The sequence below is a fragment of the Amblyomma mixtum genome, chromosome 2 (assembly GCF_055824585.1).
Source record: "Amblyomma mixtum isolate Tamu chromosome 2, ASM5582458v1, whole genome shotgun sequence".
Classification (NCBI taxonomy): Eukaryota; Metazoa; Arthropoda; class Arachnida; order Ixodida; family Ixodidae; genus Amblyomma; species Amblyomma mixtum.
In genome coordinates, this window is record NC_143013.1 from 155,816,278 (window position 1) to 155,888,366 (window position 72,089).

Here is a 72,089-nt window from a genome sequence, read left to right on the forward strand (position 1 = left end):
GTGCCCGCATTTTTTTGGGATCTATTCATACCGGTTTCTGTGGTCAGTGTATAAACAGGTTTTCGGCAAGCGGTGGATCCCCTCGTGGCCGCTCTTCGCGAATTGCGATCGCGGCAGATCGCGGCAGATGCAGATTGCTGTGAGGCTGTCGCCTCGCGTGTGCACCGGCGGGCGCTGTTCCCTCTTTCCTTAAAGATGCAATACCAACTCGCCCACTATGCTATGTTGCTCCCTAGTTTAGTTTATGGGGGTTTAACGTTCCAAAGCAACTGAAGGGTTTCGGAAATTTGGACCATCTGGGCTTCTTTAACGTGCTCCCATATCGCTTTCGCCTCCATGGAAATGCGACCACCACACCCAATGTCCTTACTTCCATGGACCAGAGCGAACATAACAGATTTCATTAAAGTGTTTATATATATATATATATATATATATATATATATATATATATATATATATATTCAGTAGGGGTTCCAATGGCGCAGTTTCCTAGTTTAGGCACAGTATTACGACAAACGCGACTGCTCTTTTAACGTTTATTTTGCCAACAGTTTCGGGAATGGTATTCCCTTCGTCAGGGCAGGCTTACAATGAAGCCGTTTCGTCAATATAAGGACACAGAACAAGCGAGGAGGTATAATCGCCGCCCTCTAAACAAACTTGAGAATGAGGGAAGGGGACCGTATAATAGGCAGCACGACAAGCCTCACACGGGCCGCGGCTGAACAACAACCAGAAAAACAAACGGGGAGGTGGAAATGGTAAAGTAGTAGCAAAGAACGAGCCTGAAGATATATATATATATATATATATATATATATATATATATATATATATATATATATATATATATATATATATATATATCTTCAGGCTCGTTCTTTGCTACTACTTTACCATTTCCACCTCCCCGTTTGTTTATTGGCACGTTGAAGCTCCAACAAGCGGCAACAACAAGCTTATCATCGCAGCGAATCGGAGGTTCGTCGAATAGTGCATCACAGAGCGGAGAAAAGACGACATGCGCACGGGCACAGTCAATGACGGCGCTATGGCGGGATAGAAAGTCCCAGCCAAGGATGACGTCATGGGAGCTTGCACGGAGGACTAAAAATTCGACATATAAAACATCGGCGATGAAGACGCGTGCTGTGCAAGCGGTAGAAGGAATAACGGGCTCGGCGCTAGCTGTACGGAGGGAAAGTCGAGAAGATGGGGTGGTAACTTTTCGAAGTGAACGGCAGAAGTTTTCGTTAATTACAGAAACGGTGGCCCCAGTGTCCACAAGCGCAAGTGTCGGGACACCGTCTACAAACACGTCAAGAAGATTCGGCGCTGAAAGGCGAGGACTTGAGGAGGGAGATGAGAGCGCAGTTCGTGCCCCAGGAACTGCGGCTGCTAGTTTTCCGAATCTGCGGTGACGATGCGACGCCTCATGGGCGACAAGGAGCGGCGGCGAGGGGAGTGCGAGCGGTGGGAAACGTAGGGCTGGCGACCAAGCGCGCAGTCAGGTGAGGTGCCCCGATGGGGTGGTTCGAAAGGTGGGCGGAAGGAGCGATCCGTACCGGAGTAGTCTGGTAGGAGATGCAGAGGCGCAGGCAGAGTACGTCGACAGAGGCGCGCGACGTGGCCTGGAGTTTTGACAGTTTCAGCCGTGCTGTGCGGACGTAGGTTTAGGTGCTCTTCGGATCACGCGGGGAGACCGGGATCGGACCGACTGCGAAAGCGACTGCGTAAAATAGATGAGTACTTTTCTTTAATATTTTTAAAAGTGTGTTTAGTTTTTTTAGGCTGTTAGGGGAAGTGCACGTTAAGGAATAGAATTTAGGTCAGTGGCCTATATTCGGCCGGGACTGTTTGGCCGGCAGTTATTACAATGTTTTTTGTGCGTTAACTTTTAGAGAGATAACTATTTCATTCTAAGGGATCGATCGGCATTTACGGTAGACAGAATTTTATTTTATTTGTGCACGTGTTTTCAAGTGTTTTTTGTCTTGAGCCTGTAGATATCTTAACATTTGGTGGAAGCAATAATCGAGCGTTGCTAAGATGGTTAAGCTACTGAAGGTTCGATGTATGAAGTGTGAGGCGTCGGTGAATTTAAAAGAAACGCGGTTCGATTCGGTGGAGGAGGCCGAAGGCGCATATGTTATGTGCAAATTCTGCGTATTAGGTGCACGCCTGGACAGGGCTGAACAGGCGAACAGCAAACTAGTGTGAAAGATGGATGCTCTAGAAACAGAGTTACAGAAAGAGAGGGCAGAGAAGCGGAAGCTTCACGAACAGCTTTGTCAGTTGGAGTCAAAAACGGCTGACACCGCCATTGGAAGCCACAATGACGGGCATTGCAGCGCCAGCCACGTGGATGGGGCTTGCACTGGCATGGCCAGCGATAAGCCAGTAGGTCAGACATGTTCAGGCAGGAACAGCTACGCACAGGTGGCAGCTGGGAAGTCGAGAGGTGATACTGAGAAGGGGACCAGCTAATTCCAGGAAATGAGGTCACAGTCGCTGATAAGAGGCAGCAAGATCCGGAAGTTAGGAAGGAGGGGCAGAGTACGCTAGTGCTTATCGCTGGTGACTGAAACATAAGGCGCTGCAAAAGAGCTATTCTGGACCATGTAAAGGGAGATAGGCGGGTAAGTCTCGGTGTTTCCAGGAACGACAATGGACGATGTTCTGAGAGCGACAAAAAGTGAACATTCCGAGAAGGTTGCAAGGCGTAACTTGGTAGTGGTAGCGGCGGGGCTAAATGATGTCCTGAATGGTAACGCCGCACAAATAGGGAAAAGATTAGCTGAGGGAGTTGAGGGTATAGGGGCGATAGCAAAGCAAACGCAAATCGTGGTGTGTACAGTGCTGGAGGCACAAGGAAGGAATGCAGAGGTTGCTAACGACGTTAAGAATATTAATCGAGAGATAAAGCAGTTAAGCCTCGAGAAAGGCTTTGAGGTGGTAGACATAAACAAGGAAGTGCACAGAGAGGGTTTGGGCAGAGAATTTGGACGAGATGGCATTCAGTTCAGTGGAAGCGTAGGAGAAGAGATAGGCTGGCGCCTGGGAGGCCGAGTGGTAGCTTTTTTAGGGGGTCCACGGTGGCTCAGGGCGTAGGGGTAGGTAGAAGAGATGTAGTAAATGTAATAATGGGGGCTGAGTCCGACAAAATGGCCACTAGGAGGCCAAGGAAGAAAACTACGAGAAAGAAATTTAACGCCAGAATCAGTTACATAAACACACAAGGGGGTAAAAAGAGAGCGGAATGGCGAGAAATAGAACAGCAGTTAAAGGACGAAGCAGTATGTGTGTAAGCTCTATGCGAGACGCATCTGAGGGATCTAGAATATCCACATTTAATCGATGGCTATGTCGGGGAAGGGTACAACAGAACAAAAACGTAAAAAAAGGGAGGAGGAGTAAGTATGCTGATACATCAAGGAACAAATTGGCAAAGAATAAAATCAACTTGCAAAGAACATGTCTGGGTATCAGGTACAATTGCTGGCAAAAGGACATGGCTAGGGGTAATTTATTTAGGGACCGGGGACAGAACAACGATCTAATTAAGCGCCTCAATAACGATATTAAGCAGGTTAAAGACGGAGTAGATATTATTTTACTCGGAGACATGAACGGCCAGATCGAGGATCTGGATGGATACACAGATTGTAACGGGAAGTTAATGCTAGACTTGTGTGAGCGGCAGAACCTAGTTATTGTCAATAGAGAAACTAAATGTGAAGGACAAGTAACGTGGGAATCCCGTAACAGGCAAACAACCCTTGACTACTGTCTAATGTCGCAGGGCATCTATAGCAAGCTGGAATTAATGGAAATAGACGAAGAGGGGAAGAACAACCTAGGAAGTGATCATAAACGTATTAGTCTACACTTGGGAGCCCTAGTCAAAAGAGAAATGCAGCGAAGCCAAAAAGATCACGTAAAATTAAACGATGAACAAATAGCGCTAATATCAGCCGATATAGAAGAAGTAATCGAGAAACGCCCCATGGAAAAGTGGGATTATAATCAGAACTGCTCATCGCTACACAAATGAAACAAGTGAAAGGAGTAAACCGCTGGAGATGAAAGAGAAAGCCACGAAGCTGGTGGAATATGGAAATCAAGGAGGCCATCGAACAACGACGGGTGGCTTCAAGGGAACACAGAGAAGCAAAGAGGGCGCAGTTATCTGAAGAGGAAATAGGCGAAAAATGGGAATCTTATCGACAAAAGAAAAAGCAAGTTCTGGTCCTAGTCCAGGCTAAAATAAATCAGTCCTCTGATAAATGGCTGGCTGAAGGTCGCGAGGCAAATAACGGGGGGGGGGGGGGGGCCAAGAAAATTCGGAAACCATATAAGCTGGTTGGAAAGAACAAATCAAAGTACGCAGGAACAGATTATAGATGCTGATGGAAAATGTTTAGAGGGAGACGGTGCTGTGAACTACATTTCGTCATTTATAGCTGCGTCTTTTAGCCAAGACAATGGGGTAATCTCACCAAGTGAGGCGGCAGCACAGGACAGCACAATAGAGAACAGCTTACAACTGACTAGTCTTAACTGGGAAAAGGCGGTAGCGAATATTCCTAAAACCACATCCGCAGGGATAGACGAATATCCAATTAAGCTGATTAATAAACTTGGCCCAAGAAGCAAGGAAGCGCTGATAAAAGCATTGGAGACAGTCATAACAAATCAGCAAATTCCGCACAGCTGGAGAAAATGTAAAATGAATTTGATTTATAAAGAGAAAGGAGATAAGATGAACATAAAATCCTTCCGTCCGATTACGATAACATCTGTTATGTGCAGGCTGGCAATGCAGGCGGTGAAATTAAAAATACGGTCATGGGTAGAATGTAATCGGATACTCGGAGAACTTCAGAATGTGTTCACAAGGGGTAGGCGCGTAGATGATAGCCTGTTCGTGCTTACCCAATGCATAGAAATAGCTAAGGCGGAAAACAGACCTCTGTTTTTAGCCTTTCTGGACATAAGCGGTGCATACGATAACGTGAACAGGGAACTCCTGTGGAGCATATTGAAAGATTTAGGTATCGGTCATGAGGTAATTGATTTTCTACAGGAAATCTACCGAGATAATGAAGTTTAAATTACATGGGAAGGAAAAAAAAGTATACAACTGTGGGGGTGCACAAAGGATTAAGGCAAGGTTGTCCCATATCACCGCTGCTGTTCATGCTCTACGTGATAAATATGGAAAGAAGGCTAGAAGAAAGTAATCTAGGTTATAATCTGTCATACAGATTAGGCGGAAATTTAGTTGAGCAGCGACTCCCGGGTTTAATTTATGCGGACGATATTGTACTGTTAGCAAATAGCCAGGAAGATTGACAAAGGTTGGTTAATTGCTGTGCAGACGAAGGAGACGCTCTAGGATTCAGTTTCAGCGCAACTAATTCAGGTGTGATGATTTTTAACGATACAGCTATCAGGTGCTTACAATACAAGGCCACGAAATACCCAAAGTGGCCGAATACAAATACCTCGGGATATGGCTAAACGAAGAGCAGATATACACGGAAAAGCATGAACAGGCTCTTAGGGCAAAAGGACGAAGAGACGCCTGGATAATGAAACGTAGGGCATTATGCGGGTACAACAAATATGAAGTACTAAGAGGTATTTGGAAAGGAATAATGGTGCCGGGACTTACTTTCGGCAATGCGGTTCTGTGCTTAAGGGCAGAAGTTCAGTCGAGATTAGACGTAAATCAGAGAGCTGTTTGAAGATTAGCACTAGGTGCCCACGGCAAAACCACAAATGAGGCAGTACAAAGGGATATGGGCTGGGTATCGTTCGAAGCACGGGAAGCTAAGAATAAAATACTATATGAAGAACGCCTGATGAAATTGGACGATAACAGGTGGACAGCTAAGGTATTTAAATATTTATACAGAAAGAGTGTTGACTCACAGTGGCTGAAAAGAACTAGAAAATTAACCAGTAAGTATGCCGGTCATGAGGACGGAGAAAGATAGAGCATTAAACGACAGGTTAAAAACGCGGAAGTTAAAAATTGGATGAATTCAATGGAAAAGAAACTTAGTGTAGAACTATATCGATACTGGAAAATGCAGATGAGGAAAGAATTTTTCTATGATAACTCAAGAGGCAGTGCCCTAATTTTTCAAGCTAGGTCAGGGTGTCTTAGAACGCGCAGCTACAAAAAGAAATTTAACGAAGAAGATGACACATGTGCAGTGTGTGGTAGATCTGTGGAAACATATCAACACCTCCTAATCAAATGTGATGGTATCCTTCCGGATGTCGATGCAGGCACAGCCACTCTTCCTGAGGCCCTAGGGTTTAAAGATAACAATGGTCAAGTAAATAAATCTGCACTGGAAGTTAGCAAAAAGCGATTGGAGGATTCGTGGCTGAAAAGCAGAGATGTGGCATAGGCTTAGAATTTTAGGAAACCCTAGGTAAAGATGATGGCGAATCTTAATGGGAATTCACAACACAGTTGAACAAAAATAAAGAAAAGCTGAGCATGATGGCGAATGCCACCACCCCGTTTCAAAGGGGGCGCTCCTATCCATCCATCCATCCATCCATCCATCCATCCATCACTCCATCCATCCATCCATCCCTCCCACCATCCGTCCGTCCATCCTTCCGTCCGTCAGTCGGTCCGTCCGTCCGTCCGTCCGTCCGTCCGTCCGTCCGTCCGTCCGTCCGTCCGTCCGTCCGTCCGTCCGTCCATCCATCCATCCATCCATCCATCCATCCATCCATCCATCCATCCATATCATCCATCCCAATCCACCCCATCCATCCCAATCCATCCCACCCATCCCAATCCATCCAAATCCATCCCATCCATCCCAATCCATCCCATCCATCCCAATCCATCCCATCCCAATTCCTCCATCCCATCCCAATCCATCCAATCCATCCATCCCATCCAAATCCATCCCATCCCAATCTATCCCATCCCAATCCATCCCATCCCAATCCATCCCATCCCAATCCATCCATCCATCCATCCATCCGTCCGTCCGTCCGTCCGTCCGTCCGTCCGTCCATCCATCCATCCATCCATCCATCCCATCCATCCCAATCCATCCCAATCCATTCCATCCATCGTAATCCATCCCATCCATCCCAATCCATCCCATCCATCCCAATCCATCCATCCATCCCATTCCATCAATCCCATCCCAATCCATCCATCCCATCCCAATCCATCCCATCCCATCCCAATTCATCCATCCGTCCGTCCGTCCGTCCGTCGGTCCGTCCGTCCGTCCGTCCGTCCATCCATCCATCCAATAGCGCAGGCGTAGCAGATAGGTCTGTTGTCAGCCGTGCGCCAAGGATTGTAGGCAGCGGGCGCGAAACGGTGTCGGGGAGCAGCAGGCGCAGGCACCGCAGGAGGAGTGTGTGCATAGGCCTGCTGTGGTCATCTGACAGCCTCGGCATAGGTGAGAGGCACGGGTGCGGGCGCAGGCGGCACGGTTAATGCAGGATCGTAGCTCAACGGGCCGGCAACAATGGTGGGCTGGATTGGGAAAAGACCGGCCTGGGGAGCCAAGGTTGCCGGTTGCCGAAGGCAAGAAAGTGCATCGGCGACCTCCTGCGTGATGGCATGCCGGATCTCAGGACTGAGGACGGGCGGTGACGGGTGTTGGTGAGATAGGAGCGAGAGTTGCCTGGCGACCTCGTCCCGCACGAAGTCTTTGATGGTAGCGAGTAAGTCATTGTTGATGCCCAGGCCGGAGATGGAGTCGGCAGGTGGAGAAGAGCGACGAACGCAAATGCGTTGTTTCCGCAACTCGTCGAAACCTTGGCACAGGGTGTACACCAAGGCAACGGTGGTGGGGCTCTTCGTCAACAACATCTGAAAGGCGTCGTCGTCGATGCCTTTCAGGATGTGCTTGATCTTGTCAGCCTTGGTCATAGCCGGGTCAACAGGCTTGCAGAGGTCAACTGTATCCTAAATGTAGCTCGTGAAGGTCTCATTCGTGCGCTGAGCTCGGACACGCAGACTTTGCTCGGCGCGCAGTTTCCGCACGGCGGGACGACCGAAAACCTCCGCGAGTGTGCTCGTCAGAACGGCCCAGGTGGGAATGTCGGCCTCGTGGTTCCGGAACCATAGGTTCGCGACGTGGCTCAGGTAGTATAGCACATTGGTGAGTTTGACGCGGTCGTCCCAGTTGTTCTGGCGGCTCGCCCGTTCATACGGCTCCAGCCAATCTTCCTGTGGACGCTGAAAACAGCGGGGTCCCGCTGCCGGACGGCACCGGAGCAGATGACTGGCTCCGGCGGGGGGGCTGGCTGTTGACTGGGGGGCTGCTGACCGGCCTTGGACATCGGAATGGTGCGACTGCGAAGCTCCACGGTGATGGGGAAAGGAAATTCACCAACCTCCACCAAATGTAGAGTGGTTTATTGGCACATTGAAGCGCCGGCGACGAATACACTAGCGCAAGAAGTCTAGGAACCAGCGAGGCGACGGACCGGCACACAAGCGGCAGTTCTCCAGCACGAACCTTCTACGGACGGCGCTAGCGCTTCGTCGTCGCTGGTGGCGGTGCTGTATCATCTTCTTCATTCTAATATATATATATATATATATATATATATATATATATATATATATATATATATATATATATATATATATATATATATATATATATATATATCGTGGCGGATGCAATGGGTTTTGTACAGATGAGGGCTCGACGGAACACAGCTTGCCGAAAACGGATCAGAGCCCAGATCAGTCTGCGCGCGCCTCCCTATTCTTCGTCCAAGTCCTGTGTAAGCCACTCGCGTCGTAACAATATATATATATGCATGAATAAAACGCTACACATTATGCATGGCCCCAGTGTATATACGTGTATATGTTTTCACTTTTCATGACAGCTGTCACTGTATATGCTTGCAAGTGCGTCACTGCTGTACAGGTACGGCCAGAATAATACGGAGCACGTGAAAGGCGGCCAAGCCAGCAGAAACTGTATCTAAGCGCCACCTATCAGCACAACAAAGACACTCCTGGCTATTTGCGCGCAGCGAGAGTGGCTGCCGCCGAGCCCCCCTCTTTGCTGCAAGCCTGCCGTTATCACTGTTCGAAAGATGCTGAGCTGGTCCGGGCAACACCGCCATGTGCTGCCTTCATCCAGGCGTACTCACTTCAGCCTCGGTGGCCGCGCGGACTGAAGGGCCGAGATAGCACGTAATGCCAAAACCGCTGTCGTGCGCCCGTTTACGGCACGCGCCGCTCCTCGATGCGAGAAACGGGGCAACGAAGCGCATGGCGCTGTCACCAGAGTATCAGTCGGTCATAGAGCAAGGGATTGCATGCTCTCTGCTGTGATGTTGATAGGCCTTCCTCAGTATTATTCTGGCCGCACCTGTACATTGTATATATAATCATTATTAGTAGCGCATCGCTCATTACCGGTAAATAGTGGCTGATGTCAGCTTGTGATGCCTTTTCTTCTTCAAAGATATCTGATGTCCACTGTTCGTACATAGCCGTCTTCCTGTTCTATCCACTCGTCGCCTTGGCTATGTTCATCATCATCATCATCATCATCATAAGCCTGATTACGTCCAGTGCAGGCCAACAGCCTTTTCCATGGCTCTCCTTAACCTTGTCCTTTGCCAGCTGCGGCCACCATAGCTTGTGAACGTCATCCGCTCACCTAACTCTCTGCCACCCCCTGCTATGCGTGCCACCTCTTCGAATCCACTCCGTTACTTTAAGGACCAGCGGTTATCTTGCCTTCGCATTACAAGCCTTGCTCAAGCCCATCTCTCCCTCTTGATTTCGACTAGGACGTTAACGTTCCCTACAAAGCGCTCGTCCCGGTTCTGAGCCAGGATGCAAAGGTCCTCTCCATAACCGTGGGTGAGATGGGATCATGCCGGGATGGCCTGACCGGGACACGTTCCGTCGGCATGAAAAAGAGCAGGAAATCAAATTCTTGCAGTCGAGGGTTCAAGCGCGCAAGCTTTCCCGAGAGATCCTTGGGGTTCGACAGCCAACACAGCGTGAGATGGTTACTAAAGACCCTGAAAGGGCGTTCATGTATACCGTGCGTTTTTTTAGAAGGTCCAAAATATTTAAAAAAAGGTAAATTGCTTTAGATTTATTTTAGCACTGATGCTATACTGGAGGCTACGGCGGGCGCCAGGCAAGAGGAAAACTGTTTTAATTAGTTCGCTGATTAGTTAAACATGTTAATGAACTTTTCTAATTTTTATTTTAGGGGTTATGTTGTATTCGTAGAATTGGAGATCGTCCTCCAAATAGTCCAACCGAGAAAAAACAATTTCAATTAAAAATTTTTTACGCACGGTACGAGGCGCGAAAAAGTCGCCCTGGTAGGCATCTTCACACCGTAACTCAGCGGCGGGGAGCGCCTCTGACGTAATTCGCTCCGCCTTGCGCTTTGCGTCACACGGCTGATATCACCTGAAGCCCGGACGGGCGGCCTGCGCTATCGCTGCTTGTTTCGATTCGCTCGGCGGCCTCACGGAATGCTGCGTTGGAACAAAAACGCACTGACACAAAGCGCAGGGCGGAGCGAGCTACGTCACAGGCGCTCACAGACGCTGTGTTACAGTGTGAAGCTGCCTACCAGGGTGACTTTTTCTCGCCTCGTAACACGCGCAAAAAATTTTTTTATTAAATTTTTTTTCTTGGTTAGACTGCTTGGAAGACGATCTCCAATTCTGCTAATGCAACATATCCCCTAAAATAAAAATTATAAAAGTTAATTAACGTATTCAGTTAATCAGCGAACTAATTAAATTAGTTCGCCTCTTACCTGGCGTCCGCCATAGCCCTCAGTATAGCCCCAGGGTTAAAATAAATCTAAAGGAATTTAACTTTCTTTAAAAATTTTGGACCTCCTAAAAAAACACCCGGTATACGGGCGATTTGGTCACTCCCCACACAAATTCTAGGCATTATATTTCGGCGGTATAATAGTTTGTCTCGGATCATGACAAGGCCCATCTTTCTGGCGTCGGTGTACGGTTCAGTGCTAGCTGACTCGAACCACTGTCCAACGATGGGCTTACTTTGGAGGCGAGTTCGTAGGTCTTCGAAAGTCTTATGTTACTCCTGAACCAAGAAGAATGGTTCGGCGTCTTTGGTGAGATGAGTGAAGGGCTTAGCGATCTGTGAGAAGTTCTGCACAAAACACCGATAACAGGCGCAAAGATTCAAAAATTGGCGCACGCTTCGCTTATCCGTGGTCAGAAGAAAAGCAGTGACGGCGGCTTTCTTATTGGACTCTGGGCTAAATCCATCAGAACCTACGATGTGGCCCAGAAATTTCAACTCTTGGAAGGTGAAGTTGCATTTTTCGGGCTTAAGGGAATGACAGACCAAAGGAATTGCTTCAAACACAGTGCACAGGCACCTCGTGAGCTTTAAAATGTGGCGGCGAAAATGACAACGTCATCCGGGTACATGAGAGAAGATTGCCATTTCAGATAGGCAAGTACGGGGCCCATCATCCTCTGGAAGGTTGCAGGAGTTGAGCACAGCACCACGTACGGCAATTTTAACTTGCCAGTGAAAAGAAATGTATATGGAGAGCGTCTCCTAGAGTTTATGGGCGTAAAAGTTTGGAATAATCTACCACATGACCTAAAGACTGCCTACAACTTCTCCATTAGAATAAAAAATTATTACCTTAAAAAGAATGACACACTTTGAGTTCATACTTTCATTTTTTAATAGTCGTCTTAGATATTTGCCAGATATTATTTGCATTTAGCCGAATCCTGATACCTTGATTTATTTATAGATCTGTACATTTGCGTCTATTCTAAGGATGTTTGTGATTAAAAAGTGTGCACTGAAATCATTTTATTCTGTTCTCGTGTGTTGTACCCTTGTGATGCTTTGTAAATACTTAACAGCTATTTTCCCCTCGCTTTTTGTGATGCCTTAATTTTTGTATAAGTTCTACGCATTTTGTTTGATCTGTAAGTTTTTAGTTTATATAATCTGTAATATATGTATTTCTTTTGTTGATGCTCTTACAAGTGTTGAGAGTGATGTCTAGCATTCTTTATACTAACTTACTGTCTTTATTTTGGTATATTGTTGCCTGCAAGTTTGTATACCTTTTTTTCCATTGGACCCGTTACTAGCCGTTGGCTATGGGTCCGGGCAGTGTTTGCGTACATTTTTAATGCAACAAAGACCAATAAATAAATGAAAATGAAAAAAAAGGAAGCACCCGCAAATCGTACAGACCGCTTGGTGTAATAAAGGTGGTCCTTTCTGAGTCGCGTTCGGCCACCTCCATTTGAAATAGCCTTTGCGGGAATCTAGCCAGGAGAAGCATGTGGCGTGGCGCAGCCAGTCCAGGGGTCAATGCGGGACAGAGGATAAAGGTCTTGTAGTTGATTACAACGAAAGCGCCTGAACTATGATGAACGCGCCTCATGCTGCCTCGATTGTAAACGAAGAAGTTGACGACGAAGTGCCGGCGCCCGGCTCCAGCTCTCTGGCTGTCTAGACTGACTGATTTTGCTGCCGTCTGCTCGGCTGTTTGGTGAACTGTACCGCCGAGTTCACTAGTACACGAACCCCCTTTCATATGGTGGAGGTTGCGGTCGTCTGACGCCCTGGACCTTCGCAGCCGTATTATCCCGCCGCCCACAATGCCTAGGAACTCTGTGCCCAGTCCTGCCCCACCCACCCCCACCGTTCTTTGCGCTGGAGCGCTGTACCAGCGCGATCCCGCTGTCTTCAGTGGCGCCGGCGACGGTGACGTCGAGGATTGGTTGGCATCCTACGAACGGGTGAGCACCCATAACAAGTGGGATGATGCACTCAAGCTCGACGACGTCATATTCTACCTTACAGACGTTGCGAACCTATCGTTCAGAAACCACGAAGCCGACATCCCCACGTGGTCAGCCTTCAATTCAATTTTTCTGATGTATTTGGCAGGCCTGCGGTGCGCAAGCTGCGCGCGGAACAACGCCTGCGAAGTCGGGCGTAGCTGCCTGGTGAAAATTAACACCAGCTACATAGAGGACGTTGTGAACCTTTTCACACGCGTCGATGCCTCTATGTCTGAGCGGGCCAAGATTGAGAAAACTATGAAAGGAATCGACGCCGATGCATTCCAGATGCTTCTGGCACGCAATCCCACCACAATCGCCGACGTAATAACCCACTGCAAGAAATTTGACGAACTTCGGAAGGGAGGCATTCTCACCCGTTCTCCACTCTGGCAGCAGGAGTCGCTTGGTTCCCTCACATCTGACACCGACCCGGCGCAACTGTCACCGCAGATCAAGCAGTTTGTTCGCGAGGAAGTCGTGCGTCAGCTCTCGATGCCATTCAGTCACGACGCTACGACTCCTCTGGTGGCGCCATTGCAGGAGGTCATCCGCCATGAAGTTGCCGAGGCTCTTCCCACTGCACATCCAGTCCCTTCGGTTCATTCATTAACCTACGCCGAGGCTCAGTACCAACCATCTCCGATACCCACCCTGATGACCTACGCAGAAGCAGTGGCGCGCTCCGTGCCCCTGACTGTTCCACCTCGTAAACCCCTCCTGCGCCCGGCCCCGTCTCTCCGACCAGCCCCGGTTCTTCGCCGTCACTGCAGCGGCTTTACACCCTTGGCGCACATCGGATAACCGTCCGATCTGTTACTCCTGTCGGTACCCGGGACAAGTCGCCCGCCACTGTAGCCGTCGCATGGTGGCATCGCCAACCATCACAACCCCTGTGCACCCATCTCAGATGCTTTATTCGGCTTCTCCATCCTCGCCTCTAGACGCGTACGTCCCCGACCGTCGTTCCTACGAGGCCCGACGTTCTCCATCGCCACGCCGCCGCTCACAGTCACCAATGCGCCGTCGCCCTCCCTCCGCTGAAGAGGGAAACAAGATCCGCGGTTCCGTAGGCAAGAACTGCGAGGTGTTCGAAAAGCTCAATGCCTCCGTTTTCCCCACGCAACGTTCTTCAGGTCATCGTCGACGGACTGCCAGTACATGCGCTTATCGACACGGGTGCCTCAGTGTCAGTGATTCATGAAAAACTCTGCCACCGTTTGCGCAAAGGCATGACATCATTTACGGGTCTCGCGCTCCGCACCGCTAGTGAACAGTGCATTGCCCCTCTCGCCTCATGCACAGCGTGAGTCATCATTGACGATATATTGTACCCAGTCGAATCCTTGGTGCTGTCTTCATGCTCACATGACAGAATTCTCGTGTGCGACTTTCTGTCACACAACAGCGCCGTCATCAATTGCACCCCCACTGAAGTTGAATTTTCTGCTTTGTCTGACGAGCTTACTACTCAAACCTCTGCCCCCTTGCCACTTAAGGTCGCCATCGCTGATGATGTTGAAGTAGCGCCGGGAGCATCTGCCCTTGTTTCCCTGTCGGGCCATGCCGCGTCGGATGACACCGTTATATTTACGCCGTCCGCTTCCTTTGTACCCCGAAAGAACCTGCCGCTACCTTTTGCTATCCTCGATGTCCGGCAGGGTGTCACGAAGATGCTGCTCTACAATCCACCCCCGTGTCGCCTGACCCTGCTCTCTGGTGAGTCCCCTGGCTGCATACAACTTGTCTGCTTTCTCTCTGCCCTTAATGTGCATGAGGCAGCCAGCGGTCCGTCACTAAACGCCATGAATTCCGAGCTTGCTACTGAATCTGAGCCTGACGAACTTTTCCACGCCGCCATCGACGATACTCTTCCGTCCATCTACCGTCAGCAGCTTTAAGCCCTTCTCTACACTTTCCGCTTCGCTTTCGATGCAGCCCATCAGCCTTTACGCCGTACATCAACCGTGGCTCATCGCATTGAGAACGGCTCCCACCCGCCTTTTCGGCAGCGACCCTATCGCGTGTCTGCGGCTGAGCGTCAAGTGATAAGTGAGCACGTTGAGGACAGGCTACACCGTGACGTCATCCGTCCCTCTCACAGCCCTTGGTATTCTCCGGTGGTGCTGGTTCTATCTGATTTGGTGTCGATTACCGGCGACTCAACAAAATTACCCACAAAGACAATTATCCGCTTCCCCTAATCGATGACGCTCTTGACTGTCTCCAAGGCGCAGAATACTTCTCTCTTGACTTGCGTTCTGGCTACTGGCAGGTCCCGATGGCTGCCGCTGACCTCGAGAAGACCGCATTCGTTACCCCTGACGGCCGTTACGATTCATCGTTATGCCATTCGGCCTGTTCAACGCGCCAGCAACATTCGAAAGAATGATGGATAACGTCTTACGGAAGCTGAAGTGGCATACGTGCCTCTGTTACTTGGACGATATCGTTGTCTTTTGGGCAGATATTTCCACTCACCTCACGCGCCTGCAGCAGATTCTGACTTGCCTTACCGATGCCGGCCTGCAGCTTAACCTGAAGAAGTGCCACTTCGGCGCTCGGCAGCTAACCATCTTGGGTCACATTGTATCTAAGGAAGGTGTTCTCCCCGACCCTGCCAAACTCCGCGGTGTGGCGGAGTTTCCTAAGCCGACATCAATGAAGCAGCTTCGGAGCTTTGTTGGTATGTGCTGATATTTCCGGCGCTTCGTCCGCAATTTTGCGTCGATCATTGCACCACTAACGAAACTGCTTGGAACCGACACTCACCTGTCCGCATAGTCACCCGAATGCGAAGACGCATTCACCACACTGCGCCGTCTTCTCACCTCGCCGCCCATACTCCGCTATTACGATCCGAGAGCCCCTACAGAGGTACATACCGATGCAAGTGGCGTCGGCCTCGGAGCTATCCTGACTGAGTGCAAAGATGGTTTTGAGGAATACGTCGTGGCGTATGCGAGTCGGGTGCTCAGCAAGGCTGAATGCAACTATTCCGTTACGCAGAAGGAATGTTTAGCGATCATCTGGGAACTCATGAAATTTCGACCCTGTCTGTACGGCCACCGTTGATGTCGTCAGGGACCATCACGCGCTTTGCTGGTTGTTGTCTCTTAAAGACCCGGTCGGCCGCCTCGCCAAATGGGCTCGCCGCCTTCAGGAGTTCGACATCCGCGTTGTATATCGCTCTGGCCGCAACCACATGGACGCCGACACTCTATCTCGATCTCCTCTGCCCACCGTCGCTGCATGCTCATCCGTGCCAGAACCCGTCCTCTCGCCTCTTACCACCTCTGATATGCTTGCGGAACAGCGCAAAGACGCGTGACTTGCGTCGATCATCGACGTCGTGACCAACGCTCACACTGCTGTGCCTTCCCGCACTATCCGCTGCCATGCAACCCATTTTGCCTTCCGCGATGGCCTGCTCTACCGCCATAACTACATGCAAGATGGTCGACGGTGGCTCCTCGCGATACCTCGGCATTTACGTTCTGAGAGCTGTGCCTTGTTTCACGCTGACCCACAGTGTGCCCACGCTGGTGTGTTGAAGACGTTCCAAAGAATATCTCAACGCTATTATTGGCGGGAATGTACGGGTACGTTCGCCAATACGTCCGCTCCTGCATCCCCTGTCAGCAACGCAAGTCTCCTGCGCCCCGTACGAGCGGCCCCTTGCAACCATTTCCGTGCCCGGCTCGCCCATTCGATCGTGTTGGCGTCGGCCTCTGCAGCCCGCTGCCCTACACGTTATCTGGGAACCGCTGGATAATTGTTGGCGTCGACCACCTTACCCGATATGCAGAGACCGCCGCACTACCCGCTGCCACTGCTCGTGACGTTGCCCACTTCCCACTGCACAATTTTGTTCTTCGCCATGGTGCGCCGCGCGAGTTGCTCAGTGATCGAGGTCGTGTTTTTCTTTCGGACGTGGTGGAAGCCCTCCTCAAAGAGTGTAGCATAATTCATCGCACCACCACTACCTACCACCCTCAAACTAACGGGCTGACTGAGCGCTTTAATCGCACTCTTGGCTATATGCTCACCATATACCTCTTGTCAGATCAGTCTAACTGGGACGCTGTCCTGCCTTTTGTGACATACGCGTACAATACCGCCACCCAGTCAACCACCGGATTTTCTCCTTTCTAGCTGTTGTATGGCCGTAACCGTCGTCCACAATGGACACGATTTTGCCGTAACTCCGGACGCTTCCGAATGCACGCCCCTTTCTGAACTCGCCAAGCGCGCCGAGGAATGTCGCCAACTGGCCCGTTCTTTCACCTAGGACTCCCAAGGTCGCCGAAAGCATGAACACGATGTCCATTAAACCGCGCACGTTTCCTCTCCGGGTTAATTAGTTTGGCTTTGGGTTCCTTCCACTACACCAGGACAGTCTTCGAAATTTCGTAGAGAACATCATGGCCCTTACCGCTTCGTCGAATCAACATTCCCTGTTAATTATATTGTAGAACCGCTTACACCCTGTTCGGACTAGCGTCATCGCGGCCGTGAACTTGTCCATGTAAGTCGCCTCAAGACTGATTACAACCCGCTCCTCTTGCCATCACCATAGGCCGCCAGGATGGCTCCTCTTCCATTCCGGGGCCATTGTAGTGGATTACAATGAATGCTCCTGAACAATCATGAACGCGCCTCATGCTGCCTCTATTGTAGACGAAGAAGTGGACGACGAAGTACCGGCGCGCAGCTCCAGCTCTCTGGCTGTCTACACTGACTGTGATGTTGCTGCCGTCCTCTCGCCTGTTTGGTGAACTGTATCGCTGAGTTCACTAGTATGAGAACCCCTTTTCAGTCTTTTTTGGTGACTTTGTTTAGGAGTTTGTAACAAACATAACTGCTTGGTTCTATCCTTGTTTGCCACTAGAACAACAGGCAATGCCCACGGCCTAGTCGGCAGCTATATCACGTCGTCCTGGAGCTCTTCTTGAACTTGGCAGCGAATAGCATCACGTTCCTTCGAAGAGATCCGATAAGGCGGTTGACTTAATGGTCGCTGGCTGGCGCCAACTACAATGCGGTTCTTTGTGAGTGGTGTCTGCCTAACCTTGAAGGTCGATGTAAAACAGTCGCGAAAAAATTCTGCAATGCTTTCCATGCAGCGTTTCTGTTTAGAGAGGAAGTTCGGGTTCCCGTGAGGTTTTATGGGAGTGGTTGGTGCCTCCACTGATGTCAGGGTCTCGGGCAAAGCATTCCCCCGCATTCGCTGAGTTCTTCGAAATACGTATTTGCTGTTTTGCCAAGCAAACATTGAGGTTCACTAACAAAACTGGTTGCCAAAAGATCGGTTGCCAAAAGAGCGGCCCTCCTGGTTCTGCGCGCCAACTTCGCACCTGGTGCAGACCAAATCACAAACTCCATGCACTCCATGCTAGAGGGAGGGCAACCCCCCGCAGTCCTGGCGCCACGCGAAGGTAATATTCATACCTAAACCCACGAAACCACTTACACTCCAAAACCTTCGCCCGATTTCGCTAACCTCATGGCCCGGGAAGCTCCTCGAGAATGTTGTGTTAGCGAGACTCACAAGTCACATGGTGGACAACAATCTTTACCCGCATTGCATGGTGGGATTTCGCACCCATCTATCCGCAGAGGACGCCATGCTGCAACTCACACACGATATTTTCGACCGGCTTCTTCTCACCAAGCCAGTCTTAGCGTTGGATCTCTCCAAAGCTTTTGATCGCATTGGACATATGGCAATCATAACTGCTCTATCCCCATTATGTAGGTGTGCGCACGCACGCCTACATTCAAGCATTCCTCAGTGACCGCACGGCTGAGATCCACTTCGACCCGCCGCGGTGGCTTAATGGTTATGGTGCGCGGCTGCTAACCCGAAAGACGCGGGTTCAATCCCGGCCGCGGCGGTTGAATTTCTTTGGAGGAGATATTCTGGAGGCCCGTGTACTGTGCGATGTAAGTGCACGTTAAAGAACCCCAGGTGGTCGAAATTTCCGGAGCCCTCCACTACGGCGTCTCTCATAGCCTTAGTCGCTTTGGACGTTAAACCCCATAAACCAAACCAAACCAGATACACTTCGGCCCTCTGTATTCCACCTCCTACACGCTTCAGAGCATCGGCACCCCTCAAGGGTTCATCCTCTCCCCCTTTTTGTTTAACATTACCCTCATCCCTCTCGCCCGAAAATTGGCAAGTATTCCCCACATGAAGCACACTCTTTATGCCGACGATATCACCCTGTGGACCACCCACCGCAGTGACGGCGGCATAGAGAACACCTTACAGGAATCAGCTACCCTCACCAAAAATTACGCAGGGACCATCGGACTGCATTGCTCCCCAAAGAAGTTCGAACTACTACTCATCCGACCTAAGAACCACTCTGTCACGCTCCCCAATTGCAATTTAACTGAACAGAGACCCGGTACCTGAGGTTTACACCCTCTGTGTACTGGGCTTGCACATCCAGAACTATGGCAAAAACACCGCCACCCTCAAGAAACTAAAGCAGGTTGTAGGCGCGAAATCGCACCTCATCCGCAGGGTTTCGGGACATCATAGAGGCATGAAGGAGCACGCCTATGTCGCCTCATTCATGCCTTTTTCCTCAGCCGCGTTTTGTACCCTACCCCATGCCTACAACTATGAATCATGTCATAAACGCTTTGGATGTCTTGATTTGCAAGGCATTCAAGGTAGCACTTCATCTTCCGCTCAACACACCCACTGACAGACTACTGTGCCTGGGCCTCCACAATACGATGAGGGAACTGACGGAAGCCCACCGGCAAGCCCAATACATCACGCTCACACAAACCTCCACAGGCCGGCATATCCTGGACTCCCTCCGAATCAGAATACCGGCAAACGACCCAACCCTCCTCACCATCCCACGGCCTCTTCACCGGGAGCTCCTCATCGAACCGCTCCCGAGGAATGCGCACCCGTGCCACCATGAGCAGCGCCGCAGAGCCCGTGTGAAGGCACGCCATCGAGCGTACGGCTCCGAGCCGGACGCCGTATGAGTAGACGCTGCCTGCACGGGTGATGAAGCGACAGCAGCTGTGGTGGACTCCTCTTCATCCACCCTCCTCACACTACCTTTGCCTCCAGACACCTCCCCAGAAGCTGCAGAGGAAGCCGCCATTGCACTTGCTATCACTCGCACGGAAGCCCGGTATATTTTAAGTGACTCGAAAACTGGGATTCTAAATTTTGCTCCACGCCGAGTTCATGTCCCTGCTTTTGACATACTGGACTCGGCCGATGCACCACCGCCCCGCCAAGTGGAGCTGATATGGGTGCCTGCGCTCCCCGAGAATCCCGGAAACGAGGCCGCCAATCTTTTAGCCCGAGGTTCCTTAAATCGAGCTCAGGTGGCCTCGGATCGGAGATTCACGAAGGAGCGCATGCATTCATTCAGCGAGCTAACGCAGGGCTACAGAGCCTCAGGCCAGCTCTACCACCCGCCCCACCCCTCCCTGGATAACAAAGCATCAGCACTCTGGCATAGACTGCAGACACACTCTCTCCCCTCGCCCCTTATCCTAGCCTACTATCTTTCCTACTTCCCCACTACTGCTTGCGGCGTATGCCCAGAACCCTTCGCCTCTTCCCTCCACATCCTTTCTCTCTGTCCAGTGGACCCTCCCCCGCGGGACCTAGAAACCGTGAAGCCCTAGGAGGACTGGGAGACCCTGCTGCGCTCGGAGGGCCCGGCCGTGCAGACCACTGGCACCGGCCGGGCTGCTAGTGTTATGGACCTTAGGAACATAAACACTTGAGTGCAGTGGGGTCGTGCGGGGACTATGGGGTGTGCGCCAAATTCCTCTGACAATAAAGTTTTTCTCTCTCTGTCCTCGCGACCACCCTCAGCATGTCACCGTTGTTTCGTCAAAAAGGACACCCGACCCTAATCAAGGACTGGGACAAGTTTCGTTGCCTACGTGCTCAGAACGCCCTTACCCGGATTAATAACCTGGACGAGTGGATCTCCAACCTCCAGGCCGATATCTCTGCTGCTACTAGAGAATCAGCTACCACGGCTGGTCAACCAGATACAGACAGCCGTCTCCTCCACCTATGACAGGCCTGTGAAAACATGCAAAACCAATTGAAAAAACAGCGCCACAATAGAACGATTCGGCATCGATTCGGAAGCTCAGATAGAGAATAACACAGTCTGGTGGGCTAGTTGGTGGGAATCCATGTCTTTTCCTAACCGTGTTCGCGCTTCTAAAATCGGACAGATAGAGAAACAGACTGAGGCGCACACTATCGCGCTACCGAGCAATGGGGTCAGGTTTGTGACAACATGCGTGGACAGCTCTGGCTAACCCGCACTTGGCACCTTCTCCGATACCTTCTAGACGTAGACGGTTGCCAAACATCTCAACGAGACAACATTTCCCGCATAGTCCATCAACCTCAGACCAGGATCTTCTCGATGAACTTCGTCTCCGCTATCTCACTACTACTTCCTCGGACCCTCTCCCTCCTACTTGGGCATTGCCAACCCTGCCCTCGATGCGGAGAATTCGGAGGCTGAGGTAAAATTCGCTCTGACTAAGCTCCGCCCTAACTCTGCTCCAGAACCGGATGGCATTTCCAACAAAACTCTCCGTAATTTAGATGACCCCTCCCTTGAGGCCCTCGCTGCTTTATGAATGATTGCTGGAGAGAGGATGAAATCCCCGCATCATGGAAACATGCACCCGTGGCTTTCATACCGAAGGCAGGCAAACGACTATCTCTCGAACACCTCCGCCCCATCTCCCTCACTTCCTGGGCTGGGAAATTGATGGAGCACGTCTTTCACAATCGTTTGTATCATTGTGTTAAAGATTACCATCTCCTGCCTCCACCATGTTTGGCTTCCGCTCAAATCTCTCTACGCAAGACATTATGCTCCAGCTTTCACGAGAGATACTGTGCCCCTCTTCCAGAGCGGGCACAAAGGCTATTCTGGGGCTTGATTTAGGTAAAGCATTTGACAGGGTTTCGCACTGAGCTATTTTTGCTAACCTCTCCCTACGAAATCCTGGTCGCCGTACCTACGAGTATATACGAATTTTCCTCTCTGGTCGTACAGCTAGACTTAGCTTGTGTTTTCTCCTCTCAGACCCTATAACCCTCCGTTGCAAATGGCACCCTCCAGGGATCTCTTCTATCCTCATTTCTGATCAACGTTGCCTTGCTCACGCTACCTTCTAAATTAGACGCTATCCCCCGGCTATCCCATACCTTATACGCAGACGACATTACCCTCAGGCTTTCAACAGGCAACAATGCTGAGGTGGAATACGCACTTCAACAAGCGGTTGATGTCATTCACCGCCATATAGCCGGAGCCAACCTGTTTTGCCTCCCTCAGAAATCCGAGCTGCTAATTATCCGTGGTCAACCCGGCCTTCACGGCCATCCTTCCATCTCCATTACTGCTAGCGGCCAGGCCATACGCAAAGTATCCACCGTTGGGGTATTGGGGCTCCTTGTCCAGAGCAATCACGAAAACGCCGACACTCTGGCTAAACCTACAGTCCCTGTCTCGCAGACCATTCGACTAATTCGTCGCATTGCGAATAAACATAGAGGCTTGCGAGAGGCTGACAGCCGACATCTTGTTCAGGCTTTGTTATCAGTCGCCTCATATATACCCTGCTTTACCTCTATCTTAGCTGCTAGGAACGGGACCCCGTTGCCTGCCTTATTAGACAGGCATATAACGCGGCTCTTCATCTCACCCACCGGACCCCCACGTACACACTACTGGCGTTAGGGGTCTACAACACTGTGACGGAGCTCTCGGAAGCTCATCTCTCTTCTCAGTACGAGCGTCTGACCCATACCTCCACGGGACGTCACATACTCGACAAGCTTGGAATACGCTTCGAAACGACCGTCGCTGACAAGGCCCAGATGCCGCACCATATCCACAGCAACCTTACCGTTACCCCTCTTCCTAAAAACATGCGCCCAGAGTTTCATGTCGCTCGCCGCAAGGACAGGGCTAAATCTCTGCAAAAAATGTATTTTAAAGATCGATCATCGGTCTATGTCGACGCCGCCGAATACCCGCCTACCGCACCCCCCTCGCCCCCGACTCCAGTTTTTTCGCTCGCGGCTGTAAACTGCTGTGGACGGCCGCTCGTTGCGTGCTCCATTCCCGTCAGATCGCCTGAAGAGGCCTAGGAGGCGGCCATAGCTTTGGCGATGGTCTCCACCTTTGCAGAAACCATCTTCAGCGACTCTAAATGTGCGATTCGTAATTTAGCCAAATGCCGGGTCTCCCCTTTCACCCCTCTCTCCAGTCCACCAACCTCCAACTCCGTCCGATCCTATTGATCTGGGTCCCTGCGGACTCATCCTATCCTAAGAACGAGGCTGCCCACAATTATGCCCGAGGATTCGTCGACCGGGATGTGGTGTCGCCCCTCCTGCGGACAGCGAGAGATCGTATGGTTGCATTTTATGACATAACCATGCACTACCGCTTATGTAGACTTCTATATCCCCCCGCACATTGTTCTCTCATCAACCCCCAAGAGAATGCGTGGAGGCAACTGCAAACGAACGCATTCCCCAACCCCGCGATATATGCCCGCATATACCCTCGGGCCTACTCCCCTCCCTGTCAACAATGTGGCCAGCACGCCACATTAATCCACATACTCTGGGCTTTGCCTCGGGACACCCCTCCTCGAGGTTTGCAGCTCTTGAATCCAGACCAGCGCAAGGCCGCATTGCTCACTTCTGACTCGTACACACAGATGCGGGTTGTGACAAGAGCCCTAGAAGTCGCCGAACGACACGGGCTTATGGCCAATTAATGGGGCTCTAACCCCACACCGTCGGCTACATATGCCGGCGGAAATAAAGTGTATCCTCCTCCTCGCAGCTAGAAGGGTCTCCACTGCTGGTTGCAACGGACACAGGCGACGGCGAGGCCGCGAAACGAAGAAACGGGCGCCAAAGATTTGCGCTATAAAATAACAAGTTATATGTAAAAGTACATATATGTCTTGCTTGAATTATGTGCCTCAATTTATCGAAAAGCTAGAACAGCTGATGAGCTGCGCTCAAATTTCGTATTAGGGAGTAGCATAATCGTCGGCAATTTTTTGTTGGAACAATATCACTGTGGTTATGAAAGTGCTGAAAAACCTAAAAACGTTTCTAGCAATCAAATTTAGCTTTTTAAAGATTCAGAATTGTCTGAGCGCAGGAACCATGGAAAGGAGACTGCCGAATTCCGACATTCGGCAGTAAACAAAACGATTGCGGGCCACCTACGAGGCGCAGGGGCCGGGATGATGGACGCATGGCACACACAAAGTAGTAAACATATGGATTGAGTGAAACTTGGTTCAGCGCGAAAGACGAACACAAACAAAGGAAACGACACACACGGAGAACCAAGTTTCAACTATGTCCCACCAACTAGCCCAGCACGGAGTTTTCTTAAAATATGGATTGACTCCGCAGGAGAGCAAATGTTGCTATATGTCGTATCCTGCCTTAATCGCGCAGTCCTACCTGCTCATCGAAATTAAATCCATCCACAGTAAGTTCATATGGTCAGCCGGAAGTACACGCATTGGCGCCCCCACTTCATCCGACATTTTTGCTGCATTGGAAATGGAGTGTCATGTTAGTGCTCTGGTACCTAATTTTCGGAGGTACACTGCTTAACTGCAATTTATTCCTCATGAGACAGTTTACTAGTCTACTAGGTTAGCCTACAGTTTACTAGGCACTAAATGAGAGTTAATTTATTGCGGTAGATATCTAAACTTTTTTCGGTTCATTCGCAGGCAGGTTGGTTACGGGCACCCTGTGAAAGCTTGTTCCAGAGATACATACCCGCGGAGCGTCATCTCCCGCTTGCTGTTTGCTGTTGCTGGCAAGCTGCGGACGCCGGCTTTTCGATTAATTTCTTCAGTTTAGGTTAACTATAGAGTTTTAAGAACGTTCAATGTTACTCGAGCCCTCAGGTGTCACTTGCAGAAGTGCGCATGTTTGCACCACCCATCATGAGTTGGCCAAAGGAGAGAGATGGCTGAGAACAGGAAGTATTACAAAATCATTCAAGTAAAGAAATATATTCACTGATTAACAGAGTGGTTGTCATTTAGGGCCTAAATGCTCCCGCGTACCTAACACGGCATCTACAACGCCTGCCTGCACTGATGTCCACCCGGGTTGTGCAGAGGGATGCATTGTGAACTACTAATTTATTGCCCCTTGCTACAAGCCCGTTGTGTAACCTGGCGGGGCGGTTTCGTTGCTTTTTCTTTGCTTTTCGCGTCTCTTAATATATGTGCCTGGTAGACAACTGAAAAACAATCCCGGGCTTTACGGCTGCACGAGTGTTACCTGCCTTACTTCTTGCCTGAGCTCATGCTTTAAACCTTTAGGTTATTATCCACTAGTAGAAGCCAACTGGCACAACCCGTATCGCAATAGCGGGCAGTATCCCTGTGGAATACCTCATTACGGGGCCATTCTAGCGCACGGCAGTAGGCCACAGCGTGGGACAAAAAAAAGTAAAAAGAAACTAAGTTCAGTCAGAGCAAACGACAGGTGGAAAGTTCCCTGCCGAAATGAAAAAAAAAATTGATTAAAAAAAAGACTGGAGCGCTGAACCTAACCGCCCCACCGAAATAATCTTCTACGCCTGGGAGCCAATAATGCTTATATAAATCAATTTTGCGCGGTAAGTCCTGCTGCACACGTCTCTTGTCCTTTTTAGAGGATAGAACATTGATCGGCAGCTAATCACTTCCAAACTAGCACACGATGGGAGCCTCAGTGCGTCCAACGTGAACAAATAAGGTTGGGGCAACCATCTAATACCTACGCTGGCAACCTGCAGGGAAACGAGCGCCAACTCAATTGTACTTGCCTATTGCTCCTACGTGGTTCGCATATAGGCGCTGCAATGGCGTACCCAAATCACATTACACCAAGCCCACGTAAATTCTGTCCCGAATTTTTGAAGGCAGGCAGAGTATAATTGGGGGCTTTGGTCTTAAAAGCCTCTCCCAGCTCAAATTAGGCTTTCCCTACGAAGCCGCTGCAGGTCGCACGCCGGCTCTGGCGGCCCTAAAAAATACGCGTGTCAAAATACTGCCCACGTCGGTCCTTTGCAGGTTATATGTAGACAGATGCGGCATAATGGTGGACTCTTCCAGAAAATACCTCGTCACCCAACTGGTTCTACCAGAACATAAGCGCTGCACGTTACGAATTGGCCATGGCGGGCCTGCAAAATGTGTGCGACAAAATGCTGCCACATCGGTTCCTTGCAGGGCACATGTTGACAAGTGCACCATAAATATGGGCTCAATGGGGGAACGTATTCAAGCCCAATCTTTGTGGTGCACACCCAAAATAACTGCAGGTCGGTTGTGAGGGGCTCAGCAGGGCGTTCCTACATGCTCCCTAAACTGGTACCTCGTAAGGTGCTCGAGGGCAGATGCAACGCAAACGTAAACATTATGCGAGAACATCCTCAAGCATAACTTGGGCTCCACACACAAATGGGCTAATGCCCCATATCGGCCATGGTGGAGCTGCAGAGCAGTCATGTCCACATGCAGTCCACATCGGTTTTATGTTGAGAACAACTCAAATGGGGGCTCTGTACGGGAAAAAGGTGGAAAGGCAAAATCCGGACGCCGATGCATATCCGCAGATAGTCCTTAAATGGCTGTAGTTGTGGTGAACCTACCGGCTTGCCTGCATTCTTTCAATTCACTAATTTGTAATATGTGAATCCGTTACGTACTATTATTTATGATTTGCATTCATATTCAAAGCACCACAAGCACCACAACACATGCGATGGAAATCGCGATTGCGCTCGCCCTCTCCCTCCCGGAAGTGAAACATATCATTACCGGCTCGAATGGGGTCCGTGGGAACTGTGAGCTGCGTTGGATACCTCGTCTCGCCTGGCGCATCCTACAAAATTGCTGCCGGTGCAACGATCCTGCAAACTGCAACCTCATCTGGGCTCCCGGCCCCCAGGGCCTCCATGGCCCGCGTGCTCTCTGCCCGGGCATTCACACTTGCTCTGGAAGCCTTCTCTGAGCCCATCTAATCTACAGTTACATTCAAAGACACCACTACACAATATAAGGACAGTCATCGTCGCTTTCCGGAACCGTGTAACAGTCTTCGGATAGCGAACGAACGACTCCTCCCCAAATTTGTTACAAATACCTGATGCGGAAGCAGAGCGGGCCAGGCTCCTTGCGAGCTGGACGCACATTAGTACTACATAAGCTTGAGTTTCCATTCGGAATCTGCCTTTCATTCGCTACCTTCCCCGTAGAATGATCTACTTCTTTATTGCATAAGAGGTTTATGCAGCGTGTCCCGGGCACGCACTCAGAATAAACGACGTACGCGCATACCGTTGGGAGGAAAACAGGTGTCACTCAGTTCACTCACTTGATTCAGATTTTGAGTGGCGATGGTGAAAACAAGAAAAACCATTTGAAGAAGGTTTTCTACCTCTCGGTTTCAATATTCCGGAGTGTTGCTTTAAAGACCAAGAATGGCATACTGTGTGCTGGCGAATCACAAATTCGTATTGAATTGTGAATGCATGTTTTCAACCTAGTTTCAGCAGCTCTGTTGTTCTCGAACATCTGGATGCAGATGAGGATGAGGCAGCGCGCAGCGAGCGCACGTACTTGGAGAAAACTATATCGCATTGCGGAAGAACATCTCTAAAGTAGGCTGCAATCACTCGCTTCCACCCGAAGGGTTAATGGGCACAAGCGGAGCAAACACGTGATCAAGGTGGCCGTGCAGGAAATTGGTTAAAATCCCTGTTTTGAATTCGTCACACCATCAAGTAATTTTCTCTGATATGAATCACCAATAAAAGCGAGGTAATATAGTGCTCTGCTGTCATAATTGGGCAAAGAAAGCTCGCTTGAGAAAATTACCATTTTATAGCACCTTCCAAGCGTATCCAAAATGCGAATAAAGTTGAAAGCTAGCTAACTGATAAAATTTTGAAAGGGTCCGTAGGCACTTTACTCATATAGGTCTGTATTAATATGCACTTCAAATTTTTACTTCGTATTCAGGCATGCAGTAAAGATTGCTGTGCAGTCACTGCGGCTCTTTTGAGACAGGTTCGCATGCGGAAGCGTAATATTCGTCATGCGCATCTGATTAGTGCGCACCACCCAGTTTAAAATCTTCACAGCATAGATCTCAATTAACAGTTCCTTTGTACACTGATACACAGGAAGATTCAGAGCCATTGTACTTGTTGCATGCCTGCGGTTGATATGTAATGCAAAAGTCATTTTTCATACCTCGCTGCCTTGCTTCGAAATCCTGAGCTGGATTACAATTTCTGAAGGCAGATCTCCCACGTTTTCAAGGGTTCTTTTATACTCGGATAGGTGTTCAAATATCTCGATGTCTTTATTGAACATCATGCGTATACCAGTCTTTATGTTGCTAAGACCCGAAATTCTAAAGATGACATTTGACCTGAAAAAAAAAACAACTTTCAATTGCAGTAACAACTTTCTACACTTTGCTACATCGAAAACGGAGTGTATTCCGAGATTGTAATTCTCAAGAGTTTATTGTTTTTTCTTTAAAAGTATTTTCAATGCAGCATTGTCCAGACAAATATCCCGAGCGGCAAAAGCATCGCATAATGGTGCTGTCACTACCGCATGCCAGCTGCACCCCTACAAGGGGCACAGGAAATCCGGAAGGCATCTTTAAAAAAAACGCAAACCTCTTTGCGCGCTTTAAAATGACGAAGACGTTGGACAGAACGGCTCTCCCATCAAAATTGCTTCACAAATTTTTCTAGGAGGTCTGAGTATTGTACACGTCACGCAAATCATAATTATGTTGAAGCAACAAAAATCAAAATTCAGGGGGCACTTTGACTGTCTAAAATGGGTAGAGGCGGAAGCGTTTTCCGCACCACCTTCGCTGTTTCTGTGGCACTGGTGGCGTCACATGTAATTGAGTACTAATTACTAAGTGATGACAAATCACTAATCAATGGTTAATTACTGATTAATGCCTGAATACTAATTAACTGCTAATTAATGACGCTTAAGCTTCGCCTTTAGGAGTGGAGCGCGACAGCGCGTTGTAGCGCTGCCAGGGAGACCACGGAACGCCACCACCCGTTCGGCGCGATGCCTTGCCCTTTGAACGCAACGCTTTTTGAGGAAAGGAAATGGCGCAGTAATTCTCTGTCATTTCGGTGGACACCTGAACCGCACCGTAGAGGAAGGGAGGAAGTGGGAGTGAAAGAAGATAGATAAAGAGGAGCCGTAACGAAGAAAATGAAAATTGTATTTGAGGAAAGGAAATTACGCAGTAACTCTGTCACAAAATTCAGGGGGGCACTTTTTTGACCTAAAGTGTGGTCACTGATGTGTGGTTAAGATATTAAGCTTCGCCCCTAAGAGTGGAACCCGACAGCGTCTTGCAACGCTGCCAAGGAGTCCATAGAACGCCATCGCCCATTCGGTTCTACGCCTCGCTCGTCGGTAAATTGGTTTTTGAGGAAAGGAAATGTATCTGTCTCTCATTTGTCGGTGGACACCTAAACCTCGCCGGAAGAGAATGGAGGAGGATAAGAGTGAGTGAAGACACCGTATTCACTAGACGCGCCTTTGTTCTTTCCAAACCATCGAGCTGGCATGGCGGAGTGGATAGCATGCTCGTCTCTCACGCCGAAGACCGGGGTTCGATTCCTGAGCTCGACCAATTTCTTAATCGGTTTTATTTATTTATATGGCCTGACTAGTAAAGGTAATTAGGCTAATTGGGGAATTAAGCAATTAACTAAGCTCAGTCCCACTTACTTGGAGCATCACTATACGATCCCTTCAATTGGTTGCATGGTTACTAGCCAAAGTACAATTGGCCCCGTTTGAAATTCGCGCACTGTGACGTCACGACCGTTTCCACCAATTGAAAAGCGTGACATGTTCTGTCGACAACTGCTGCTTACAACGATGAGACATTAAAGGCTTCCGCCTTAACAAAAGCACACCGGTGTAGTTGGTAGTTAAACCAGCCACGTCACAGTGAAGAACGGCATGCCGCAAGCTGCACTGCTACAAGCTGCTCTGAATTACTCAGCTCAGCCGTATTCACAAGATAAATTTTCACTGAGGGTTCAGCTTCTCACGACTCCTCATCACGCGGTCTATATGTGCCCTCACAAAGTCAAATGCTTCCAGGTCATCTACAGCCTAGGACATGCTCCACCACAGCAGAGCAATACGAAATGAAAGAAGCTGTCTCCTATATCTTGGCCATAACTCAGGACGCTGGGTAACCTTCACGGACTCGCAAGGACCGCGACAAACCTTGTCCTACCTAGTGAAGAGAACAAGTCACCAGCCCATTTTTCATGACATCGGATACCTGCAAGACCTGGCTCTTGCTGAAGACCGCTATATAATTTTTCAGTGTATTCCGGCTCACTGCGGCATCACGGAGAACCAGAGAGCAGGCGAAGTGGCCCGCAAAGGTCTACAGCACCGTAACTACACGCACATCTTCTTCATACCGCAGTTGCGTTCCAGCTTCCCAAACGACACACCCAGGATGAAAAGAACCGTCTCTGCAACTCGCGAAGTCATCATTACTCCTTTCACCATTCCATCCACCCACAGACAAGACTACCACTCGGGTTTCCGCGTCACCTGGAAACAATTTATTCTAGCCTTCGCCTTAGTGTTGCATTTGCGAAAAGTCAACGATACCGCTTCAAGCAAGCTGACAGTCCGCATTGTGACATCTGTAGCTCAGTTGAGACTGTGCTTCATATTCTCTTCGCAACTGCAGCGTACGCCCACGAACGTTCGCACTATGAACAATGCATGTAGTCCGTCACCCAAATGTCACTCACAGTAGACTCTATTTTAGTTCATTTAGGCTGCTACAGACAGTAGCGGCGTTTAATTATATTCTTATTTTGCTATATAGACACTATTGGTGTTTTCGACAAACTCTAAATAGCCGAACATTTGGTCACCCCTTTGCACATGCACACAACTTGACTTCGGTCTCATCCAAAGAAACCATCATGCAGTGAACTACTGCGCTGCAACCCTCTGAATGACCTCACTCTTTTCTACCACCTTTCTTTCAAATTTACTGCCATATTCTCTCCCCATACGCTGAGTAGCATGCCAGCAAATATTCGCGCCGGCTTTGATCTCTGCTTTTCTCTCTTTCCAGCCACGTCTTAATGTTGCATTTAAGAACAGTCTACGATCCCGTTTCTAGCAAGCTGACAGTTCATATTGTGAGGCCTGCGGCTAAATTGAGAATGTACGTTATATTCTCTACGACTGTCCAGAGTGCGCCCACGAACGTTCGCACTATGAACAATGCATGCAGTCCGTCACGCAAGTGCCACTCACAGCGGACTCTATATTAGGTAATTTAGGCTGCTACAGACAGAAACGACGTGCAGTGATTTTTTAATTTGCCTATTTAGACGCTATCGGTGTTTTCGACAAACTCTAAACTGCCCGAACGCTTGACCACCCCGCTGTACATGCACAGAATTTGGCTTTGGTCTCATTCCAAGAAGCCATCATGCAGTGAACTTTCGCGTTACAACCCTCTTCAGTGATTGCGAACATTATAGCACCCTTCTTTTATCACAAAGTACAGGTGCGGACAAAAGTAAACGGAGCACGCAACTGTCTTGAAATCTTTTTCACACGTCACCTAATTGAAATTTCCAGCAGTGGTGCGCGCATGCTGGTAGCGGAGGTTGGTGGGCTTTCTGGTAGACAAACAACGCTTCTACTTTACCAATGCAGAAAGAGTGATTTCACTTCGAACGCAATAGCGTGCTCCGTTTACTCATATCCGCGCCTGTACTCATTCCCTACCCGGTGCACAGTAGCATGTCAGCGAATATCCAAGCCAACTAAAACTGGTTTTCATTAAACACACCCGTTAACAGCAGTGACAAATTTGCGTCAAGTGTTTCCAGATTAGTAACAGTGGCAGAAGTAGTGGTGAAGCAGTGGTGAAGGGCTGAAGATGGGGTTCACACCTACTCACAAGAAGAATCCAGACAGGTGTGCCAGCAGACGACTGAGCTTAACGGAAGGGCATGTGATACTAATGCGCCACCCTCTATTTGGAAGCGGAAGAGAAAAATGAAAGCACTTGAGGACTTAGCTAAATTTTCGATGAGCGCACCGTTGATTTCGCTCCTCAAAGGCCTCTTTCATCATGTAAATAGTTCATTTTCACTGTCTTCTGAAATGTGCGCCGGTGCGGGCTAATCATTATGGTTCCCGCAAACCATTGACAGATGACGCCTTTGGCCGCTGTACCACTCGAAGCGAGTTGCGTGGAAGAAAGACTCAGCTACAGCCAAGGTCGAGAATTCCCCTAAGCAGCCGTTATCTGGCCGATAAGCTTGCGAACAGAACGTTTTCCAGAGTTTGGTATGAAGATATGGATGTCTGGATGAAGTATTATAGCGTATCAGCAAGTTCAACCACTGGGACCAAACAATGCTACTAGTCAAGAATAACTTCGATCTGCAAGGCGTACCGTTTCTTTTCGCGGCCCCCAAAGTCCCGCTTTCAACGCGGAGCAGTTTGTGGATAAAATCAAGTGCTTTGGATTTCTTAGAAACAAAGATCTAAAAGAAGGGTATCATGCTTGACAGGTTGAGATGCCTCAGTAAACTTGCACGAGTTCTCCAGCATCGTTATAAGGCCTGTGTTGGAAGAAGACAATTTTGGAGTGCTCTATATGCAGCGATAAATTATCTTTTTATTGCAATTAAGATTAGGCTAGCCTCGTCATCTGGCGTTAATAATATATGCGGGACGTTTGAAGGATTTTACACCTAGAAGTTTTACAGAAAAGGTTTATAGCGCCGAAACACACAGGAAACGAGAAGGGACAGACGCAACTTCCAACTGTTTATTCACAGCGAATGCGAACGAATATAAGGCAAGCAAACAAGAGGGGTAGCAAGAACAACACATGCGCGCGAGAGTTGCACAAAAATTGAAGAAAAAGCCTAAGTGAGCCCCACAGGTGTCTCATCTCTGTGTATCTAAAAAAGCAGTTTAATTCTTGCATATGGTAATCAATGGGGTACTAAAACAATCACTACCATTGCTTCTGATATAGAAAGCCGCAACAGTTCACGGGCTGTCTGGGCCTTACTTCTGTTTAAAACCTTTGTTTCTTTCAGCCTTGCTGCACACTTAATCTTTCTTTCTTCACCGCAGGCTTTACAGTGATGGGGCAAATGTGATCCAGTGACATTTTGTAAATCCAAAATATATTCTGTTAATCGGTCGTTAATACAGCGGACGGTTTGGCCGATGTACTTGTTTACGCACATCAGAGTGATCGGATAGATGAATCCCACGCGACATTTGACAAACGGAGCTGCATGTCTCTTCTTACTTTCAGCTTTGTTTGCCTTGATGCGATCAGTTTTAACGCACAAGGCAGGCAGTTTTTTTGGGGCGGAATAAACCACAGGAACCCTGTACTTTGTTGCGACATGCTTCAAATTGTGCGGCACCTTATGGGTATACCGGATGATAGCCGGTCTACTTTTGGGTTTGGTGACCTCATCTTCATTGCCTTTTTTAATACATTCTTTCTACAATTTTCCCAACAAAGCTTCTACTACTGAGCTTAAGATCGACGCTGGAAAGCCTACTTGTTCCAACTTACGTACCTGGGTTTGAAAGCTTTCGCTCGCTTAATCTGAGCAATAGCGCTCTTTACATTCTTCGAATGGGAAGAATCATAAGGCATGAATTCTTTTCGCGCGCGAAGGCAGTACATCCAGAAAGAGCTTTCGTCTTTACATAGCAGCATCTTTTACTCTAGTAGTTTTTACCTAGCGCCTATCAGTTTTTTACTCAATTTTGGGCCTTCATTTACTGTCATCATTGCAGCTTGCGCTTTCTATGCTGAAAGTAAGGATCTTGGATCAATGGTCCGAACACACGTATAATACTTAGGCTCTTAAGCTGTCTAACACGCATTCTCAGATCATATTCCTTACCACTAGCATCTTGGGCTTCGCATCCCGACAATGAACGTTATTAGTACCGCCGCGACCACGCTCCTCACCTACTCGGAAGTCGCTTTTCGCCCCGTCAATACGGCGCGCACATTTTGCAGGCCGCATCTCATCCCTACGAGCGCGAGATTGAGCAGACTGGTACCTTATTCACCAGATTGCTGAAAGTGCGGAGTCGTGGCAATTTCGAGAGATTTCGTACTAGTCGGCGACATTTGCAGCTCTTACACGCAATAGCTGATTTGTTACCCCAACAAAGCTTAACAGACCCGAATCCCTCGACGCCTCCTTCAGTCTCGCGTTCTCGTTATGGGATCCTAGCCTTTAATCATTGCTTTAGCAGTCCCTTTCATCCGCAAGCCAGGGCTGCACCTCTTTGGCGCCACCAAAAAAATGGCACGTGCCCCCGATCGAGCTGAGGTCAGGAACAATCATCTCCAATAGTACCTCTGCCTGCTGTGTTGTTAAAGAACAGTCTGAAGACAGTGTGAGGATCTGTGAGGATCCTTTTGAGGGCAGTTTTCGCAATGGGCTGCAAAAGATTTCTACAGAACAGGACATACCGCGATACGAAAAAAGTATTTTTTTTTACGTATGCTCGTGTTGAGAAATAATTAATTTTTATTTAATTTATACAGTGACAAACCAAATGGACACAAGCATTATCAGTTCAAGTGTATTGATCACTAGCTCACAACCTAGGTTGGATTCACGCAAATATTGGTCATATGCGGTAGAATACCGACTTTGAGATCATGTGACACTTTTACCGTTGCAACGAATGAAACCAAAATTATTTAATACTATTATTTCTCCATGCACATATATTATTATTTTGCTTATATGAATTAGGCCTTTATTGCCAAATAGAGCTCCGACACACGGAAATATTCTTCTGCTGTAAAGATGGTTGCTAATTGGACTGGTTAGCTCCATTCTTGCGAAACTCCTTCACTTATGTTGCGAAGAAACAGTCAGATGAGGGTTGGGGTAAGTGGCTTGAACTACTAGAAAAGGTGCACAGAATTATTCACTTTAAGATTTTCCGGATCATTCATAGTAACTTCGATGCTGATGGCCCGAAGATTCAACACAGTGACATTGGTTATATGTTGTTCTTGTAGCCACTACATCATAATTCTGTTAACATCTTAACATTGTGAAGCAGACCCGGCTTGACAGTTTGCAGAGAGGTTCGATGAACGGCACAGATAATGTCAGTGTCGCTCGAATTCAAATTCCTCGGTTTTTTTTTTTGCATAGAAGTGTTTAACGATGTGCGGAATCGGATTTGCCCAAGAACCGGCCGCTGAGGGACGCCAGCACCCTCAGCAGTGGAACACAGCAGTATTCCACTGCTGTGTTCTACTGTAGTGTAGCAGTGTAGCAGTGGAACACAGTATTACTTGTTGCTAAAATACATTCGAAAAATTCGAGTGTGATCCAGCGAAAACCAGAACATACTGAATTGGGCACTGTGTTCTTGTAATCTTCGTATGAATTGTCTATTAAATCGCCATGAAATCTTGAAATATAAATTGGTTCTTTACTTATTGACTGATTTAATAGAACGACTCCTAGTACTGGCTGATTCAGTCAAAAGTTATTGTAGAGAGTATAGCTTCGCTTTCCACAAAGGCAATAACGCCCGCCGCAATAACCTTTTCAAACTCTGTGCTAATGCAGCTAAGAAAATGGAAGGAGACAGCTTTGAAGATGATTGGTTGGTTTATGGGGTTTAACGTCCCAAAGCGACTAAGGCTATGAGAGACGCCGTAGTGGAGGGCTCCGGAAATTTCGACCACCTGGGGTTCTTTAACGTGCACTGACATCGCACAGTACACGGGCCTCGAATTTCTCCTCCAAAGAAATTCAGCCGCCGCGGCCGGGATCGAACCCGCGTCTTTCGGGCCAGCAGCCGAGCACCATAGCCACTGAGCCACCGCGGCGGCCTTTGAAGATGATTGCGATCATCATTTTTGTATTGAGCAAACACTTTTGCTAATTACAGACATCCTGAATGTGTTCTTGATATAACTAATGAATAAATATTTTCATCCGAAAGGCTAAATTATGAATACATTCCTTTAGTTCGAGGAAGACGTCATCGTGTCCGCTCGTGTGCATAACTGCAGGGCATTTACTTCTGTTATTATTTCAGTCGCGGCTATGTCAATATACGAAAAGACGCTGAATGGAAGAAAAAGTCATCGATTGTTAACCATAGGGCACGAGTTCACAGTACCTTAGCTATGTCACTAAAAAATATATTGCCACGTATCACTATAGTGGCCGTTCGTTTGCACTCAAGGCCGCAGGAAAGGGGTGTTATCATTTTTGTTTGTGAAGCGAGAAGCGACCGGACTAATCTCGATTGATCACTGCCATGAAGAGCTGTATCTACGTTTTTTTTAGATTACTGTAGATGATCTTGACCTGTTATCTCGAAGTTTTCTTGCTGGCTTTAAATTGAGGTATGCCGCGAGCGGCGGGCATTCGTAGTTCGATTACTGACGAGTACGGTTGTTGATTACGCCGCCGGCGAGTGATTCAGTTCTTTTGCGGGCACAAGTCAGCCCAAATAAAGAGCTTCGTTTCCAAGTTTTGCTTTCTTCCTGACTGCTGGATTGCTGTCACTTTAACGTGACATCTGGTGTAGCTGCTGGGTAGCCTTCCATGTACCGGACACCCCCAGCAAGTCGCGACGCCAGCCCTTCGAGTCATTCACCGGAGGACTTGACTCCAGTCCACCGCACAAGCCGACGTCTCGAAGGGGACGCACCTGAGTTCGGGATTCTGCGGGAGCCTAGCCGGAAGCGAAAGCAAGTAGAACGTCCACCATGAGCCTGCCCCAGGCGACAACTCCAATCATTCTTCAGCAGCCCCGGGTGCGATCAACCTTGGACGCTTCGCCTGGTGCCGACCCAGGAGAATGGCTGGAACAGTTCGACCGTGTGGCTATCTTCAACAACTGGGACGATGCCACGAAACTGAGGCACGCCTTCTTCGCCTTGGAGGGACCAGCAAGAATCTGGTTTGAGAATGAGGATGCTAGACTCACGAACTGCGAAACCTTCTAGATGGAGCATCTGAAGATCTTCACGAATGTTGTGCGAAAGGATAGAGCCCAGCAGCTGCTACAGTCTCAGATACAACATCCAAACGAGACTGTTCCAATGTACACTGAGGAAATGAAGCGTGTCTTCCGGCGTGCCGAAGCAAACATGAAGGAAGAAGATAAAGTAAAGCTGCTTATGCGACGTGTCAAAGAGCAACTCTTTGCCGGCCTCGTACGGAACCTACCGAAAACCGTCGCGGAATTGGTAGGAGAGGCAGCCGCCATGGAAAAAATTCTTGATGCCAAAGCCCGGCAGTACGACCGCCAGCAGCGCGTTTTCTCAGCAATCTGCCTGGACACAGCGAACAACGATAACCTGCGGGAGGTTATAAGTCGAGTTGTGCGAGAAGAGCTCCGACGATTCCTGCCAGCAGGAACGCAGCTGCCGCTTACACCGTTCATTGATGCAATCCGGGACGAGGCTCAACAGGCCTTGGGTGTGACGCCGACACCCACGCAGCCGCTGTAGCTCCCATCCATGAATGACGCCGCAGCTGTGCGCCGTCCTGCACCTCGACGACGGGACCCAAGCCCCTATGGCCCTCAGCCAGCTGCATTGGACTGCCGACCTCCCGCCCCAACCCGCCCGTCCTACGAGCGTCGCACACAACCGACGAAATGCGACGAGTGGAGAACTCCGGACCAGCGCCGCCCACTATGCTTCCACTGTGGGGAAGCCGCTTACGTCCTCCGGCACTGCCCATAGAGAGGACTGGGCATCCTAGGGTACTCTTACGGTGTTCCACGACCCCCACCCGGCCAGCGACCAGCCGAAAACGAGGAGTTTTTTCGCCGGAAGGCTACTCATAGCCGAGCCACCTATCACGTCCCCCGTCATCATCTTCACCGTGCTTTGTATCTCCTAGCCAATGTTACGCGATGCGTGGACGCTCCCCCAACCCCCGAAGGTTAAACTGATTAAAGCATCCTCTGGAGGTGAGGTTGCTTCTGAGCACAGGCACTCTTTTCTGAGCACAAGCATTCTTTTGTGCGCTGTTTTTCAACCATGCACAAGAACAAAGATCCTCCATCGACGAAAACGCAAGACAATGTCTCAACTACGACCACAACACCGACGACGACGGCGACGACGCGGCCAGACTTGAACCTTATACCACCGTCCAGAGAAGTAACGTCGGAGTACACCCATTACAGTCTCACTGCCCGACGAAGCCGACATCGTACACCAAAGACAACGTGCAATACGAAAACGCGAACAAGTGACCTTGAAGTTATGGTCGACGGTCACGCAGTTACTGCCTTGGTGGACACCGGAGCTGTCTACTCCGCCATGAGTGGGCCACTCGCTGTCCCACTCAGGAAAGTAACAACAACTTGGGATGGCCCGCTGATCCGCACCGCAGGTGGTTACCTGATTACGCCGTCAGGACGCTGCACCGCGAAAGTTACTGTAAATGGAAGAATCTATGCTACAACCTTCCTGGTCCTATAGAAATGCTCGCGACACGTGATTTCGGGGACGGACTTCCTGAATGAACATCGGGCGATAATCCTATTCGATCTAAATCTATCAAGCTTTCCACGGACAAAGCCATGCCTGCTGCGATGAGCTCAACACAACACGTTGCCCTAAACGTCCTCGACGAAGCAGTGAGCGTGCCGCCCCGATCGAGTGTCCTCGCCTGCATAGGTACTAGAGGCATCGAAACTGCCGAAAGCGTCATCGAGGGGTATACCCAGCTAGTCCTGGATCGAGGAGTCGCTCAAATCCGAAATGGCCATGCACCGGTGTTGCTAACCAACTTCACCGAAGAATACCGGCATCTAAACAAAGGTACGACGATCGCTTTCCTCGACGAGCTGGCAGAGATCAGAGGCATATTTGCACTACCCGATGAACCCGTAGAACCATCTGACCAAGGCCATCAACCAGCGTTTGATATCAAACCATCATTACCGCGGAGCAGACAAGACCAAATACGCAGTCTTGTTCAAATGTACAGAGATTACTGCGCATCAGCATCGAATGTGCGACGAACCCGGCTTGCCAAGCACCGCATTGTCACAGACGAACACGCCCAACCACTGCCAGAGAGCCCCCAACGCGTATCGCCGCTAGAACGCCAAGCTATACGCAAGCAAGTTGAGGAAATGCTTCGTGACGACGTCATCCAGCCATCGAAGAGCCCCTGAGCAGCACCAGTCGTCCTTGTGAAAAAGACGGCACCCTTCGCTTTTGCGTCGATTACCGCCGCCTGAACAGCATTACGAAAAATGATGTCCACCCCCTGCGCCGCATGGACGATACATTGGATCGGCTGTGCAAGGCTGAATACTTCTCATCGATGGACCTGAAGAGCGGCTACTGGCTCATGTGGACGCTCACGGACATCGCACAAGTGCTAGTGAACGCTCCAGTCGCGAGTGTCTGTGTGTATGTGTGCTCATTCGCGAGCAGGACGACGGTGTGCATGCAAGGGAACTGGGTACAGCCTATCAGCTTGGACTCCGTTTTACGGCGAACAGCAAGCATGCCACCGTGTGTATTTGAGTGAACATTTTGCGTGTTTTGTTGGTGCGCATGTGTGTTTTGCGTCAGGTTTTGTTTGCCTGTGCTGACACGATATGTGACTGCTCCATGTACGTCGCCTTCGCGGCGATTTCATGAGTTCGACCAATCCCTTGTTGTTGTAATTCTAAAATTGCCATTTGGGCCCTTTGCAGAATCTTGGGAAGGGCGTGTAAGAGATCAGTAGTGCTTGCGGGGTCATTAGTACCGCTAATTCTTTTATTAGGACCCCGCCGCCGGCGTCTTCAATGAACCCCCGCCCCCTCCGGCGGGAGGGGATGGAGGAGGGCGCTCGAAGCGTAGTGTGACCTTTCGTGGAACGATGCGCGCGAGCGAAGGCGCCGGGACCGGTAGGGCGTCCATCGCCCTTTGGGGCTGATTCGCGCCGGCTATTCAGTGAGCGGTGAGAGCCGCCGCACGCTGATCGCCCCCCTTGTCTTGGCGGACACCAGATATGCGACACAAACTCGCGACGAACGTCTGGTTCGAAAAGTCTGCGGACCTTCTGCAAATTAAGCACTGCCAGACGGGACCGTGTCAGGGTGCAGTTGACGATGGGGGGGGGGGGGGGGGGCAATGAAGATGAGGAATAGCCGGTGATTGCGCGGTTAGCCGGGAACAGCGAAGGCCTGAGTTGACGCTACTGAGCGGGTGTCGGTGAGGCGCCGACTGAACAGCCTTCGGAACGCTAAGTCGCCTTGGAACGAAGGTCCAAGTTCGCAGTGGCAGTTACAGTGGTAACTGCTCGTTTAAGCCCGATAATCCCTAAATTCGGGACGACGCCAAAGTGGAGCGCCATCGGAGGAAACCGATCGCACGTGCTGGCACGACTGTGCGTTTGTGTTTGTTTTAATTTTTATTTTCCGGTGGAGAAGGTGGTGTACCCTACGGAAGCTGGAGGGCTGGCTATGCTCTCAATAAACTAATCATATGAAGAGTGTAAAATGATCGGAAGCTACCAAATGTGGGCCGGGGCTTTAGGTCTTTAAATCCGGGCCTCGGAGGCGGAAAAAAGGTTCTGAGCTAAGGTCACGTGCTATGCATCTTCCGCTATGCCGGGTAGGGGCCTCCCTTAGTGTTAGCCAGTTCCGCCTTTTGTTCTTTTCTCTTTTTGCCGTTTAATTTGTCTCCAGTGCCTAAATTTGTATGTGATGTAAATATCTGTGTATAAATCTTGGAGTATTTCCTTTATCCCTGCGTCTCAACTTGTCGCAAGACCGTCTCTGACAGAGCACCCCTGATGCGAAGAACCAGTTAACCAGTCTTCCTGTCTTAAAACCAGTCGTCGAGTTAAACAAACCGTCTCTGGCGGGGCAACCCTGCAGCGATGAAGATAGAGAACCTGAACTTTACTCAGTGCTCGCAGGCTTGAAGTTGCAAATTTGTCTAGTCTACTTAGATGACGTTGTTGTCTTTTCCACTAGCTTTGAAGACCACCTCACAAGGCTTCGGATAGCGCTGGAAACAATCAAGTCTTCAGGCCTAACACTGAAACCAGAGAAGTGCCACTGCGCCTACGAGGAGCTGCTGTTCCTTGGTCACGTCGTAAGCAAATGTGGAGTTCGCCCAGATCCTCAGAAGACGTCTGCGATCGCAGAGTTTCCACAGCCTAATATGAGAAAAAAGCTATATGCAGATTTCTTGGATTGTGCGCTTATTACCGGCGATTCGTCAACAACTTCTCGCGCATCGCTGAGCCTTTGACCCAACTAACTAAAGCTGACGTGCCTTTTAAATGGGAAACCCCGCAAGTGAAAGCTTTCAAGGGGCTGAAGCGCGCATACAGTCCCCTCCTGTGCTTGGGCGCTTTGATGAAAATGCCGAAACCGAAATTCATACCGATGCAAGTAATGTGGGCTAAGGAGCGGTGCTCGTTAAGAAAAATGGTGGAGAGGAAAAAGTTATCGCGTACGCTAGCCATTCACAGTCGAAAACCCAAGCAAACTTTTCGACGAGCGAGAAAGAATGTCTAGCCGTTATCTGAGCCACGTCGAAATTTCGCCCATACCTGTACGGACGACCACTTAAGGTTGAGAGCGATCACTACGCTCTGCGCTGGCTAGCCAATTTCAAAGATCCCTACGGCCGCCTTGCTCGTTGGAGCCTGCGTCTTCAAGAATTCGCCATAACTATAGTCTACAAATCTGGCCGCAAGCATTCCGACGCAGACTTCTTGTCGCGAACCCCAGTCGACGCAGCAAAGCGAAGAAGAAGACGATGACGCTTTCTTAGGACCGGTAAGTGCCAGCAGATTCGCGCAGCAGCAGCGCTCGGATCCTGAGTTGCAAAGCCGAGTTGATTACCTGAAAAGCCTGGTGATCGCGTTTGGATATGGACGCCAATTCGCCGCCGTGGATTGAGTGAAAAGTTGCTTCCACGCTTATATGGCCCGTACAGGGTTCTCTGTCTCATCGGTGACCTCGACTATGAAGTCATCTCCGACGGCACTACAGCATCTGAACGACGACGCACACGGCCGGAAGTCGTGCTAGTCGTACGGCTTAAACCTTACTATTAACGCTAATGGGCTCGATGTTTACATTCTCCGTATTTATTTTCATTTTTTAAGCATCGAGGCGACGCTTCTTTGAGAGGGGGATAATGCCACGTATCACTATAGTGGCCGTTCGTTCGCGCTCAAGGCCGCAGAAAAGGGGTGTTATCATTCTTGTTTTTGACGCAAGAAGCGACCGGACTAATCTTGATTGATCACAGCCATGAAGGGCTGCATCTACGTTTTTCTAGACTACTGTAGATGATCTTGACCTGTTATCTCGAAGTTTCCTTGCTCGCTTTAAATAGAGCGATGCCGCGAGCGGCGGGCATTCCTAGTTCCAAGAAATGCTGGGCGGAGGGCTCAATCGCACAAACGTGGAAACCGGCAGAGATAATTTTCATTCCAAAACCAGGCAAGGCTCTTAGCCTTGAGAGCCTCAGGCCAATTTCGCTCACACCTTGTGTGGGAAAGCTCATGTACCACGTAGTTCATACCCGCCTCGACCGGTTTATGGAGGAGAACGAGCTGTAAATCTCCTCCATGACTGGATTTAAACCAAAACTTTCTACGCAGGATGTAATCAAACATGAAACTTCAGCTCAAACATCAGATTATTGAGGCAAAAACACGTGATACCAGAACAGTTCTCAGACTCGACCTGGAGAAGGCCTTTGATAATGCCAGACGTGATTCGATCTTGGAGAGCCTACACGAACTCGAGGTGGGAGCTCGCACCTTGAAGTATATCGGCGACTTCCTCTCTGGTAGAAAGGCGTATTTCCAAGTAGGAAGTCTCCACTAGCATGACTTCCCCCTCGGCAACAAGGGCACTCCGCAGGAATCGGTCCTGTCACCCTTTCTCTTCAATGTTGCAATGCTGACACTTCCATGCCAATTAGCGCTGATCCTGCAATTCTACCACTGTCTCTATGCGAATGATATCACCTTGTGAACCGCCGATGGCAATGATGCCAAAATCGAGGGGAGACCCCAGCGTACCATCTATATCGTGGGGAACGATGTAGACCCCAGGTGGTCGCGGTGCTCTCCAGCCAAATCTGAATTTCTCATATTATACAAAACCAGATCCCTTGCGCAACCCCGAATACCCAAAATTAAGATCTTTGTCCTAATGCTACAGCACGGCTTCAATAGTGACGCAACCCCAGAGCTTCAGGGAACCGCGCAGCAAATTATGTGACTCGTTTGCCGCATATGTACTGGCCACTCGGGCATGGGGGAAGGAAATACTCTCTATTTCGTGCAAGCCTTTGTAATCAGCCGTATAGCTTACATATGCCCTTACCTACATTTCAAGTCAGCGGAAAAAGAGATAGTGGAGGCCATAATCAGGAAATGCGTCAAACAGGCAGTTGGGCTACCCATGCACACAGCGAATCAGAAAGTGTTAGGTATCGGTCTTCATTACATCCTAAGTGAGATTATAGAAGCGGTCACCGTCCCGCAATACGAACTGCTAGCTGCCACACCAACTGGCAGACACATTCTGTGCTCACTAGGCATAACATATGAAAGACAATGTGGACCAACGACTGACCCTTCCAAACATATGCGTCAGCTTTTGATCACTCCACCAATACCTCGGAACACACACCCAAACTCCCACGCTGAACGTCGTGCAGAGAGAGCCAAATCATTAGGCACACGATTTCTTAATGATACTTCTGTGGTATACGTAGATGCTGCAGTTTCTTTGGCTGACATGATGGTAGCTGTGGTGACCACGGAACATGGTAAACTCCTAACTAGAGGCAATATACGCACTCAGCACACACAAGATGGAGAAGAAACAGCAATTGCACGAGCCATTACGGGATTGTCAACCGAACCCATCCTCGAGTATCATTGCCATCATGTATCTTGTTTCTGAGCCCCACACTAGCCTCTGGCTAAAGGATCATTCAGTGTTTTCATAATTTGTATGGCAAGAGTAAAAATAAAATGAATGAATGAATGAATGAATGAATGAATGAATGAATGAATGAATGAATGAATGAATGAATGAATGAATGAACGAACGAACGTTTGTCAGCGCCTCAAAATTGGCGATGCGTAACTACACGTCAGGAAGAATCTCCCCGCGAGCAGCACGGATTCTGCAAAATTATCAGCCCACACGGCGCATTTGCCAAATGCTTTAGAGATCACTGCGGCACCCTCACTGGAGAAATGCGTAAGCGTGACGTCACACCTTATGACATCCCACCAAGACGTCGATGTAACACTTCCCCACTTCTCACCTCGACTGATACTCGTGAGCGGAAGTCGAGGCCATCAAACCGGAAGTCGATCACTTATCAATTTTTATCGATAAGTTATCCATTAGTTACCGATCAGTTATCGATCATTTAGCGATACCTTATCGAGACCACAAATAACTGCCTTACTTAATCAAGCTTGATCAATTGCCCATAGCTAACTTCAAAAGTGATCCTGGTCACGGCACCAGCTAAGTTTCTCCTCCGGCTCGTCATCGCGATAGCCGGTTGGTATGATCGAACGCTGGGCATTTCACGTCTTTTCCACTCGTCCAGCGACACGTTACCGGTTGGGGCAGCCACTCCAAACTTCACAAAACTGATTTATTGAAGACGGGGCCGAATGCAAGAACTTAGAGAAAAAGGCGGTTAAAAAAAAGGCTTTTTAAAGAAAGGGCTGTAGAAAAGTGTCTGAGACTGGGACTCGGCGCGCCGTCTCCACTCTTTCTTGCAGCGAGTTTTCATACCTTCGATAATTGGGTGCAGTTTTATTATATCTGCTCTCGCCCAATTTCAACCAATAATGCTGCGATGGCACTGTACATACAAGTTACCCGCGGTACTTTAGTGGAGCGGGCGAGGTTACTTTAAACCACAATCTACTTTCTGTACATACAAGTGGGCGGAGCCCACTGCTCGCAAGAGCCCGACTCGGCGGACCGCGCACTTTTCCTGGAATATGCACTCTCACAAGGCGCCAGTAATGTCCACCGCTTGTTCGTTTCAGAAGTCGCCGACCCCATTGACCCCCCCCCCCCCCCCTCTCTTGAAGTCTAATCTCTTTTCAATGGGAAACGGCCGTCGGCCCCCCGCGACCCCGACAAGGCTGTTCGCAGTCTTCACAATCGCCGCGGGCTTGAACAGCGTCCGAAGCGCGCAACGCACAGTCACCATTCCTAACCCCTCCAGACTTCCGAGGGTAGTTACCGCTGAGAGGGGGGGAAAGGAGCCACTGGCGCCGTAGGCTTCTACCTTAACACCCATCTTGGTGTTCATGAGGGAGAGAGAGACGACATTATTCACACCGGCTTGGGCCACGGGGCAGGGGGAGGGGCCAGAGGGAGGGTCTTCCCCTTGCCGGCCCTCCGCCGCCGTTACCGCAGAGAAGGTGTTGGAGTCATCCTCCTCCGCAGGCGTAGGACAATCTTTTGTACATCCGCATTTTGGCTGCGGATGTAGGACTCCCAGGCAACTTGTTCAAGGGGATCAGTCTGTTTAGCTTCCGGAGATTCGGAGCATTGCCAGGTTAGATGATTTTGACTCGAGGTACATTGCAGAGATTGCAAGCCTCCGGGTCGGCTGTAAGCCCATTATGCAGACCTAAATTTTTGACCTAAATTTTTGACCTAAAAGATTGACCTAAATTTTTCGCCAGGCCCTACATTCTGACGGTGTTAGGGACTTATCTGGTGATGAATAGATCTTTCAGCCTTGTCTGGAAGTCTGAGAGAGCTCCTTTTAGGTGGTGAGGGGGTCTTTTTCTCCGGGTAGCGGGGTTTCTACAGCCGCTCGGGTGTATACATTTCGAGCGAGGCGGTGGGCAGCCTCTTTGCCTGGTAGACCCTCATCAGCTGGAACCAAGATGACTAAAACTTCCCGGTTTAGCGGGTGCTTCCTGAGTAGACTGTCCGCGTGCGTGGAAATTAGGCGTTTTCCGAAGTTCCGAGCAGCCGCCTTATTATCTGCGAGAATAGGTTTGGCTCCGACACCTGTACATGCTAGCGCTATCGCAGCCTCTTTAGCTATTAAAGCGTTACGCGTATTAATGGATGCAATTAACTTGTGTGAGTGGTTCCCATCTGCCACAGCTATGACTGCGGCCCCTTCTAGCCTGCAGGCAGCATCGCAATAGGATAAATCCTGAGGACGGCCTTTCATTAGTTTACTTTGAATAAATTTTGCTCCATGCCCACTTCGTTCTTTGTCATGGATAGGGTGCATATTCTTAGGAATCGGTGCAATTTTGAATAGCTTTCGTGTTTCCAGCTCCAGTTGTTCAGCGACATAAGGTGGTACTCCTGACGGAAGCCGTAGTCCTGGTAGAATTTTTCGGCCAACTACAGTGGAGTTGAGCCGCCCGATCTGCACCTTTGGCAATTGCGCTTTGGCAATCTCTTCCCAGGTATTATGCATTCCCATAGCTAGAAGCTTCTCTGTCGAGGGGTTGGGGGGGGGGGATGCCTAAAGCCTTTTTGAATGACGTTCTGATAATTCAGTCTAACTTCTCCGCTCCTGCAGGATGGAGATTGAGAAAGGGAGTGACATAAGCTATGCTGCTGATTATGAAGGCACGAACCAGCCTTATTAGGCAATGCTCTCTGAGGCCTTTATTCCTGAGGGAGATTCGCCTGAATATCCCCGTTTCTTGGTCGATATACGCCTGAAGCTTTTTTAAGGACAGTGACGTTTTTCCCATTCCGCTGTAGGAAATACCCCAGAACCCTAATGGTGCTGACTCGTGGTACCGTACTCCCTCCCACAGAACAGTTCAGATTTCTGAGGAGAGCAATATAGTCCACTATCTAGGGCGTAGTTCTCAAATATAGACGCCGCGTCTTGCAGTATATGCGAAATATTGGCGCTGGAGCCTCCTTCTGTCCAAATTGTGCTGTCGTCTCCATGGATGCTATGTTTGATGCTTTCTACAGTCTTCAGCTGGGACGACAGACCTTTCACTGCAAAATTGAAAAGTGCGGGGGAGGGAGAGGACAGATCATGGGGCGTCCCTCTGCCCCCGGTACTGATGGGCTCGGATCTGAGTCCCTCGAAGCTAACTTCAGTTTCCTGCAGATGAGGAAATCTTTGACATAGTTGTAGCACTTGCTACCCACTCCTGCCGAGTTAAGGGCTTCGAGAACCTATCTGCACTCAACATTATCAAAAGCATTAGTGAGATCAAGTACCAGGATTGCTCCATATGATTTGTTGTCCTCGGGAGCGTCCAGGATGTCGCGCTTTAATCTGAGCATAACATCCTGGGTACTTAATCCTGGCCTGTACCCTACCATCTCCATTAGCCAGAGTTCCTTGTTTTCTATATGTCGAGAGAATCTGAGTCTGACCAACTTTTTCATGAGCCTTCCCAGACAAGAGGTGAGAGATATGGGCCTCAGGTTGGATAGTTCAAGTTTCTTTCCCGGTTTAAGAATAAGGACCAATTCGGAGATTTTCCCCTCCAGTGGGATTTCAGATTCTTCCCAAATTTTATTCATTAGTTCGCAAAGGAAGCATACGGGGTCATCGTCCATATTTTTAAGCATGGTGTTTTTGATATTGTGTGGTCCCGGAGCAGATCTCTTTTTGAGATCCTGCAGGGCCACCCTAATTTCCTCCAATTGAATTGGAGCATCTATGACCTCATTCTCGGGCCCAGTATAGCAAGGTAGAGGGCCGGAATCCTGAATAACGCCATCTTCCGGGCTAGTTGGTTGTGTATCCGTATCTATCAGGAGCGCGAACACAAACCAGGAAGGAGGAGAAGAAGACAGTACTGAGCGCTGACTCAGCGCTCAGTACTATCATCTTCTCCTCCTTCCTGGTATGTGTTCGCGCTGCTGATACATACGGAATCCTGACATGTGTATGTTGTCCTGATTATATCCAGCTGCTCCTTGTTTCCTCCTTCGAACTTATGCTTCATCTTAATCTGGTCCAGTATGGTCCGTCTCTTGGTGTGATTGGGATTGATGAGGTAGTGGAGGATAGTCCAGGTCTTGGGAAGGCTCATGTTTAAGCTCATTTCATCGCACATCCCGGCCCTGCTCTTTTCGGACTGCTTGGCTGCGTACTGCTGAATTTCCTTATTGAGCTTAGCAATCCCTGTTGTGAGATTTCTGTTCTATTTTTGCGTTTTCCACCTGTCCTCCAAATTTCTCTTGGATTTAATAAGATTTAAAAGGTAGTTGCCTAATTTTGGGACTTGGAGATTCATCGCTTGTTCTTCCGTGGCCTCCTTTATGTGCCGATGAAATTTTTTTCCACCAACCAGAGAAGGCCAGGACTTATTGCACGCAGCCTCCCTGATGGACCTAAATTTATCCCAATCTATGATTTTGACTCGTAACACTGAGTCGCGAAGAATAAATCTGAGCCGCATTTCTATGACCATATCTTCGCTACCATAGTTTTTTCCTGTGTTGCACCATTCAAGTGGGCCACATTTGTGAGTTAGTGTAAGATCCGGCGTGGTGTCTTTGCACACGCCGTTCCCCATGCGCGTGGGTGTCCGCGCATCTGTTATTAGAGAGATCCCATTGGATAATATAAATCCAAGCAGTGTTATTCCTTTCCGGCATTGTGTATTATATCTCCATTTGTGGTGTTTAGCATTAAAGTCCCCGCGGATTAGAAGTGGTTCGAAGCCGGCAACCCTAAGTCCTTTTTTGAATAAGGGCGAGAATTGCGCATTAGGTTGTCTGGGTGGGCTGTATATATTGAGCACAAAGAGATTCTGTTTTTTATTATTTTCTGAATGGATTTCCACCAAAACCGCCTTTATGTCTCCGTAAACCTCATGCTGCGTAAGTGCAGTACTGTGTTCAACAAGAGTGGCCACCTGAGCCGAGTCCACTCGCGAGCTGCGGAAACACTTGTATCCCTTCAGGCCAACTTGTCTGGCGTTGGCATCTTGCAAAGCAATTTCCGAGGGTGGCTTTTCCTTCGATTAAATTATCAGCTGAAGAACCCCGCCCCCCCCCCCCCCCCCCTTCTTCCTTAGAATCCCCTTGTGCTGTCCCGAGTCCATATTGAATTTCCCGCCCGGGCGCCAGCCTCATCTGCGAACACTGGACTTCTATCCTCCTCGCTCGTTCTCTTCCTTCTCCCCGCGCGCCTTCCCTCTCGCCCGCGTGCTTTCTCCCTCTTTACACCTCCCTCCGGAGGTGTCATGTTACGTAACTCGTGACACTCCCGTTCCTTCTACCGCGCTGCACGACTGTGGCAGCACCGCGTTTTTACAAGTTGTAAATGCCTGGATAAATGTTCGATTTTCCTTGTGTTTGCGACCTGTCATCTATCTGAGGAGTGGCCGCAGCCCCAACGCGTGCCACGGAATCAGAATAGTAAAAACGCGATGAACGTCGAGTCGGTGTCTCGCGCGCTCTTCGAAAGCACCTAGGCTCCGCTGGCTGGCTCCGCTCTTCAGAAGTTCCGTTTTCGCATCGCAGCCACGGACGACATGGCGTCACAGGACCACAAGTCGCCCGCTGCTCAAGTGAGTCCGGACCAGTCTCATTTTGCATGCTCTGAGAACTCAGCAAGCTATGTGCAGTCACGGCATTTGTCGCGCTCAGCTCGTTCGGAGCGTTCGGCCGTCTCGACAACGCCAAGCATGCTGGCCGCCAGAGCAAGAGCGGAGGCCGCGGCGGCGCAAGTACAGGCTTCTCTCAAGAGGAAAGAAGCCGCGGTGAAACTGGAAAAGGCCAGATTGGAAGAACAAGAGAAAAGTGCGGCTGCGGCAATCGAACGCAAGAAAGCCGAGCTGGACACAGAGTTACAAGTCATACAGTTGGAAAGAGAAGCGGCCGCCGCGGAAGCGCAAGCGGACGTCCTGGAGGCTGCCGTAGATCAGCACGGCGGGGAGCATCACATCTGTCGGACTGTCTCCGAGGCATCCGAAGACCGCGCTCAACGTACCTTTGACTACGTGCTTGACCAGGCTCACGTGCACATCGGCTCGCGCCAGCAATCGCAGCAGCATGACGGCGGGGAGCATTACGTAGTCAGAACGCCAATGAAGCACCTGAAGACCGCGCTCCATGCACACCAAGCGCTCGCAGCCAAGGCATCACGCAGAACATTGCTCGTCATCAGGGAGATGAAGCTAACGCCCCTGAACTGACCGCCATGGCAAAGTATCTGATTCGGCGTGACCTTGTGAGTACCTCGCTTACGAAGTTCGACGACTGCCCTGAAAACTACCGGTCGTGGAAATCTACGTTCAAGCGAATGACTCAGACTCTCGAGGTCACGGCAAGCGAGGAACTTGACCTTCTCGTGAAATGGCTTGGGACCGAATCGTCAACCTACGCGAAGAGGCTGCGTTCCGTGCACGTCGACAGCCCAGAGGCCGGGTTAAAGGTAGTTTGGGAAAGACTTTAGGAATGCTATGGTCGCCCAGAAATTATAGAAGAGGCCATCTTTCGAAGAATTTCGAACTTCCCCAGACTGACCGACAAAGACACCCAGAAATTGAGAGAGCTGGGAGACCTCCTTCTTGAAGTTGAGGCAGCAAAATGTGACCCTCACCTGACTGGGCTCTCCTATCTCGACACCGCAAGAGGGGTAAACCCCATTGTAGAAAAGCTGCCCCAGCGCTTGCAAGACATGTGGATCGCGAAAGGCTCCAAGTACAAACAGAATCATCAGGTCGCCTTTCCCCATTTCTCGTTCTTTGCCAGCGTTATCAGGGAGCAAGCGGAAACGAGAAACGATCCTAGCTTCAAACTCAGCTCCGCAAGCAGCACCCCTTCAAGGCTCACGAGAGCAGACAGATGGGCATCGGATGGAAGCCCGAGAAGAGCACCCATCTCAGTGCAAATGACGGACGTGGAAGCAAGCACTGACCATCCGCCCTCAAACGCATTAAAGTGGCGTGATGCAACCAAGTATTGTCCTCTGCACAGGAAGCCTCACCCCCTCCGGAAGTGTCGCGCATTCAGGGAAAAGCCGCTGGATGAACGAAAATGTTTGCTGAAAAATTTTGGGATATGCTACAGGTGCTGCGCTTCGACAGACCACTTTGCAAGAGACTGCAAAACAGTTCTGAAATGTGACGATTGTGGTAGCGATCGGCATGCCACGGCGCTTCATGCTGGAAATGTCAGCCACAAGCCTCCTGTAGCTCAGAACGATGCTGAAGATGCAATTCTAGACAAGGATTTTGCACTTGAGGTGTCATCCAAGTGCACAGAGGTCTGCGGTCAAAACAACGGTGCCAAATCCTGCTCCAAGATCTGCTTGGTGAAAGTCAGTAATACGACTCAGCCTCACAAGACTGCAAAAATGTATGCCATCTTAGACGACCAGAGTAACAGGTCCCTTGCAAGAACAGAGTTCTTCGACATTTTCGGACTCAAGGGTCACAGTTCCCCCTACACACTAAGGACATGTGCTGGAACTACGGAGGCAATAGGAAGAAGAGCGTCTGGCTTTCTCATAGAAGACATTCATGGCTCCGTGAAGCTTCCCTTACCAACGCTTATCGAGTGCAACGAAATGCCTAACAACAGGACCGAGATTCCAACACCGGAAGTGGCATTGCATCACCCTCATCTCAGAGCTGTTGCTAAATTCATTCCTTGTTTGGACCTTGAGGCCAAGATTCTACTTCTCCTCGGGAGAGACATCCTCAGAATACACAAGGTTCGACAACAGCGCAACGGACCGGCTGATGCGCCATTTGCTCAGAAACTGGATCTGGGATGGGTCATCGTAGGAAATGTCTGCATAAGTCGTAGTCGCACACCGGACTGTGTCAGCAACCTCAAAACAAACGTCCTAGAAAATGGACGTCCCTCTCTTTTCGAGCCATGTGAGAACCATTTCTTGGTCAAAGAGAAACTCACTGTCATGGAGGGGTCGACACACTGCTTCCAACCAGCTCAGCACGCTGCTAGGAAACACAGCTATGACGATGAGATCGCTGAAACGCTGTTCCAGACAACGGAGGATGACAACAGACCTTCCCTTTCTGTCGAGGACAGGAAGTTCTTGATGCTGATGGACGACGAGTTCTCAAAGGACGAATCCAACAGTTGGATAGCGCCTCTCCCCTTTCGTTCTCCAAGGCCATGGCTTCCGAATAACAGGTGCTTGGCCGAGTCGCGGCTCACAGCTGTCGTACGGACCTTGAAGAGAAAGCCAGAACTTAGGGAACAATTCACGAGCTTCATGGACAACATGTTCAAGAATGGTCATGCCGAAGAAGCTCCACCGGTTCAAGAAGGAGAAGAGTGTTGGTACCTCCCCATCTTTGGTGTTTGCCACCCACGAAACCCCGGCGAAACACGAGTTGTGTTCGACTCCAGTGCACAGTTCAAAGGCGTGTCTTTAAACAGTGTGCTGCTTACCGGTCCAGACTTGATCAACAGCCTGCTCGGAGTGCTCATCCGATTCCGGAAGGAACCCGTGGCCATAACTGTGGACATAAAGCACATGTTCTACTGCTTCCTGGTACGAGACGACCACCGAAATTATCTGAGATTTCTGTGGTTCCGCAACAACAACATCTACAGTGACGTGGTGGAGTATCGAATGAAGGCTCATGTATTTGAAAATAGTCCTTCACCAGCAGTTGCAACCTATGGGCTGCGGAGAACAGCACGAGAAGGAGAGGAAGAATTTGGCAGCGACGTCAGGCAGTTCATCGAGAGGGATTTCTATGTGGACGATGGGTTGAAGTCTCTCTCTACAGACAAGGAAGCCATCAGCCTGATACGCCGCACACAACAGATGTTGGCCGCGTCAAACCTCAAGCTCCACAAAATAGCCTCTAACTTAGGAGGGTAGATGTGTAGGCCAGTTGGTGAGACATGAAGGAGCTAGACACCGCAGCGGACACGGGACAGAGAAAGAAGACGACACAGGGCGGTACTTGCAACTTCAGCCAGACCCAGATTGTTGGAAGAAGGAAGGGGCAGCTCGAGAGAGAGATTGTGGAGGCCATTGCCATCTTACGCTCGCAACCGGATGAATGCGTTAGTTCGCCTTCGGTTTCCATCCTCCAAAAAGAACTGGGTTTCCTTGACAGGTAACAGGTTGGGTGGCTTCCTTTTAATGTTCTTTTTCTTCCTTTGTCTTGTGGTTTTCTGCTTCCACATGCGGTCGACGGTTTTTAACACTTCTGATATATGTAGATTGTGACTCGCATGATGAGCATTGCACAACGTTTTAAAGTCTGATTTCTGTACATTGTGACGCGCATATCTTTCCTGTGCATTGTTGTCAGTTACGTGTTGTTATCTGTTGCTTTTCATTCATCTTTTTACCTGATTGTAAGATCACTCGTGCCTCTATCCTTATAAAGCCATGAAGTTTCAAATAAAATCTTAGTTGCAAGTACCGCCCTGTGTCGTCTTCTTTCTCTGTCCCGTGTCCGCTGCGGTGTCTAGCTCCTTCAGCCTCTAACTGCCCTACAGTGTTGGAAGCATTTCCAGAAAAAGACCGTGCCAAGGATTTGAAGGATCTTGACTTGTGCAATGGCACGCCGCCAGTCCAACGCAGTCTGGGAGTTTCTTGGAACCTGAAGAAGGATGTCTTCACATTTACGACTCGAATCCAAGAGAAGCCATTCACTCGACGCGGTGTCTTGTCAGTGGTGAATAGCCTGTACGACCCACTTGGGTTTGTGGCTCCAGTCATCGTTCAAGGGAAGTCCCTCCTCCGAGAGCTGGTCGTTGGGACAAGCGTCTGGGACTGTCGACTTCCTGAAGACAAGAGGGCCGCGTGGGAGACGTGGAAAGACTCCTTGCTCGAGCAGCTGGACATACCTCGCACCTATTCCCCTGCCTCACTCACTACCGCACAGCGCAAGGAACTGCACATATTCTCCGACGCATCAACCAAGGCTGTGGCTGCAGTGGCTTACGTCAGAGTGACATATCCAGATGGTGCGTGTCATGTTGGGTTCGTCATAGGAAAGGCTAAGCTAGCACCACATCCGGAACACACCATTCCAAGGCTTGAACTGTGCGGCGCGGTGTTGGCAGTGGAGCTAGCAGAGCTCGTCAGTCGTGAAATAGATATGGAGCTTGATGCTGTAAATTTCTACACTGACAGCAAGGTGGTCCTAGGTTACATACATAATGAGACTCGGAGGTTTTATGTGTATGTCAGTAACAGGGTCGAACGCATCAGGAGCTCTACACGGCCAGAGCAATGGCACTACGTTCCTTCAGACGTGAACCCTGCGGACCTCGGAACAAGGTCTGTGCCAGCAGCCCAAATGGCAGGATCGGCCTGGCTGACAGGCCCGGAGTTTTTGTATCATCAAGAACACTGCTCGCGGGTATGGAAGGGCAAGTTCGACTTGGTCGATGCTGATTCTGACACGGAGGTGCGTCCCCAGGCAAACGGTCTCGCAACCAGTGTAGGCGTGCAAGAACTCGCCAGCAGGCGGTTCGAGCGCTTCTCGAGTTGGATTAAGCTGACTCGCGCAGTTCCAATGCTCGTGCGGCTGGTGAGCAAATTTCGGGGCACCTCTCACAACGTGTCAGACTGCCCGCATAACAGCTCATCTCGACAACTAGGACCTTCTACAGAACACCTAGCCCGAGCGAAGGCAATCATTATTCTGTCCAGAAAGAAGCCTTTTCAGAAGAGTTGAAAAGCTTGCAACGAGGAAAGCGACTTCCGAAGTCAAGCGCTCTGTGGAGGCTGGACCCATGGGTTGATTCCGACGGTCTTTTTAGAATTGGTGGCCGACTAGACAGAGCAAACCATTTCGACCAGCAAGAGCGGAAGCCCATCATCATGCCAGGACGGCACCACGTCACAACCCTGATTCTGCGGCATTACCACGAGCTGGTAAAACATCAAGGCCGCCATTTCACTGAGGGAGCAGTCAGGGCAGCTGGGTTCTGGATCGTCGGAGCTAAGCGTAGCATCGCCTCATACATACACAGTTGTGTTACGTGTTGCAAGCTCAGAGGAAGGCAGCTTTCGCAGAAGATGGCAGACCTGCCTGCAGAAAGGCTAAGCACCGAGCCGCCTTTCACTTATGTCGGATTAGATGTATTTGGCCCGTGGCAAGTCGCTTCTCGTCGGACCAGAGGCGGTGAGGCCAACAGCAAAAGGTGCGCCGTGCTCTTCACTTGCATGAGTATCCGCGCTGTTCACATCGAAGTGATCGAGAGCATGGACACCTCAAGTTTTATTAATGCTCTCCGGAGATTCTTCGCCATAAGGGGCCCGGCAAAGCAGCTGAGGTGCGATTGCGGTACGAACTTTGTTGGAGCGTGCTCAGAACTAAAACTGGACACCAGTGGCCCAGACCACGAGAAGCTAGGAACATTCCTGTCAGACCAAGGATGCACTTGGGTATTCAACCCCCCTCATGCTTCTCACATGGGAGGAGTGTGGGAAAGAATGATAGGAGTCACACGGCGAATTTTGGACTCCATGCTTCTTGAGAGTACCTCTCGTCGCCTTACTCACGAAGTCTTGGTAACCTTCTTGGCGGAAGTCTCGGGGATCATAAATTTTCGACCCCTCGTTCCTGTCTCAACGGACCCCGAGTGCTGGGAAGTGCTGACTCCTTCAACACTCCTGACCCAGAAAGTCGGCGGCAACACAGTGCCACGAGCCTTCGGTGAAAAGAATGTGTATCGGCGACAGTGGCGGCAGGTTCAGTGGCTGGCCGACGCCTTTTGGTGCCGTTGGCGACGCGAGTTCCTTACCACCCTGCAGAGTCTTCAGAAGTGGCAGGGGACAACTCGGAATCTCAAGGCAGGTGACCTCGTGCTCCTGAGAGACAGCCAGATTCATCGCAACGAGTGGCCCATGGGACTCATTGTGAACGCCATCGCGAGTGCGGACGGCAGGGTGCGAAAGGTCGAGATCAAGACGGCGACACGGGGAGTGATTAAGACGTTTCTCCGTCCTGTGACTGAGACAGTCCTGCTTATTCCGTGTGAGGACTGAACACATCACATAGTGGTTATATGTATAACCAGACGGGGAGTGTGCTGTCCCGAGTCCAGTTTGAATTTCCCGCCCGGGCGCCAGCCTCATCTGCGAACACTGGACTTCTCTCCTCCCCGCTCTTTCTCTTCCTTCTCCCCGCGCGCCTTCCCTCTCGCTCGCGTGCTTTCTCCCTCTTTACACCTCCCTCCGGAGGTGTCATGTTACGTAACTCGTGACACTCTCGTTCCTTCTACCGCGCTGCACGACTGTGGCAGCACCGCGTTTTTACAAGTTGTAAATGCCTGGATAAATGCTCGATTTTCCTTGTGTTTGCGACCTGTCATCTATCTGAGGAGTGGCCGCAGCCCCAACGCGTGCCACGGAATCAGAATACCCCTGCAGTTCCACTGCCGGATTACGTCACCTTTCCTCCAATTTTTCTGTCCCGTACCCATTTTGCCAGCCATTGTCGGTAGCGATTCTGCATGCAGCGATAAGAGTTTGCTCCAATCTGCCTAGGCTGCACTCCATGTGTAGCATACTGAATTGCCCGTCTTCCTGCCCATTGTGGTAGTGCTGCATTAGTTCTTTTAGACTTTATGTCGATTGAGATTCACATCGTCGTTGGCAACCTCTCCATTCTTTCCTTGCATCTCCGACACTGTACACGGCACTCTCCGCACTTGCCGTGCTATTGCACTTATACTATCGGCTGTCTCAGCTAATCTCTCCACTACTTGCGCAGCCTCACCAATCAGGGCATTTAGCCCCGCCGCTACCACTACCAAGATACGCCCTGCAACATTCTCAGAAATTTCACTTTTCGTCTCGCGCAGTACATCACCCATTGTCCTTCCTAGGAATACACCGACTGCTACCCGCCTATCATCCTTTATACGCTCAATTATAGTTCCTTTGCCCCTTCTCATGTTTGAGTCACCACCGATAAGCACTAAGTTACTCCCACCCTCCTAATTTTCGGATTTCGCTGCTTCTATTCAGTGACTGAGACCTCATTCTTTGGGTTTAGCTTGATGCCCTTCTCTCCATCGCCTCTAGACTTCCTAGCTGCCACTTGTGCATAGCTGTTCCTGTCTGATGTACTTTCGTATCGCTGCCGATGCCAGTGAAAGCCCCATTCACGTGGCTGTCGCCGTTTTGCTTCCCGCTGGCGAGACTGTTTTTGAAGTTTTCGTTTCGCTGTCCTCCATAATTCAGGCCTGTGCGGGCGCAAGCCAACCCCAATAAGGAGTTTCGTTTAGAAGCCATTCTCGATGTTTTCCTTCTTGCCGGACTGCAGTCACCGCTACGTAGCAGTATCATGGTAATTTATGGTAGTAGTGATTGACGATTGATTGTTGTGTGACACATGATGACGAGTTAATGAAATCAATGTGATTAAATGATTAAATAAAGAAGTGAGAAGAAAAATGTAAAAATTGCAAAAATGGGTTCAAAGGTGTAAAACTGCTCATGAATGAGAAGGCAATGCTTGACGATGGTAATTAAAAATTTTAGAGGGCATAATTTATCAATCATGAATTGAAAAAATTGAAAATAGTGGAAAATGAATTGAAAGGTGTGAAACTGCTCAGAATGGGCAGCCAGTGTTTGCTGATGCTAAGTGTAGTCGTATAATTATCCTAATAAATGAACCTTTTAAAAAAATAAAAGTTCTCAGAGACTGCCACGTCACTGCTTTGTGCAAGAGACTCGAAAAATGGAAATACCAAAAAAAAACCTAAAGAGTCGCATCAGCATTCGATCATGCAGCAAATGGCATACACTGTCATACGCTATCGCGTCAACTTATGACTGCAACATAAGATTTCTCCAACGTTTTTTATTCCTTGGTTAAAATTATGCCCAGCGTATGGACCTTTCCACAAATTGCCATTCCCTAGCCGATCCGCGCAAAGCATGATGGGAGAAAGGAGCGATCGCCTCCCGTGTCGGCTGCTGTCAACCATGTTGCTGGGTTGTGCACCGTGTTCAGCCATTGTGCGTCTTCTAGTGCGTGCTCTTTGTGTCCCTTAGCAAAAGGTTGCAGCGCAGTGCAGTTCTGCAGTTCTGTGGTGACTTTTTTAGACATTCGACATGTCTGCAAAGGAGAATCGCGGTGGCGGTCAAACGTGCTGCGTGCCCGGCTGTAGTAACAACACTAGAAAGGACATCAACATTTAATTCCACACATTCCTCAAGGACAAGAAACTGAAGCTAGAATGGGTGCGCAGGATAAATAGGCAAGGTTCGCAAAGGCGAATTACCCTGTGGAAGCCTTCGAAATACCACAAAATATGTGGTGCGCATTTCAACACTAGCGGGCGCAAGGGATACATGGATCGTCTCCCCACGATCTTTCCATACCGAGTGTATGTGGAACGGACACCTGCTGTGACTACGGGTAAGACTCGTTTCGAGAGAAGACGGTTGTCGGCTGCTAATGCTTCCCGAACTTTCCATTTTCATTGTACCTAACATGCATATGAACGCGACCTTATGCAACGTCACATCACACGCCCAAGCGGTGGCTGAAGCGTTGGCGGCGAAACAACTTCTCCCTCCTCTCGCGCGGACACTTATTCACGTCGCAAAAGGCATACTATTGCATTGCGACTAAATGGCAGCAACGTTGCACGCATATGCAGTTGCTGCTGAAGTTAAAACAACACGACCCCGAGCGATCAGTGCAAGACCAAGCTGTCTGATGACTTGTCAACAGCACCAGCAAAGAAAAACACTCCTGGAAGCTACAATACGCCCCAAACGAAAAGGGCACACCCATTTCGGGCAGCTGGACAGCAGCGGGAAGTGGAGCGATAGGCGCATGCGAATCTCCACCACGGCTGGTGACCTGGGCAGAGGACGTAGGAACAACCGGCAGCCTGAAGCCCTCCCGCAATGCTGCGCAATAATTTTTGTTTTTTTTAGGCTTTTATAAATAAAGTTTTTCACCATTACCATGGGCACATGAGCGGCGATGGTTCTATGTATACATACATTGGGCGAACGCCTGTCTTGGCGTCTACTGGCGCTCGGCTGGTGATCCACGACCGCGGAACGCAACATCCAACTGTGTCATGCGATGCAAAGGAACAGCAGACAACACAGGAAGACTAATACACAGCGATGGCGACGAGATGGCAGAGAAAGGCTTTCCGGTGATCAGACAGAGTCGGAGAGACAGACGAAAAGACGCAAGCGCAGCGCCCCGGGCGCCGCGGCGCTTAGTTTTCCCAGAGTTCTTTGCGCGGCCGCTTGGTAGCACGGCGGAATTTATGAAAAGCTCCATTCCTCCCTTGAAATTATGCCAAACATACAGCGTACTTCGTACGAAGAGTGTTTCCCCAGCAAAATTCAAGACCGCTGGGGTACCCCGCATTCGAGCAATGCGAAAGCAATGAGGCCTCCTCATTACAAATTCCTTTGTTGTTTTTGAATTGGTTCATTGATTACCCACTTCATCAAAAACAATTCATTTTAATTCCCCCTAAATATAAATTCATTCACAATTAATTCACAGTTATTCACTTAATTAACTCTAGTTCACCTTAATCTGCCATTATTTCACAATTAAATCGCAATAATTTTCCTTAATTCAAGAATAAATAATCTTTATTCAAAATTAATGCACCTTAGTTCACCTTGTTGACACTTTCTATAATCATTATTTACCGATTGGATCCCGATTAACTGCACATTTTCTCTCATTTCATCTCGGTACTCATTCCGGACTTCCACATTTGGCGCCACACGTTGGCTCCGCCCACACTTCTGGTCACGTGGCCCACACTTCCAGCATTTTCAAATTGAGCACCACTTTTCCTCTGGCCTTGTCCACATTTTGAAAATGTTTGTCTCTAATTAACTATTCATCCAATTTCAAAAATATTTTTTTCGCAGCATCCTCACATCGTCCACTTTCGATTTTTATTTATTTATTTATACTGTCAGCCGTAGGCCGTTACAGGGTGGAAACAGATACATATGTAAGTTATGTCACACAGCCACAAGTATGAACAGTGCACAATTCAAAACAGTCAAATTGAAAACGACAATCGTCGCAACACAGCTGTCCTGCACTGCAGATACAGGCCTAAAGTACAAACGCTGGGTAAATATTTTAGCGTACAACCATAAAATAGCAGTGGGGAAACAAAACGTATGAAAAGAAAAACAAAATTACAGGGATGTCTATTCAGGTAAGTGACGGTACAAGCAATTTTCAAATTTGGGGAGATTGTCTATTTGCAGAAAGGCCTGAGGCAGGGAATTCCATTCTGTTATTGTTCTGGGGAAAAAGGAGTATTTAAAACAGTTAATACGGGCCATCATGGGTGTAACCTGGTAACTGTGAGAGCTTCTTAAAGGGCGACACGAACGCTGTTGCAAATAGAGGCTTGTGTTTAAGTTGAAGTGATTATTGCGCAAAAGATAAAGAAATTTTAGCCTGGCGAATCTTCCTTCGTTTCGACAGTGAAGGAAGTTGTAATTCATGTAGCATGTCAGTCACGGAATCAGTATATCTATATTTTGACAGAATGAACCTGGTGGCCCTTCTTTGAACTTTTTCAATCTTATCCGTTTGATTTGACTGATACGGATTCCATATGACGCTTGCATATTCCAATGTCGGACGTACCAGCGCGAGATAAGCAGTTAGTTTTGCTTTTGTGGATGCAAGTTTCAGTTTTCTTTTAATGTACCACAATTTAGTTTCGGCTTTTGAACATATGTTGTCAATATGTAAATTCCAACTTAGATTAGATGATATAGTGACACCTAAATACTTAAAGGAGTTGACACGTGTTATATTCCGCCCATCTATTTTATAATCAAATGAAAAAATATTTTTGGTTTTGTTTGTCAGTGTAATATATGATGTTTTTGTATAATTAATTTTCATTCTGGAAGCTGTACACCATTGATTAATGGAGTTCAACGCCAAATTTAATGTGAGCTGGTCTTCTGGCTTTGATATTGTGACGAAGACGAAGCTGGCAGTGGCGCGGGACGGAGCGCCCGCGCTAGGCCAGCGGCCATTAAATCATCTCATAGCCATGGTTCATCACTTCTCATTCTTCGGATGGCCGCCGCGTAACATTTGTTGTGAGGTGTTGGGGTCCCTTCATCGCCATCCTGGTCACGGAGCTTCGGCGTCCTGGGCCTGCCGTGGACGTCGGCCGTGAGTACCTAGTCAGCGCCGCACGGCCGTGCCCCAGCCCGTTCGACCTGAAGCGACTTCGACGCTCACCCCAGCCCCGTCCCCCGCCCGGACCACACTACACGACGGACCCAAGATCCGACGGACCCAAGACCCGACGGACCCAAGACCCCACCGACCCAAGACCCCACTGATCCAAACGTGAAGACACCGTCCCCCTGCCTCTGCCGTTCGGTGCGTCCAGAGACCTCGGCCGTCAGCTCCTGGCACCCTACGGCCCGAATGCATCGTTGACCAGGATTCATTCTCTCATCTTTCTCATCGTGGCGGCCAGCACTGCACCATCTTTTACATATTGTTCGATCCTTCACTCAAGACCATCGCCATTTCTCCGTCTGTTCGTCACCGATCGGGACGATCGCTCGGAGGCCCCGGGTAGTGTGACGAAGACGACGCTGGCAGTGGCGCGGGACGGAGCGCCCGCGCTAGGCCAGCGGCCATTAAATCATCTCATAGCCATGGTTCACCACGTCTCATTCTTCGGCTGGCCGCCGCGTAACAATATGATTGAGTATATTAAACAGTCATCCGCAAATAGCCGGACTGTAATTTGAGGAGGAAGTGAGACTGCGATGTTGTTAATACAGCGTAAAAATATTATGGGCCCCAGCACAGACCCCTGAGGGACTCCTGAGAGTACACCCAGGACGTCAGATTTCGCACCGTCTACCTCCACATACTGGGTTCTATTAGTAAGGTAAGCTTTAATCCAGTAGACAATATCTGTGTTTATGCCTAAGTCAATGAGCCTATTAAGAAGTTCATCATGGGGTACACGGTCGAATGCTTTAGACATGTCTAGGCAAACTGCATCCACTTGGTCCCTGTTGTTTAAGCCTTTTGAAAAATCATGCAGTGTTTCTACAAGTTGGGTAACAGTAGAGAGCTCCCGCCTGAAACCATGTTGATTCGGGATTTAGTTTGTTCGTGTCCTCAAGATATTTGGATAAGCAGTTTGCCACGACGTGCTCAAGCATCTTTCAACAGGAGCAGGTGATAGAAAATAGGTCTGTAATTGTCGGGAACGTGCTTGCTTCCAGATTTGTGTACTGGAACTATCCTAGCCTGCAGGCAGTCATTTGGCAAGGAATGTTGCTTCAGTGATGCGTTGAATATGATAAATATTTTGCAATCCATTCCGCGTATCTTCTTAGGAACTCATTAGGAATAGAATCAGGACCGGAAGACTTTTTGTATCTAAATTAAGGAGGAGGGAAAATATTCTTTCATGGGACAAGGTAATAGCGGGTATGTCATACGGTTGGGAGCATAATCCGCTTATAGAATTCTGGGGCCTAGAGTTAGAAGGGCTAAAAACAGAATGAAAATAGGCATTACATCTGTTAGCGATTTCTGATTTATCAGTAACAACACAACCATCCACTGTAAGAAACTTCATTTTTTTCCCTCGAGGGTGAAAGGTGACGCCAAAAACGCTGTGGGGAAGTTTTCATAAATTGGGTCAGCTTTTCTGAAAAATAGGTATCTTTTGCTGTCAATAACTTCTCTTTAAGTATCGAAGATAGGTGCGACATTTCATTTTGATTCCTTACTCTGTTGCGTTTTCTCCGCTTTATCCTTCGCTTCAGCTGGATTATTTCACGATTTATCCAAGGGTTACGTTTCTTTATCGTTTTTTTACGTTGCGGAACAAACTTTTGCAGGCAGTACCTGATTATATTTTTAAACCTCTCCCACAAAGTGTTGACGTCATCCTCCCCGTGGTAACAATCCAAGGTCATTTCCAAGTAGTCTATGATGCTGACATCATCAGCATTCGAAAAAACGTAAACAGAAATAGTTAGCCTTTTCGTTTTTTCCGGTGGTCTAAGCCGTTTGAAAGAAACTAAAACAAGATTATGATCAGAAAGCCCTTCCTTAACGGACACATCATATTCAGTTATTTTGCTGCTTACAAAAACCAAGTCTAGTATTGATTCCGTACTTTCTCCAATCCTTGTTGTGTGTTTGACAATTTGTGTGAGATCATTATTAAAGGCAATGTCTAACATGACCTCACAGTGTTTAGCATCAGTTGTGCCTGCATCAAGTGACTCCCAAGATATACTCGGCAAATTGAAATCACCGGCAATGATCACACTTGCGTTTCCAGGTACATTATTTGAAACGTATTCTTGTAACGATTCAAGAAATGTAATAGGGGCACTGGGGGGTCGATATACTGCGGCAATAACACAAGAAGAAACACCAAATTTTATCTGACACCAGATGCTCTCCGTGTTAGGGCAATCCTTCATAAGAAGAAATTCGATTCCTTCTTTAAAAATAAGCGCCACACCACCACCGCGCGTGTCACGATCCTTACGTATCATTCGATACGAAGGTGGTACTATCACACCATCAGTTATTTCAGGACGCAACCATGTTTTTGTTACTGCAATGACATCTGGCTGGTAAAGCATGATAATGTGTTCTAGGTCAGTAGTTTTATTCAGGAGACTGCGTGCATTCAAATTTATCAATGTAAAATTTCTTTCTTCTGTCCCAAACTGTCATTCGTTTTTATTATCAGTAGCAAGCGTGCGTTCTACCCTCAAGCGGCAGTGGTTGTCGTCATCCCAGACAAATTCCTCTTTATCAATAAAAAGCCTGTCATGCTGAAGCCAAATCTTTGCGCCATTGTCCTTCTCATGCTGTGCACTTGCCCACAGTTTCTTACGCTTATGTAAAGTCGCCTGGGAATAATCATGTGATAAAGAAGTATTGCTGCCCTTTAGTTTCTTGCAGTTCCTAAATAAATTCATTTTTTCATTGTAGTCGAAGCAACGAACGATCATTGGGCGCACCTTGTCCACGCCCTTCTTTCCGAGCATGTGTATCCGTTCTACCGTGTTAACTCTGACACCAAGGCGTTCGTGGAACACATCGTCCAATACTTTCTTCTTAAGTTCGACGCTAGTTTCACTATCAGTTTCCGATACTCCGAATACGAGAAGATTGTTTCGTCGGCCTCGGTCTTCCATCTCGACTATTTTCTCTTGCTGTGAACGGATAGTTACTCCCAGGTCATGCACCAATGCTTCAGGTTTTTCTTCTTTTTTGCGCCTCTCCACCTTCCCCTCATTAAAATTCCTTTCTCTCTCTCTCTTTTTTGCGCATATTCAATAAATTGCTCTCAATTTCTAGCATCTTCTCATTCACTTTATCAAATTGCTGGGAAAGCAAATTCTGGTTTTCTTTAACTTGCCTCATATCCTCAATGAGCGCTTTCTGTCCTTTCAAGACGTCACTGAACATTTTTTCGACAGTATCAGGCCCAGGATTTTGCTCAACATCACCAGCAAGTATCAACAACAATGAGATGCATTCCAGTACAAGATCAACACACACTGTGGGGCACGGCAGAACAATAATGAACCTATCATCACTTCTAAAACATATTTGTTGTTTACTAACCCGTAAGAACAGGACAAAAGGTTCAGCTGGCTTCATTTTGAAGGCCTCGCCGTGCCCACACGAAGGCTCGATGAAGACTGAGCTTAAATAGCCGGTGCTGTCCGTTATCATCGACGAAGTTGTCGTACAGGGAGCGCATGCGCCAGTCCGTTCCATGCGGTAGCTTTCCACGCAGGCAGCCGCAAAAGATGACCGTTGTAGCTGTCGGCAACAAACCACGTACTTGAGGCGTGATCCGATGTTGAAGCATGGCACAGGAAGGCCTGTAAGAACAGGACAAAAGGTTCAGCTGGCTTCATTCTGAAGGCCTCGCCGTGCCCACACGAAGGCTCGATGAAGACTGAGCTTAAATAGCCGGTGCTGTCCGTTATCATCGACGAAGTTGTCGTCCCAGGGAAGCGCATGCGCCAGTCCGTTCCATGCGGTAGCTTTCCACGCAGGCAGCCGCAAAAGATGACCGTCGTAGCTGTCGGCAACAAAGCACGTACTTCAGGCGTGATCCGATGTTGAAGCATGGCACAGGAAGGCCTGTAAGACAGGACAAAAGGTTCAGCTGGCTTCATTCTGAAGGCCTCGCCGTGCCCACACCGTGCCCATTACAGCCACTCGTTTGATTACAGCCCCTTCTGAGTCACAAAGCGGCTCACGCTATGAGGGACGCTGTAGTGGAGGGCTCCGGAAATTTCTACCACCTGGGGTTTTTTAACGTGCGCTCACATCACACAATGCACGTTCCTCTTGAATGTTGCCTCCATAGAAATCAGACCGACGCCGACGGGATCTAAACCGCGTCTTTCCCGTCAGCAGCCGAGCACCATAACCACTAGGCGAGGTGTTTGGGTGCAAGTTGAACCCAGGACCTTCGGATACTTGGATACCAGATTAAACTGAAGGCGCAGCGCACGAAGGGCAGGACTAAGGGAGATAGAAACAGAGCGCTGGGTTCGTCTCTGCTTTAGACATGTCCTTCGTGCGTTGTCCCTTCAGTTTTAACAATGTACCGACTAGCCCAGGCAAATACCTTACTGCAATACTTGGATACCAGAGCATGAATGCACGTTGATTGAAGCGGAATAAACGTGAGCCCAGTGACTGCGTTGTAGTTTTGACGGAGCGAAGTGCCTTAGAGGCATGTCGTGATATGTACGCAACTGTTTATAAGTTCGCTAGTGATAAATTAAGTAACTGAGGAAGAGAGCAAACAAGACACGAGAATCCTGTCTTGTTATACTCTTAAAGGCTGGCATTCGGCGCCCCCAATTTTTTCCGCACCGCTGCATATTGAAACCTTACGTCAAGTGGACGTTGCGATTCTAAATTAGATCCTGCAGCCATTGCTTCAGGTAACCTTAATACTGTTGTAAGAGAGTTAAAAGATAACGGTAGACAGAAAAAGAAAAGACGTGCGTTTCAACAACCGTGTCCGCCGAAGCGCACGCTGGATGACAAAAACAGATAAGCGGCCGCAGCCTGCAGCTTCCCCCGAGCTGTCCATTTCTACCACACGCTGTTGTTGTTGTTGCGGCTGAGAGAAGAATGAAAAGGAAAGTGCACGGGCCTGTCGACTGACTCGAGCCGAGCCACCACCGCTGCTACGTGCACATAGAGGAGAGTTAAAAGATGAGGAAAGAGGGAAAGAAGAGACGCGGTTCGCAACAAGTATGTCCGCCGAAGCGAAGACGCTGGCTGAAACAAGAGATACTCATATCCCAACATAATTTCAACCTCTACCAGAGGCTCGGTATCGTTGTGATATATATACCCGCCCCATTTGTGACAACACTCCGCGCATGCGCACAACGGACAAGGCGGGCGCCTAGAATTTCGACGGAGTCTAAATAATAGAGCACCGTGTACTGCGCGATGTGGGTGCACAATAAGAACCCCCAGGTGGTGCAATTTTCTGGAGCCCTTCTCAACGACGTTCCTCATAGGCCGAGTAGCTTTGAGACGTTAAACACTCATAGACCATGAACCATTTCTTTGGTCCCATTGTTTATCCCTTCCTCTATGGCGCGGATCGGGTGTCCATAGAGATATGTGGGGCGGCTAAAATTGAAAACCAATTTTCAATTTTACGAAGGAACGCCAAATGCCGCTCGGCGCGACGACCTGCCCGTGGTGCCACGGCTCAGTGCGCACCCACCCTGACTTCGCGAAGCGGCTAGCTTGGTGTAGCTCTCACTACAAAATGTCTACAAATCAGAAAACGGTAATTTACGAGATAGGAGTATGTACCGTGTCACGCCATCTCGGCTGCATGTTAAAATTGCACTGCCGGCACTCAGTGTTGATTTCGTCATTGAAGTTGGTCTAGTCGGTGAATATGACATACATAGGCTTTCAATTTATTAATATATAACAGCTAGTTATAATGTGTCCAATCATATAATTATCTCCACAGCAAGGACTACTATCCTGTATAGGCTATATGCAGACAAGCAAGGATTAGAAATGCGTAAATATTCACTTGTTTATCTCAGGGGTGCGACCAATATAATTATTAGGATCAGCTAACGACGCCCCCTGAAGGACAACGCCGTTCGCATACCTCCCCTAATAACCTTCTCCTGTGCCAGCTGCATCCACCTTATTCTCGCAAAATTCCGAAGCTTGACCCGCCTAAATACGTAAATTTCTCCCACCTCCTGCCATTCTTCACTTCTGTTGGCAACCAATCTGTTGCATTACATGCCCTGTCGACTATAACCGACGATTTTAACAACTGGCACACGCTACTTCATCGATGCTGCCCCCATAATGACCGGGTAGCACTCGCCTTGGATCTTAATGGGGCATTTGACAATTTAACACACGTGATCATACTCACTAACCTAAGCCAGGCCAACTGTGGCCTTAACATATTCTGATACATATGCCAATTTCTAATATATCGTGAATCCCACATCTGCATCTAAGGTAGAGAGCATTGTCATTACCTACTCCGCACGCGGGCAACCTCCGAGGGGCGGTACTTTCCCCGCTGCTTTTCACTCTTGCTATGATGCCCCTGCCAATCCAGCTGGGTACAGCTGGGTCCATCTGGGTACAAGGCGTGCTGCACGCCGATGACATCACCCAGTGGGCCACGCAGGGCAGCACAGGGGACATTGAAACTAGCCTGCAAACAGCGGCGACGATAGTAAACTGCTATGACCACTGCTGCGGTCTTTAATGTTCCCCTCCAAAATCGGAATTTCTCCACCTCTGCCGCCCACAAAAATGCACAGCTAAAACCCCTCTTTCTCTTGAGACTGGTCCTATACGCGAAACTGAAGAGATACGGGTACTCGTAATATACACTCACAAACACAGACGGCCAAACACTACGTTGGCTAAACTCCGTAAGGCGGAGGACCAGGGGGGCCGCATGGTCCGCCAGGTTTCCAACAACCGTTGGTTGTCACGAAGTAAGGATGACTTGCGGCTGGCAGACGCCTTTGTAGCCAGTCTAATTCTCTATTCGACTCCTTATCTCCCCCCACGAAAGTAGGAGGAGGATGCGCTTGAGGTCATCTTTCGGAACTTTCCGGAAGCTCAGGGAGGCGCACCTCACAAACCAGTACATCCGCCTGTCGCTAACGGAGTCGGGTCGCTGCCTTCTTGCCCGAATCCATATCCAACACAGCACTCCCATGGAAGACAGGTTTCACATCCCAGAGCTGTGGAGACGCGCCCTCAATCTGCCACCTCTTCCAGCCAACTATTTCACACTTAGACCATAGTGGCCGGCTCCTGGGACAGGCGGAAGCCCTAGCTGGGCTATATGGCAACAGAACACGTGTTTTGCTACGTGGTCGCCTCCGGTCCTCACTACGGGGGATGGTACACGGCCATGATAGTTCACAACAGCAACACAGTTAACGCCTCACCTTCAGAACCTGCAGTCCAACACAAACAGAAGAGGTCGTGATTGCTCTCGCAGCCTCACATTCCGATTCAAAATGCTTAATTACCGACTCCCAAGGGGCCTGTCGGGGCGTCGAACAAGGCTGCAGTACTTTCTTAGACTATCGAATGTACCAAAATTGCATACGGGATACAGACTTCGTACACCATTTCCTTATATGCGCCCCTGCTCATCAGGGGCTTGCAGGAAACGAGGAAGCAGATGCAGCCACCCGCGCGCTCTCTCATCTGGCTGCCTTCTCCTCCCCCGATCACGAAGCCGATCCTAATCCGATCTATTCCATCAAAGATGTTACAATCAACTATCAAGATAGTAATCGCCTTTACCCTCGCCCATGTAAAGAGCGGCTCCTTCTCCGCCTTCTCACCAATACATGATGTGCCCGGCAGCACTAAAACATTTTGACCCCTCCTCGGTTCAACTATTGCTGAACTAGTTAGAGAGCGAAAGTTGTAGCATATCGGGCAACGATACACGGTGTTACGTCTCGCCTTCGTCCTGGGAAGACGACATGGCCACAGCGAAACGCGACAAACCCCGAGACGCGCGTTGGGTGAGCGCCTGGATTGCCACGGAAGCCGCGTCCGTCTGCCCGGTTGAGCGAGCGTTTCGCTTACACCGAGTGTGAACGCGCGTTCGAAATGCACGTGAACGCCGCTCATGGACATTCTGGCGTCTGCGCTACGTGGATGACATCGTTCCCCCCTCTCCCAGCGCGTGACGGCGGTGTGATCTCTCGGGAGTGAGTGAGTGCGTGTGTGTCTGTGATTGGTGCCAGTGAGAACTTCTTTCCCCTACAGGCCCGGCCCCCATCTAGGGAACCTAGGGAAGGGAACTCTTTAAAACCCCGGCAGCGGCACGGCCGGGGAACTCTTTGTCTTTGAATGATCTCCTGATGAGCTGTCGTGATGCAGCGTTCCTGCAGCTCACTTGTAAATATGAAAATTGCTGTATAAAGTCCTCTTTCATTGTCTTTTCCCAGCAGCCTCGTCTCAGACGTCCCTCATTCCCACTCCGGCGCACGACCATGCTACCTCGTCTGTAACAAACTGGTGGCTGCGGTGGGATGCTGCTACCTCGTCCCTAACAAACTGGTGGCAGCGGCGGGACGCTGCTACCTCGTCCTTAACAACGGCTTGGCGTCTCTGACGTTGAGTGCGTTCTCGGACACTGGAGAGAAATTGAAAATGTTTTTTAGGAAAGGAGATCACGCAGTAATTGTCTTGCATCTCTCGGTGTACACCCCACCTACGCGGCAAAAGAAATAAAGGAGGAAGTGAAAGAAAAAAGGAAGGAAGAGGTGCAATGGTGGAGCGTTTCGGAATAATTTCGACTTTGGTTGGTAACAACTTTATTCATAGTCCTGCAGATCTTTCGCCGACGGGGCCTTAGGTCTCCCACGTGGGGACGTCGAGGCGCTGCCTCGCCGTCGCCTCGCGGGCCTGCTGGACGGCCCAGAGTTGGTGCCCGAGGCTGGGGCTGCGCAAGGCAGCGGCCAACCGCGGCGGGAGGGTTCCGGAATTAGCACCGTGAAGGTTTTTGTTACAGTCCCAGAGCATGTGAGTTAAAGTGGCTACATTAGCGTGGCAGACCTTGCATATATTTGTTGGGTATGTACCGGGGTAAAGCCTGTGCTATAGTTCCGGGTTGGGGTACGTGAGCGTCTGCAGTTGTCTGAGGGCCACCGCGTGCGCCCTGTCCAGCTTGTCGCTGGGCGGAGGGAAGGTTCGGCGGGCCAGGCAGAGGGCCTTGGTAATTTCGTTGTAGCTGGTCAAGCAGTCTTTGGTGCTATTCCACGGACGACGGTCGCCGGCGCGGTTCGCGAGCTCGCGCGCCTTCGCGTGTGCCGTCTCGTTGCGGTTGCGATACGTCCTCGATTCTTCTCCCATGTGCGGCGGGAACCATTGAATTCTGGTTTGGAATTCTACCTCCTGCTGGACTTGTCGGTTCCTCAGGACTCGTTCCGCTCTCTGTGAGATCCATCCTTTGGCGAAGTTTCTCGAAGTTTCTGGCGAAGTTTCGAGATTAGTATCATTTTCGCAGTTTTACATTGTTGCGGGTGGGTGCCGCGCTGCCAGCAGTCATTGATAAATGCCGTTAACTGTTCCACGGATTTGTCGTCAAGATTCTTCAGGGCGCGATTCGACACCCCGTCAGGGCCTGGCGCCGATCTGCTGTGTAGGTTGTGCAGCGCCGTCCTGATCTCTTCTGCACTAAAGCCCTTATCCAATTCTACATTCGGATCCCCATCATAAGGGCCGTGTTGTGCAGTCGACGTGTGCGGCAAGTACTTGGCTCGCAACTGGACGGTCACTGCATCTTCACCATACTTCTCGAGCTCCCTGTGTAATAGACGTGCGAGGCAGTCACTCTGGTGGGATTTGGTCTTCGTTTCGTCCAACAGATACCTGAGCAGGTTCCACGATTTCCCGTTGTGCAGTTGTCCATCGACTGCATTGCACAACTCGTCCCATTGCTGGAGGTTGAGCGTTCGGCAGTGTTCCTCGATGTTGCGGCTGATCTCCGCTATTTTCTTTCTAAGTCTCCGATTGAGTCTTTAACCCTTCCACCTGGCCAGGATCGAATTCTTCGCCTCGATGAGATGCGCCAGGCGGCTGTCCATCTTGTCAGTTTCAACCTCAGTTTCGACGCTCTTGGTTGACGCTTTGGCGTCTGCAACCAGCGAGCGGGTCCAAGCTTCGATGTCCGTGATCGTATCGCCTGCAGATTCTTTTTGGTCTCGTTTCTTTCTGAAGTCTTCCCAGTCGGTCCATTGGAACTTTCGCTTACTGCCCTGTTCCTTGTCTGGCGTCGGGAAGTATATTTCGACGATCATGTGGTCGCTCCCAAGGTCGGTCGACGTGTTTTTCCACGTGGTGGCCGTCGTCCCGGTAATTCGGGCGAACGTAAGGTCCGGGGTCGTGTCTCTGGTAGTAGGGTTACCGATTCTTGTCGGGCGCGCCGGGTCCGTAAGTAACATGAAGTCGATTCATGCGCATCTTGTCCGAGTTGTCTTCCCTTGGTCGTGCTGTATCCGTAACCCCATGCTGTGTCTGCCGCGTTGTTTCCTCTGCTTGGTGGGTATCAGTTCGATGAAAGCGTGTTCCATCTGGACGCCACTTAGTTCGTGTTCAACGAATGTGAGACGCTTCCTAACGAGCGTGCATACACCCCTCCCCTTGATTTTGCTGTCATGCGTTTTGTAGCCAAAACAAAGTAGCCGCATTGGTGAGTGTTTCTTGGAGTAATATTGCGTCCGGTTTACGTGTTGCGTGCCGGATGTGTTGCTGTAGAACCGCCTTTTTGCCGGCGAAGCCACGGCAGTTCCACTGCCATAATACTATCCCTTGGTTATCATTGGCCACGTTGATGCTGAAGCGAGTTGTCTGCCTGCCCTTGATGGTGGCTCGGTCCCGCATCACAGATAGCCGGAAAGTGTCCGTGTTGCGTGAATACGCAGTGATTCATTATTATCTGCATGTTTCCTTCGAGGTTAGTGGTCCTGTTTGCTAGCCCGAGGACTCGTGAAGGGTCTCAATGGTACT